At 39.1% G+C, this 60,948-nt stretch overlaps 3 protein-coding genes across 5 annotated transcripts; 1 reads left to right on the forward strand and 2 right to left on the reverse strand.

Moving 5' to 3' along the window:
- Positions 1-3,661: 3,661 nt before the first annotated feature.
- On the forward strand, positions 3,662-34,108 carry lmo7b (LIM domain 7b). 2 transcript variants are annotated; one of them, XM_088412787.1, is made up of 25 exons: positions 3,662-3,901; positions 6,227-6,297; positions 7,943-8,012; positions 9,361-9,467; positions 10,140-10,170; positions 12,331-12,444; positions 12,517-12,664; positions 13,553-13,691; positions 15,591-15,756; positions 16,481-16,632; positions 16,811-16,994; positions 17,603-18,139; positions 19,677-19,913; positions 21,068-21,182; positions 21,803-21,943; positions 26,818-26,843; positions 27,198-27,305; positions 27,379-27,450; positions 27,841-27,971; positions 29,333-29,377; positions 29,491-29,543; positions 29,614-29,785; positions 29,856-30,029; positions 32,834-32,936; positions 33,579-34,108. In XM_088412787.1, exons 1-25 carry the CDS (start codon positions 3,833-3,835, stop codon positions 33,630-33,632), a joined length of 3,219 nt encoding a protein of 1,072 aa, XP_088268913.1. In that variant the 5' UTR covers positions 3,662-3,832; the 3' UTR covers positions 33,633-34,108. The 2 variants fall into 2 exon arrangements, with proteins under 2 accessions (XP_088268913.1, XP_088268914.1); XM_088412788.1 differs by having other exon boundaries at positions 17,603-18,130.
- Positions 34,109-43,700: 9,592 nt separating this feature from the next.
- Positions 43,701-44,971, reverse strand: LOC148424273 (BTB/POZ domain-containing protein KCTD12-like). The gene has a single exon (XM_088413231.1). It carries the CDS (start codon positions 44,827-44,829, stop codon positions 44,038-44,040), a length of 792 nt encoding a protein of 263 aa, XP_088269357.1. The 5' UTR covers positions 44,830-44,971; the 3' UTR covers positions 43,701-44,037.
- Positions 44,972-53,086: 8,115 nt separating this feature from the next.
- LOC148424274 (high-affinity choline transporter 1-like) lies at positions 53,087-60,268 on the reverse strand. 2 transcript variants are annotated; one of them, XM_088413766.1, is made up of 10 exons: positions 60,200-60,268; positions 59,730-59,939; positions 58,935-59,048; positions 58,012-58,167; positions 57,785-57,933; positions 57,475-57,618; positions 56,850-57,003; positions 55,833-56,050; positions 55,336-55,717; positions 55,067-55,238 (listed from the first exon to the last, which is right to left on the reverse strand). In XM_088413766.1, exons 2-10 carry the CDS (start codon positions 59,911-59,913, stop codon positions 55,207-55,209), a joined length of 1,533 nt encoding a protein of 510 aa, XP_088269892.1. In that variant the 5' UTR covers positions 59,914-59,939; positions 60,200-60,268; the 3' UTR covers positions 55,067-55,206. The 2 variants fall into 2 exon arrangements, with proteins under 2 accessions (XP_088269891.1, XP_088269892.1); XM_088413765.1 differs by having other exon boundaries at positions 53,087-55,717.
- Positions 60,269-60,948: the final 680 nt, after the last annotated feature.

Genomic DNA, 60,948 nt, shown 5'->3' on the forward strand with positions numbered 1-60,948 from the left:
TCAATCATTAAAGACGTAATTTTACGTTTATTTTTTTGGTTGGTTAGTTACGCTATTGGATACTAAAATACTCAATTACTTTAGGCAATCAGTAATTGAACTAATCAATTACGTGATGCACTTAAGTGCTAATCAAATAGTTTAGGATATGAAAACCTCAAGTAATTCATTACTGTTAATATATTTGTACCAAAATTAACTCATTTACTGCCAGCCCAGTAAAAATGCATAAGACGTCTATAGCCGTCATTGGCAGTGAACGAGTTAAATGTTCATCTGCAAAATGTAAGTTGTTTGTTTCAAGTCCTTAGTTTTTTATTCTTTGATATTTGTAAAGTGACCAATAGAATAATTAACTCATTCACTGCCAGCACAGTAAAAATGGGTTTTTGACGACTATAGTCGTCATTGGCACTGAATGAGTTCATCAAATCCCAACCCTAGAGAAATGTATTTATTACTTTAGTATCTTAACTAATCAGTAATTTTAGGAATAGATTACCCTATGTACTAAAGTACAAACGTCATCAAGTACTTTAGGACTTAACACATTGAATCCAAACACGTTTAAGTTTTTTTAAGAGTACAGACATTCAATCTCCGTTTTCGGTTTTTATCTTGCTCCATTCTTTTTTTTTTTAAGTGTTTAGCTAAAGGATTTTGTAAAAAGTACGAAAGTACTAAAATAATCTTTACTTTAGTTACTGTCGAAGGTGATTAAGTACTAAAATAATTGATTACTTGATTTATTTAGTACTTGAATGCTTAAAGTAAATATACTTCAGTACTTCATTGACGAGATTAATGCATTACTACACACACACACACATACACGTGTTGTTGTGTTTATGTTGTTTTGCCTCCCTCTTCAGGAGTTTTCAGGTAATCATTTATATATATATATATATATATATATATATATATATATATATATATATATATATATATATATATATATATATTATATTACTTTGTCTATTAAGATGTTGGTCTCTCTTCCTCCTCGTCCTGGGAGAACGGCCTGAACACAAAGTGTCCCTCAAAAACCATTTTGAACCATCAGGGGGCGCTTGATTCTCAGTTTAGCGAGTCCATGTGTTTTAAATGAAGCACAAAGTCCGAAATTTACACAGTAACTTCAAGCAGCGATGAAATCTTATTCTAGTTCTCAAGGACAAGCTTTTCCTAATGTTTATAATCATGGCAAACGGTGGAGTGTAGGTCAACTCGGCCGCTAATGATCTCAAATGCGAGTCGCATGACCCTAATGACTTGCTAATGCAGTCCCTCCACAAAGTATAATATTACTTGACTCGCATTTTCTCATGGTGTAAAATATCGCATGCAATCTTGCATGCAGATATATCAGGTTATTAATGAAGTGGCGCGGATGAAAACGGATAATTGCATCGCGTATATAGCAGTGCAACAATATCTTTAATGTGTTTAACCCTTGTGCATTCATTTTAAAAATACTACTCTCGCGTTTTTTGTACCAATGTGGTACCGGCTTTTGAGGGCGGGATAATTAACATTTTAAATGATTTTTTTTTCTTTAAAACCACTCAATGTTCAGTGGGATGACCTCTGTGTTTACATATGTAGTTTTTTATGAAATACAAGGCAAAACGGACAACTTGAAAAAGTGAGTCATGCTCGCCGCTTTTCCCCCACTCATACAGAGCAACTAAATCAAGTTAGTGTTTTCGTGTAGGAGTTGACTCGAGGACAAAAAAAAAAACATTAAGTGTTCTTTGGCGCCACCTACTGTTTTAAAGTGTTACACACACGTCATTCGAGAAATTTCTATCTGTTCTATCTCAACCCCCGCGAAAGAGCTTGGTTCAAAAATCGCAGGAAATGCAATCGAACACATATATTTAACATCCGTAAAAAAAAAAACATGGATTATGAGTGTGGGTATGTCCAACCTGGTACCCATCATCACATACGTCGTAATTATTTAAGACGCCAAGCTGCAACAGTTTAGAATTTGCAGCATGGTTGTATATTGAATTTTAACATGATTATATAATTAGCGTCAGATTTCAACTTTTTTTCTATGCCTTCTCTTTTGATTTCACAAAGAAATCATCGAAAAGGTCCCAAATTGGTTCCGTGTATGCACGAGGGTTAAACCTGGTATTTTGTTTTATATTTCATAGAACGTGGTTTGACAAGACAGAAAATAGTACAAAGATTTGACACCACTTTTTTCAGATTTCTACACCTACATGGGTACTCTTGAGTAGTTATCAAGTTCTGTAATTTCCGCATTATAAGGCGCACCGATAAGCATGAAATTGTCTCAAAAGCTGACGGTGCACCTTATAATCCAGTGCGCCTTATACAGAGCATAAACCGAGAGTTTTAATTTTTGCCGGATGAAAAAATAAAATAACTTAATCGCTATGAAAATTCTTCAATTTTGACCTTGGATTTCAGTTATAAATGTATTTTCTTACAATAAAAATGAAAAAAACTTGATTTCCCCTTTAAGTAGTCCCCCTTCTCCATTGTGTACGTCTCACATTTTGGGATTGTGTTTATCCGTGAGAAATTGAGATCATTCTATTCCACTCCACAGCGTGAAAGTGCCCAAACAAAGTCGTTGTGAAGGAGAGTTGCTGTTGATGTTCCTGGTCTTGATAATGGTGATGACAGAAGATCTAATTGAAAAGCGTGGCAGGATTGCATCCCTCCTCTAATACAAGGCCCAAGAGAGCATGCAGATGGAAAATATGGGATGCAACTTCTTCAAATGTCTGTGCTTCACTTCCCAAAGCAGACTGTCATCATTGTCCATTTTCGACGCTCTGCCAGCTCCAATCACCTTCCCTTATTGCACAATATAGCAATGAAGCTCTCACCCCCCCCCCCGCCCCGCCCCTCCCCTAAATGATTTTCCATGCGGAGTTACAGCAGCATCTACTGGTAGTTGGATATAACGCAACAGATGCCTTAAAACAAAATGCATGTGGATGAAATCCAGTTCACGTTCACTTTTAGATTGCGTTTCTCTTTTTGACGCACAGACCTTCAAAATAAATGTCAAATAGTGCAAAATTCGTTATGAAATAACTTCTTTTTTGGTTCACAATATAACCCAACATTTTTCTTATATTGCATTAAAAGAACGGCAATATTCTATCATAAAAACGACATTTGTTATCGTTGCTAAAATACATGTTTAAAACTTGTAAGATGACCAAAAATAAATGAATAAATGATTAAAAAAACGATTAAATAAATGGATACAATATACAATTAAAAAATAGATGAATCAATACATAAATAATTATTATTATTAAATAAAAAAAACGAATGAATAAATAAATATATTAAACAAAGCAATTAGATTTTGAATAAATAAATGTTTTTGGTGTTTAAAAATAAATAATATTCCATGGAAGGAAAAGGTCATGATGTAATTTTGGCACTTTCGGCCCTCCATAGTTTGGTGGTGCCCTCAAGACGTGCAAATGTGTTGTTATACCCAAAGAAGCCACTAGGGGAACTTGTTCCTCTTCACTTTCCATTTACAAACTTTTCCCGTGGTATCCAAATGGGCGTTGACGAATTGGTTTGAGGTGACAGGCAGGAGCACTTCCTTCTTTTTTTTTTTTTTTTTTTTTTTTAAACTGGACGCCAATTAGCGGGGAACTCAGAGGTGAGCACTTGGCGGTGCCATATTCAAACGATCTCTCCACCTTTGGCGCATCTTCCATCTCATCGTTTTGTCCGACGAGGAAGCAACGTGTTGCCAATGTTTGTGTGGTGAACGTCTCTGCGTGTTATTGTTGTGCAATTTGCTCGTTGAGTGCCAAAGCAAATGGAGTGGCGCCAGCAAAGCACTTTCAGCTGCGCAGATGCCTTCAATGAAGCTCAGCGTTGGATTGAGGTGAGATTTCCAATCGGCGTTTTGTTTGCATAAAACATCAGCACTCACGCTGTCATTTCATTCATTCCGATACTTAATACATGTATTATGTTGAGAGGATGCGACAAATTGGACAAAGCTTTTTATATTGACATAATTAGTCTTGGAAATGATGTTTGCTGCACCGTTAATGGAGAGCAATTGACTCGTGCAGATTTGCTCACGTGACAAGTTTGAATGTTGTAGAAGTGGCTTCAATCAAGCGTTGCACATTTTGCAAATGTTATACTTTAACCTAGGGGTGTCAAACTAAAATTAGCTTAGGAGTCACACGGAGGAAATCTATTCTCGAGTGGGCCGGAATGTTAAAATCATGGATAGAACTTTAAAGCGATTGATTTCAATGATATAATTTTTTCCTGTGTTCACCAGCCTGGGCTTAATTACCTGTGTATTGTGGCGATCAACCGGAAATATATTGTTTGAATTAATAATAAAGATGAAGTTAATATCTTGCATTTTGGTTCCCTGTATAACCCAATATAACATTTTTCTTTGCATTGCTTAAAATGAATGGACATTTTTCTAAAAGAAAAGAAAAAAATCTTCATTAAATGCATATTTGTTATCAAACACACAAGATGAACTATGAACTATGAACTAATAAGCGAAATGGAACAAAAAGGAACATGCTCCAATCAAAATATGTGGTTGTACAACTTTTCAAGGAGTACAATGAAGTGCAAATAAAATGGAATTCCGCTGTAGTGCCTCATTTTAAACACTGGGTGGCACCAACATAATGACATACAGTAGATGACAGAGGTTGAGGAGTCACGAAATAGTCATGATGTCATCTCAAGTATGGAAGTGCGTTAACTGCTGGAATGTAGATATTCTTTTTTTTTTTTTTTTTTTAATGCTTCATAAATTCAGTTTGCGGGCCGGATTAAATCTCCTCGTGGGCCACGATTCGGCCCGCGGACCGTATGTTTGACATCCCTGCTCTTCTTCTTTTGAGCTGACTGCTGTTCAAGCATTGCGCATCTAAATTATACTATAACCAATCAATTCAATGTTGACTTATTCTAAATAGGTTGTCAGTTGTCCAAGTGTCTCATAATGGGAATGTGGACAGTGCTGCTTTGGCAGGAAGCCCGTGCCAATCGTGTGTGTGTGTGTGTGTGTGTGTCTCGCAGGCAGGCAGAAATCAGGGCGTATTGATTTTAATTAGTTGGTGAATGTTGTTCTATTCTAAATGGTCCCTGTGCCAAACCCCATCAAGAATTTGCTAATAATGCTTTGTGTTAAACCGTGGGAGGAGACCATTTGGACTCAAAACATGACATTGTTTTTCGCTCACTGCCCCAACTTGAACGCTGGCAGCGTAGTTTAATGTTGGCTGATCTGTATTGGATTTCCATAGCTTTTTGGTTTTGTTTTGTTTTTAATAAACGCTGTAAGTTTGCAGCCATCGAATAGACTGTTTATAATATAGCGTATCAGTCTAGACTAGTCTGATACGACATATTTATTCTGATTAGATTGCTTTGATATGACAAGAGTGGTTAGCATGTATGCCTGGTTCAATTCCCTGTGTGGTTTGCATGTTCTCCCTGTGCCTGCATGGGTCTTCTCTGGGGACATTCCAAAAACATGCATGCTAGGTTTATTGGACACTCAAAATTGCCATTAGGTGGGATTGTAAGTGTGAATGGTTGTTTGTCTGTGTGTGTCCTGTGATTGTTTGGCAACCAGTCCAGGGTGTCTAGCTGGGATAGGCACCAGCAAGCCTGTGATCTTAGTGAGGAGAACCGGCTATAAAAAATGATCCTATTCAACTTATACATAATTGTCATGTTCAGGCAACATTTAGTAAACAACACATAAGGAAGGAAGACAACAAATCCTTTTTGCTCGCGAGGAGAATAAACAAAGGTGCGTAGTTATAGCTTCTTACTTCTCTGACCACACATCCTGTTGAATGATCATGTTGTATACAACTGAATAAAGGTTTTAATTCAATACAAGTACATATAACTTGCGTACATTTATTGTAAATTTTTTACATATTTAATATCTGTAAAACCCTTTTGGAAAACGTCTTTGCAGTTCTATGTTATAGTTATTCCATTAATCGACACATTAAATAGATGCACACATTTGCTTCACCGGTGGATTGCCCCCTGGTGGCTAGTCAAAGAAAAACTGCAGATAATTTGCAGTGGACTATAAGTCACAGGGCTCAAATCATAAGAAAACGTTGTGGCTTATCGTCGGAAATTTACATTGCGTATCTCGATGTTTTGAATCACACAAATTGACTTTGCTGTTTTGTATTTTTAGGAGGTTACCGGAAAATCTTTTGGCTGCAGTGACTTCCGCGCCGCTCTTGAAAATGGAGTCCTGCTTTGCGAGTGAGTCATTGCGGTTTTCTTTGAATATGGCAACATAGCAACTACATGTCAAAGCTTTTAAGACATCTTTCTCCATTTTGGTCAGCTTTTGGGAAAAACACAAAATTGCGCCACTAATGGCACCGTGTAAAAGGATATTTTTTTTCAAAGTTACCATAACACGATTTAGCAATAAGTTATGTTCCAATTATTTGTATATTTGTATCCGAATTGCATGTTTTTAAGTTTTTTTTTGTTTGTTTGTTTGTTTTTGTTTTTTTTAGTCAGGCCATTCATTCTCAGGTATTTAAACGCACTACATATTTTTTTTTCAATTATTTTTTAGTTAGGCTAAAGAAACTGAAAAAGGGCCTCCATAAAATTATCTCATTGTCTAATTTTAGCATTTAGCAAACCTTTAGCATTTTCATGGGATTTATTAAATTGACGTTCCTGCGATTTTTGCAACATTCCATTGAGCTGTGTTCAAACTATGTTAGCAAACAGAACATTATTTGACCTTTTTCACCTCAAGACAGTAGGTGGCGCTAGAGACCAGTTAAAGGGTCATCGTCACAAAAGACAGACCATACCATTTTTCAATTTTTGGTGCCTGTTAATAAATTTAACTTAAATATGCATGGTTGAGCTGATGCCACTAAACAAATTGACTGGTTGAAGGAAAAAAAAAAAATATTCATCAATAACTTTAATTATTACGCCTTTAAAAGCATTTACAAAATTAGGGAAGAAAATGCGATGATTGCAAAGTGTGTGCACAAGGGTTGAATTCATGTTGCATTTGATTTGCTCTTAATTTGAAAATTAAGTCTACAGTGTCTCTCACGGCATCAAAAAGCATTCAATCAGATTTGCTGGTAACAGCTGAAACACAAATTTTCAAAAAATTTTTGTGGGTGTTAATGAATTTGACCTACTTATGTATGGGTAGAACCGACGCCACTGAACAATTTGAGTGGCCGAAGGGAAAAATAAATCATAAATAACTCATTATTATGACTTTAACTGCATTTCCAAAATTCGGAAAAAAATGCAATGTTTTCAACGTGTGCGCACGAGGGTTAAATTCATGTTACATTCCATTTGCTCTTAATTTGAAAATGAAACGGACAGTGTCTCTCACGCCATCAAAAAGCATTCGATTAGATTTGCTGGCAACAGCAAAAAAAAAAAAGCAATGTTTTCAACGTGTGTGCACGAGGGTTAAATTCATGTTGCATTCCATTTGCTCTTAATTTGAAAATGAAACGGACAGTGTCTCTCACGCCATCAAAAAGCATTCGATTAGATTTGCTGGCAACAGCAAAAAAAAAAAAAGCAATGTTTTCAACGTGTGTGCACGAGGGTTCAATTCATGTTACATTCCATTTGCTCTTAATTTGAAAATGAAACGGACAGTGTCTCTCACGCCATCAAAAAGCATTCGATTAGATTTGCTGGCAACAGCAGAAAAAAATGCAATGTTTTCAACGTGTGTGCACGAGGGTTAAATTCATGTTGAATTCCATTTGCTCTTAATTTGAAAATGAAACGGACAGTGTCTCTCACGCCATCAAAAAGCATCCAATTAGATCAGCTGAAACAGCGTAAAAAGTCAGTACCATTTGAGAAGCACTCATCTATTTCATGTTCTTCTTTCTCATAGTCTAATCAACAAGTTAAAGCCCGGGATCATTAAGAAACTCAACAGACCCGTGACTCCAATTGCTGGCCTGGTAAGTTTGAGATTTCCCGATTTTCCTCGTGGCCGGTATGCCGATTTCACATTATGGAAGTCACCTACTCGCCAGAGAATCCTGACATTTGTTGCGGTTCAGTCCAAAGCCCGAGGACAAATTATTCTGCAAATTGGATAAATCATCCCGATACGCCTTCTCGGGGTGATGACCCAACATCGGAATCTGTTATGTTGTTTTTAGCCGCGTTTCGCTTCTTATTTTGGCTTGGGGCTGTGTACGCGCTTTAATTCAAATTTCTAGAAGCACCCAAAGCACGCTGAAGGGGGTGTGTGGGGGGGGGGGGGGGGGGGGGGGGGGGGTGAGGAATCAATTTCTGCTGAAAGTTGCGGTTGAGATGTTCAGGGTGAGATAGGGTACAAATAATCGACCCATACATATTAAACGCACGCGTTCCCACAAGCAATTTGTAATGTGCACTAGCACGCCTGTGTACAATCCACTGATAACACTTAGCAAATAGCACCGTTACAAATTTATTTTTCAGCAAATGCTCACTTTTGACAGCGAGGTATTAATTTATACGGTGATACCGCCACTTAGGAAATTAATTCATCCCAGCAGGTGTTTAGTACTTTGAATATTCCATAAGTAGAGGCGCATTTTACATGTAAATAGGCTAATCGGTTCAAAGTCCCAAAAAATACTCCTAAACCCTTTTAAATGATAAAAATTCACCAAAAACTGTAAGATATTTATGATAAAAATGCATTGAAAACTATGACAAATGCATATAACAATAACAGTGCATAATAATTATGGAAGTACATCATCTAAAGAATAAAAAAAGAACCCTAGTAAACATTTAATTTAATTAATAATTGTAGCAGTTGACAATATGAATGCAGTTCATTTATCTGCCTTGAGATGGCGCAGGTGTGTTTGAATGCAGAGACCTTTTTAGTTTGTTTTATTTGTACGTTTCTATTTGACATTTTCAGTGACCTAGGCGTCATTTACAGGTCCACGGGAGCAATGGAATTTATTTTTGGATCATTTTTAGCATTTAAGTTAACTTTAATTTAGTTTGTGGTCATGCAAAGTGCTTCCTGTTTGATGTTTAGCCCACTTTTCTTTCATGGACAATATTTTTCAGAAGAGGCCTTTAATAACCTGAATTTTTAGTAACTATAGACGTTCGTAAGTAGAGGCACCACCGCACTACAGTAGCTTCTGTTCTACGTGCCTCATAATGCAGTGCTTCCTATATATGAAACCGGTTTTAAAAGTTGTCGAAGTTGTGCCTTATAGTGCGGAAAATATGGTAATTGTAAGTGACGATATGTTGCTTCACTTGCTTATGCGTTTTCTGGGTTTTGGTCCACAGGATAACATCAATGTGTTTCTAAAAGCTTGTGGGAAACTCGGACTGAACGAGTCTCAGCTGTTTCACCCAGGAGACCTGCAAGACTTATCAACTCGACCAATCGCAAGGTGCTCTTGGCGGCAGTAGCCATCGATCGAATATCGACATTTTGAAAAAAAAAAAAAGTTCGGATAAGCTCATGTTCCAAACGATTTGCTCTTAATTTGAAAAGAAATGAACTTTTCTTATAAAAGCTCTATAAATCATTCATTTACATTTGAAACCAATACAAACTCTAAGTCATAGCCTTATTTAACTTATGTATCAAACACATAATAATAATAATATTTTTTATTAGCAAAAATGTATTTATTCTTAAACTCAACTTTATGGAGAGTTTTAAACAATCTATATCACAAAAAAAAGTTTTATCCGATGACAAATATATTTCATGTACATTGAATACTTTTACAAACATATTTTGCCACGTCCTGTCGACTGGAAAAATCATTATGTGCTGACCAATCACAGCTCAGCTTCCGAATGCTACATGACCAACAGTTGAGCTGTGATTATTTGTTGATAAAATATTAACATTTTACTGCTGAAAATGTCTTAAGTTCATGTTCCTATTAATTTGCTCTCAATTTGAAAAGAGAGGTTCTCCACCCCTTTCAAAGCACCAAATTAGATTTGCTGCAGAAACCCTGTTAAAATCTCACATTAGCCCCAATTAATAATCCTATATGTAGACATGGACTGCGGACAATCTTTTTTTTTTTTTTTTTTCTTTTCTGTAGGCGAATTGAAAGCAGTCGAAGACTCAAAAATGTAAGTAAGATCTTTTGCTTTATTTTTCCATTTTAGTTTCGTCCCGCTCCAGTCTAATGTACACATGATATAGCTGCAGTGTTACTATTTTCATTATTACCGAATGATATGAATTGGCCCCTTTTTTTTTTTTTTTTCCTCGCGGCAGGAAGCAAGCGGTTGATTGCAAGGCACATATGAAAGGACGTTCCCACTGTTATTTTACATGTTTTTCAGCCGATGGAGCTGCCGTTGCGTCAGAAGCCTCATTTGAATTCACACACTGGTTGACCACATGCGCACATTAATGAGGCTCTTTGTTAGTGCCTGGTCTCTTTTGAAAAGGGCCGTACCCTTTTTTTTTTTTTTTTTTTGCCTTTCTATTAGGCAATTGGGGTCAATTTGTGTCCATTGAAATCCGCTTATACAGTATGAAGGTATTCTTTCATGCGCTTTGAATACACGCGGTATGTGCTGCATGCGACTGAATCTTTTGTTTCGTACTCGAGATGTTTCAACATGCTAGGCCGCTACTACCGAATTACGGATCTCAAACGGCTTTTTTGAATGGCTAGAATTTTTCTATTGGAAAATTAATGAGCAGGGAAAAAAAACAAGGACGAGAATCTGGGTTGTTTTTTGGTTTTTTTTGGAGGTGGGGGTCATGCACGTTTGCACTTGCACAATTATGCCTGCGGTTTGCATGTTTTTGGTTTCACTAGTTGTATTGCCGGACCAATAAAATCCCAGTATAAATGTCAATAACTTTTAAACAACTACGTCATTTTTTTTTTTTTTTTTTAATACTGTCCAAAATAGTACAATCGTTCTGATAGTGTGTTAATTAAGTCTGACTAGCTCCATCTATTGGAGGGATAATGCAACCCCGGCTGCTTCTGTAGCTTCTATTCTATGCGCCTTATAATGCGGTGCGCCCTATATATGAAAACTGTTTTAAAATATGCAATTCATTGAAGGTGCGCCTCATAGTATGGAAAATATGATCGTCCAAAAACAGATGGACACAAATGAATAAGATGCATAATACTGCTTCTGTAGCTTCTAATCTATGCGCCTTATAATGCGGTGCGCCCAATTAATGAAAACGGTTTTAAAATATGCAATTTATTGAAGTTACGAGTTAGAGTGTGAAAAATACGCTAGACCAGAAACAAATGGACACAAATGAATAGGCTGAGCACACTTTAAACATTCACAGTATCTTATTTTTATTTCTCCCCAAAAAAACATTACAATCATTTTAGTGTTGTGTATATCAAGATGTCTGCAGTATGGTGCGTTGGACTCCCTTGACAGAGGGTTGCAATAGTCGCACATTTTTGCACAATAACGTTTGATTTGAAAATGAAACAAGCAGAGCATTTGCCAAGGTCTTTGTCGACAAGCTTCCTTTTCACTTTGACTGGGAATAACTCGAGAAGGGAAATATTGTTTTGTCAAACCTAAGGCAACGTTCGAAGTTGTCATATTTTGCGGCAGCTTTTTTGTTTGTTAAAAGAGTAAAGAATGACTTGTGAGCTTTTCATAGACTTTCTTCGCTTTCTTCTTTTTGAGGGTTTTTTAAGTTTTTTTTTTTCCATCTGCCAAAAATGTGGATTTTACAAAAGCAGCAGACTTATTTTTTAACACACTCACAATCCTAGCAAACTGAAAATAGCATTTTTTTTTAGGCTGATGTTGATTTTTTTTTTTTTTTTTTTTTGGGGGGGGATACTGATTAATCCCCTGATTAAATTAAAGTATGTTTGTAATTAATTTAAATGTAATTAATCGAAAAAAATCAAGATATTACACCTTTGTTCCAATAATTGTATTTAATTTGAATGTTTTATCATTTTATCATACTGACTAAAATGACATTTGTTTCCTCAAAAAACCTTGTTTACATTTTTTAATTGTTTTTATATTGTTTAACAAAAACAATAATTGTTTTTAAAAAACAATTGTTTAAAAAAATGCATAGACTGGCGCAATGAAGGAAGTCCTAAGGACATTAATTTTTGTCATTCGTTTGTGTTCCAAGTTTCTTTGTTTACAACTTTGTTTTTTTAATTTAGGATTGAAAGTGTGGATTTAAAAGAAAAACACGTGAAAATACGTCTTTGGGGTTCATTGAGTTAATCGGTCAGGGCCTAGTAAATTTCGTCCCTTCTATTCCAGGTTCTTATCACAGTCTACTGGTTGGGACGTAAGGCCTACCTTGATGATTGCTACAATGGAGCTCATCTTAACTTCAAGGCCTTCGAAGGACTTTTGGGATTAGCTTTGTCCAGGGTGGGATCCGGTTCTTTGCTTTCCCTTTTGTGGAATGGAGCAAAAAATGCTCACGCTGCGGTCTTCCGTCAGGCCCTGGATGAGGGCAGTAATGCGTTTGGGAAAGACGGCGCCTTCCAAGAGGGCCGTCATCCAGCGGGGAGGACGAGCTATAAGAGGGAGAACTCCGTGGACAGCTTGGACTCCACGGATTCCAGACCCGCGCATGCAAACGGCGAAGGTACGTATTTGGAGATGTCATTCTTGTAAATCGCCTCTTACACCTACCAAAAATCAGCACGTTTAGTAGGAAATTATTAGAATAGGCAATTTCTCTTTATTCTTTTTCGGAAGCCACACATCATTGACATCTATGAGGACACAAACTTTTTTTTTTCCCCAAAAAGCAGCTTGTCCCCATTTTTTTTGTTTGTCGTCCAATTATTTTTAAAGGCGGCTCCTTGAGTCGATTCTGCAAGCGCTCGTGATACCGCATCGCTAGTCTTACGATTTTGTGTACGAAAACAATCGTCGTCCAAATTTTGCACCGTATAAAACCATTGTAGTTACAATTTTGGAGTTGCCTTTTAAAATGATTTATTGCATTGATTTCCCCAATTTTTTGCAACGTTCTGTTGTGCGGCGGCAGCAAAGAGAAAATTCTTTGACTTGTGTTTCACCTCGGGACAGTAGGTGGCGGTAGAGACCAGTTAAAGGCTATGTCTTAAAGTGTCCTCATCACGTCACAGACTACAGAGGAGACGATACCATTTTTCAATTTTAATATAATAAATAATAATAATAATAATAATAAATGAAACCTACATATCTATGGATAGAACTGATGCCACTGAAGGGAAAAAAAAATCATAAATAACTTAAATTATCACTCCTTTAAAAGCATTTACAAAATCTCGTTTGCAAAGTGTGTGCGCAAGGGTTAAAGTCAAGGTGTTACTTACAAACTAATCGAGCGAAAAGCTTCTCTTTCATAAATTGCAAAATAAAATGACTTTTAAGTCATTAAAATGTCAGTATCGGCTCACTTTGGATTGCAATGCCGGAAACTCTAACTGTCCTTGTCCCCGCTCGTTTCCAGTCAAATGCAAGCCCTCATTGTTTTCTCAAGGTTGCGGAAGCGATGCAGAAGCCGAGCAAGTATTTCGGACGGAGAACGCGCAGGAGCCGCCTAAAGGCTTCATCCCACCTCCACTCCCACAGAGGAAACTAGCGGAGGAAAATGAAAAAGGATGGACTTCATTTAGCAGGTAGCGCATGACTTGGGACAAATGGGGAGAAACATCTGCTGTTTAGTCACTTTTGGCGTTCTACGACTTGTAACAATTAAATCCCAATTCAGTAAGAGAAAATTCCACTCCCCCTCTCACTGCAGTGCCTAGAGAAAATGAATAACTATAAACAAATTGTATTCGTATACCTAAATTTGTATCCTTTCACATTTTGCAAAAGAAAACAAACAATATACATTTTTAAATAATATTAACATTTTTTATAGGGTTTATACAGGTTACAGGTTAGTATGAAACTGAAACCGTTTCTGGATTAATTTTATAAAATTGTGCTTTCTTTTCTATATATATATATATATATATATATATATATATATATATATATATATATATATTCAAATATTTTTAATATCAGATTTTTGCTTTGTACTGTTTTTTTTCCATGAAAAAATGCAAAATATGTATTTTTCCCCTCAAAAAGTGTAATAAATGAGAACTTTATAGGGACTTTTGTTTGGTCATTACTTCGTAAAATCTCCGATTTTAATCCAGTTGTATTTTTGAAGCGATTCATTTTTTTCTCATACTGCAATATTGTGACACGATCAATATTTTTATCAAATTAAGAGTAAATTGATTGGAACATAGAAACAATGTACAGTATTGCTTAATTTCGTTATTGCAACTCCTTTGCAAAATGCAGTATATTTTTGTTTTGAGTTTTATACTGATGCACATTGTAATTAGCGATGCAATTTTCACAGATGACCCAGAAATATAACAGATGACGAAATATGATCTACCTTAAATAGGTCGTGGTACCTTGAGGCCTATGTAGTTCCGACCAAACACCTTAACGATACTACCAAAATGTACAAATCTATTCGAATTCGCATGTGAATTTGTGTCCACATATTTCTAGTTATAAATAATGTAAACATCTTTTTTTTTCCACGAGTGAAAATGTACGGCTTGAATGGCATGGTTAGCAATTAAAATGCATTTTGCTTGGTGGAGTGGAATTGCTCCTTTTGTATGCTTCTCTGTGCCCATTGCAACATAATGTTGCGTTACATCCATATTCCCTTTTATCTGACGAAAGCTTATCAAAGAAGTTTCTGGTTTTGCATTTCCTTCATCATAACTTCCCGCATTTGGGTTCTACTCAGCGCGTTCGCTTTTTCTTCGTTAAATTAAAAAATTCATAGATAGTTGTCTTCCTGTAAGGCAGTCCTCAAATAGTGGGCCATCAATGACGACAGGGAAAGGCTTTGTTTTTAACCCGTGAAATGTAATTGCAATAAAATAAGGATCTGCATCATTTATTTTATATATTTTTTGGATACCCTGAAGCATTTTTTTTTTCAGTTTTAGATTAAGTTGTAACCTGTATAAGCGCTGTGAAAGTAGTAGTTTACAGTTGTTGAAAGTTGACCAAAAGTAAAAACCAAAGTAAATCATGTTAAAAGGTTTTATGTATACTAGTATATATTTATACTGTAGATATTTTCTGCACTATAATGTGTACTTAAAGGCCTTCAATATTTTTTCAAAAGCTGACAGTGCGCCTGATCATCTGGTGTGCATAAAACTCATACAGCGTGAGTTTTCAGTTTGGGGCGATTTGACAAATAACTTAATCGACATGTAAATTTTTCAATTTTTACCTCTGCACTTCGGTTAGAAATGTATATTTTCTAATTAAAATGTTTATAACACCCTGTTTAAAATTTTGATATGCAGCTCCATCTAGTGGATGCATAGTGCAACCCCGGCCACTACTGTAGCTTCTATTCTATGCGCCTTATAGTGCATCGTGTATGTATATATATATATATATATATATATATATATATATATATATATATACATGCATGTTGAAGAATGTTTGTTTGTTTGTTTTTTTCTGTGCAATAGGAGCAAATCATTGACTGACATCCCAACGGCGCACCCTTCACAAAAGGTTCCTGGAGGAAATGATATTGTGGGCAAGGGCCAGGACGCCGGTACAGGAAAATGGCATCAAGACAGGAAATGGAGGAGCCACAGTGCTGCCAGAGACAGTGAAGTTCGCTGGCAAGACGTATGTCAAATCATCGTTACGTTTACTTGCCTTTAAAGTGATTCGAGTGAAATTGGACTTTAATGCGTTTACAGCAGGGATGTCAAATTCTGTTAATCTCCGGGTTCACATAAAGTTAAAAAAAAAGTGTATAATTGGGGAATTACGGTAAGTGGTCGTACAACTTCTTTTCGAGGAGTACAGTGAAGTGCAAAGAACCATTTTGGACACTGGGTGGCACCCACGAAATGACAGAAGAAGTTGAAAACTCACAAAGAAGAAGTCATAATGTCATGTCAAGTACGTAAGCGATGTGTGCCACATAAAGTTAAAAAATTGTTTATTTGGGGAATTGCGGTAAGTGGGCGTACAACTTCTTTTCGAGGAGTACAGTGAAGTGCAAAGAACCATTTTGGACACTGGGTGGCACCCACGGAATGACATACATGACAGAAGAAGTCGAAAACTCACAAAGAAGAGGTCATAACGTCATGTCAAGTACGTAAGCGATGTGTGCTAACTGCTGAGCTGTAAATAAAGTAAGTTTAAAAAGAAATAAAAGACTTATCGTTTATAATACAATGCCGAATGTCTGGCAATGGCCCAGACAGCTTCTTCACCCAGCCCCAGCTCTTTTGTTGTTGGTTGTTTTTTTGCACTCGTTTTGTTGTTAGTTGCAAATTGCAGTGCGTTTTCCTATGTGGGTCACGGCGTAGAACTTTTGAATCATGTTTGCCCGTGCCAGGCCTTGACAAAATGGAAGAACCATCGCAAGAACTCAAAGTCCAATCTCCGCCGGAAATCTCTTGACCGAGAACACGTCATTAACGAGATGAGCAATGGAGCCGTGCCCGACCTTGAAAAGAAGGAAAACCACCACGGCGCGCAGCTAGAAAGGTAAGTCGGCGTCGGAAAAGTCCGAAGCCGGCCGCCATCTGTTTTCTAACTCGCGCGAAAGGCTGCTGACCTCACTTGTCTGTATACCGCAGTGAACTGGAGTAATGTGACACATCCTCCATCTTTTCTGCTGCCTTCATTACTCTGACTTCTCTTCCATTACATACCGATTCCCCAGTGAGCAGCTGTCAGCACAAAGGCGCAGCGCTGCCCCGCGCTCGCACTCCACTTCTCCTCCGTCAAAGTTCTCAAGCTCGGTTCTCCGGACGCGTAGTCGAGCTCCGCTGGTTCGAAGCTATGCCGCCGCGGTGGCCTTTAGCCCCGCCTCTTCTCAAAGCAGCCCTGACTTTTCCCCAGCACAAGTAAGTTTTCAATCATGGACAGTTTTAGTGGTTATTGATACCGCTATATATTTTTTTACCCGTTACACAGTATTTTGACCATTTTGGGTCATTTTTTTTTCTTTTTTAGCCAAGGGATGGCACTCTCCTGGTAGTGTGATAATGAAGCGGTCGCGCCATGTGGAACTTTGACATTTTCTCACCGTCTGGGTGAAATTTCAGCCCCCTATTCTCTTCTTTCAATGCTTTCCCGTTGGTGTGAAATTGACGTGTAAACTGTTTAACCGGTTATCAGTGTGGGATATGATGGTGCGCTTTATAGTCTAAAAACTACGGTAATCTAAATGAGCGTGTCCTGCACGGATGACGTGTAAATTATAGGAGTGGCACCTGGCGGGGTGCACTGGTCCCACTTGGACCCTACTCTGCCTCCACCAGTGCATTAAGTGAAGCTATCTGCTTTGCCTTGGCAAAAATTGGTGGGACTGTCTCCGTTTACGTCAAAATATGTGCGAGGGATTCCAAATGTTTGTTCGAAGAATGATGTAGTGTTAGCTAACACCTCAAACGGTTGCAATCCATCAGTCATTGTGGTAAAATGTTTATTTCCTGATTTTTGTCGTCATCAGGCTCAATCCACCGAAGCCAAGCCTGCCTCCGATGACGTAATGGGTGCGGGGACCCATTTTGCGTCTTTGGCAATAAACGTAACCACGGCAACGCAGGAAAAAGCATACGGCTTCCATACCCAGTTCAAAGTCCAAGACATTTCCGCTCCTCTTCATCCTGGAAGTGATGTTGCCAAGTCAGAAAAAGACACAGGCCAAATCTCTTCTTTGGCTTCGGTTTCTCAGAAGGACCCCGATTTGGCCTGCGCCGTGGATGTCTGTGATGCTCTAGGAGACCTTTCTGACCAGAAGGCCTCGTTTGAGACGGAGAGACATGAAAGCCCTTGTGAAATGTCAGGAGACAAAAGCAGATGTCAGTCAGGCAGCAGCAAAAAGTACTTGAGCAGAGCTTCTTCCTGGTCGTGCTCGGCCAGCCTTCCTCGCGGATTTCGACGCTTTGAGGACTCCTGTCGCCTCTCGTCTGTCATCGCCGCTCGGCCCTTCGGGACCAAGCAGGCCGGGATGTCAACGCTGCCGACGCCGTACAATGTGAGCGGAGTAAGTGTACCCCTCCCCCCCCACTGTAAACTCATTCAATCACAAAGACGTATTTTTATGGGTTTTTTTTTTTTTTTGGGTCAGAATTTCAAACCCTGATACCTATTTTTTTTTTTTTTTGGTCATTTTCTTCAATTATACTGCTAAAGAAGAGTCTCAAAAGCCTGGTGCAAAATTAACCACAAAAATGATTAAAAAATAGATTGCCTTCAGTAATTATGCACTAAAGTAATTGATCAATCTAGTCTTTTAGTAGACTGGTGTCAAACTTGAGGCCGGGGGCCACATCCGAAAGTTATGTAAATATATACCATGATTTTTTTTATTGGTCTGGCCCACTTGGGAATTGATTTTCCTCCGTGTCCCGCAAACTAAAATGTGTTTGACACGTTTAATTTAGTACTAGCCATTTGAAGTTCTCCTTTAACCAAACACTTGGAAAAAAAAATGTCTGGACCCCTTCAAAATGTAAAAATATGTCTTTGAGTAAATAGGGTACAGTATAATTTACAGTTTGTTTGCATACATTTTTACATCTGTAATATTTACTGAAAGCGTCACTTGATTGTTTATTCTTACCTTAGTGTGTGCATTTATTCCTTGTGATTGGGACGGCTCATATTTTACGATTTTCAATGTAGTCCTTACTACGATGCATGCAAATAAACAGTTAAGGGCAGGAATAAAACATTAGTCGTGTATTTGGGATTTTTTTTTTTTTTCACACCTGATTGGCTACTAAAAAAATGACTGGAGATGTCCAATAACATCTTTTTTCAGACTAATACTAGTATGGGTACTTAAAGGGACAGTGTGTAAGATTTAGACTGTTTTTCATTAAAAAGGAATAAATTAAATGATTATACATTTCAAAGACTTGCAAATAAATGTGTTCTTAACGACCAACAGTGTGTTTTAAATATAATCATAGGTGTAGTTATCATGAAATGATATTAATTAGGGGGTGGCACTTCTCCGGAGGCGGCCATGTTTGTTATAGCTACGCACAATGGTAAATGCAGCATCTCCCGCTGTCTGTAAAAAAAAAAAAAAAAAAACAGTCAATGTTACACACTTTCCCTTTAACCCACAGGTGTGGAACTCCAGTCCTCGAGGGCCGGTATCCTACATGTTTTCAAACTTTTTCCCTCAAAAACACCTGATTCAAATGATTGGGATCATTTCGAAGCTCCCGCAGAGCTTGCTAATGAGCTAATTATTTGAATCAGGTGTGTTGGGCAAAGAAAACCGGAAAACATGCAGGATGCCGGCCCTCGAGGACTGGAGTTCCACACCTATGCTTTAACCCATGCAGATACAACCGGTAATTTTTATACTTACTCGTTAATTTTGACAGGTAACGAGTACCATGCGCATGGATGACCCACTTTCGTCCGCGTGATGCGAGTTATCTACGAGTTTCCCCACTCAATTATATATACACTGGTGTCAGATGACGGAAAAAGTCTTTGTTCTCAATCTGCGTTTATAATGTTGGCTGTTTCTGATCCACCGCATGTAACATGGGTTGAATCAGGTCTGCGACAACCGCAGTCTGATGAGCTCCAGCGAAGGAGAAGACGCTTCGTCCCCACCCGCTAACGCCACGCTCAAAAGACAGACCGCCACGTCCTACCTAAGAGTACAACAGCACAATCCAGCGCAGGCGCTCGACCGCGTCAAGCAGACTTTCCACACCAGTTGCAATCAGCTTCAACCCCAACAGGGCGAAGGCGCAATTCCGCCAAGAAGGGCCAGCGTTGACTTCCCCGGGGTAGGTTGAATTATTGCTGCTTTGACATCAAGTCGAATCTTATTGAATCAAACAGCAGTCATGAGGACGGATCAAAAGTATAACAGTGAAAGCGCCCATTGATCATAGTAAATGAGCCAGACCTCAATGGAAAAAAAAAAAAAAATCAGAAGCAGTGGAGCAGATTTTGCATTTTAGTTCAACGGATTGGACGCCTTGAGATAAGAGTTTCATTTGTTGACCGCGCCCATTACTCCTTGCACATTAACTCTCATGTCTCCTCACCTCACCGTTGTTTTTAAAGAAATTAGGGACGTCAAAATGATATTTTTTGCATCTGCCGCTACAGTCCCCGTTTGTTACGGCTGCAGTGTTTTAACGCTTTAGATACGACATATATAACTCAAAACGTTCAGCGGTTACGGTGATTTGGACATGCGTCATTTCCTGCCTCAAGCCTCTCTGACGCAGGACCCCCCCCCCCCCCCCCCCCCCCCCCCCATACCATAATCTTTACCTCAGGAAAGGGAATTACCTCAGCAATGTTTCAACTCTTTAGGTACTATAATTATATCAGTGCAAACCGTTCAGTAGTTACGGTAATTTGGAAAAACGTGCGTCATTTCTTGTCTCATGCCTCTACGACTCAGCAACCCCCCCCCCACACACACACACACACACATGCACACAAGTAAAAATACAAAGCTCCATTAAGGCGAGTTTCACGTACAGTTGCAATTTCAAATTAAGAGCAAATGAACTGGAACATGACGCTAATAGTGTTAGTGGCCCCTTTGCGAAATGTTCTTGCAGACGCCCCGGAAATAAAACGTATGAGGTTGCTTGATCTTCTGCAGTTTCTGAGAAAAATAAGCTTTGAGGTAGCACTGCAAAAGCGGTTCCGAAGTTGAACGTATAAGACACGAATTGCACATCAGCGCTCTTCATCACGTCGATTCAAGACTATTTCTCAGTTGGTACATCATGGAAGAAGGTTGAGAAACCCTGCGGCTGCCCAACAGGATCCATAGTATCTGCTCACCTACTTTAAATTGACTATAGTGTACCTCTGCAGGTCCCCTTCGAGTATCTCATTTCCGTTCGGAAGCAGATGAAATTGGATCAGTGGGTATCAACTTGAAGTGTGTGTGTGCGTGTGTGTGTGTGTTTTGCAGGTAGACCACAGAGACATGAGGCTTAGTCTTGCTCCTAAAGCCACAAGTGGACCAGACTTTGTTTTCCAGCCAGCTTGGGAAGCTACTGCAGCGACAATAAAATGTATTCAAACAGGTAAAATATTTTTCTTTATGGTCAAATTTATTGAATCACCTCATGACTACAAAAGATGTATTTTATTGCATTTCCGGGATTGGTAAAATGATGCATTCGAGATTTGATTCTAGAGTCGTGTCTAGCGTTGTGATTCAGCAAATCTAATGTATTGCTTTTCGAGGCCAAGGCAGGAACAGTATGTTTTCATTTTCAAATTGAGAGCAAATTAATTAGAACATGAAGATGTTAGACTCCTTTAGAAAACTTGTTGTGCTCAATGACACACACACACACACACACACATATATAGTGTGGAAAACACGGTAGATTATGGACAGTGGATTTATTGGTTTCGTTTTTTTTTTTCTCTAATTTTCCTTTTTGCAGAATGACAGTTGGTGTTGTGAATACCTGGGGACAAAAACATCAACACAACAGTGGCAAAAAAATAACTTTTTTTCTTTTTTTTTTAAGAGTAGAAGAAATTTCCGGTTAGCGCGTTACCATTCTTGTTCCCGCCACTTATTCCGCCATTTGGTTCTCAGCAAGTCATTTCCAAAGCGCGTGCCTTGTTTGCGTTTCTCCGCCCGCGTCCTTATCCGTCTTCATTTTCTTCCCGGCCGTCCTTCTCGCGGCAGGCGGCCCTGCGGAGCTCCGCCAGCTGCGTGCAGATGACGATCTGGCAGCGCGCGCCAGCTCCGGCCCGTGGGAGGAAAACGTGGAATCGGCCCAGCAAATTGGCACTCTTACCATGGATCTTCAACGCTTTCAAAAAAGGGGTGAGATAAATAGCGGAAGCCTCCTCGCGTCCTTTACACTGCGATCGCGTCTAAATTGTTTTTGTTTGAAGACGGCGTCGTTCGGAAAAGACGCCAAATTGGCCTCGGTTGAAAAACGATGGCGAAACGAAGCCTCGCGAAGCGCTTGCGATATCATTTTACTCCTGTAGAAGGTGTTCTTTCTTTTGAAGATAAAAGGAAATGCGTTCGATTTCCAATGCATCTTCAAACAATGAGTGCCATCTAGAGGAGTAAAAAAATATCAAAAGTGCTTCATGAGGCTTCATTTTCCAATCAGGAGCAATTAATTTTTAGTGTGATTGTATCTTAGTACATTTGGTTCCCAAATAATGTTTTAAAGCACTCGTCCACTTTTTGGACATTTCCAGCTGTAGATAGTTTGTCTCTAATTTATCTGGTCGGGTAACAACCAATCACTGCTCAGCTGTTGGTCATGTGACGTTCACAAGCCGAACGGTGATTGGTTATGATTTTTACCCGAGTTGACAGTTGTTTAAAATATTAGTTGTACATAAAATACTGATAAAATTGTGTGATAGTTGTGGTGTTTACTCGTTTGTCATTTTATTATTTTTAAATTTCAATATTTAATACTTGTTAGAGTTAGTTAGAATTAATTTTTGACAATTACTTTTTACAGCTAAAAACGGGTAAATAAATTCTGCTGGTATCAGCAAATCCAGCCGAATGCCTTTTAAAGCTATGATAGGGAAAGTTCACTTATTTTCAAATCAAGAGCAAATTAATTGGAATATCAAGCAACATATTGCTAAAATGGGTGCTAGTCTTCTTTGTAAAATACATGGTTTTGTTCATGGTTTTATGAATAAACAAAGGCCATTGTCAAGTTTTTTTGGCAGTTTTTTGTCTTGGATTTTGTTTCTCTCAGATTTTAACGTGTGGCTGTATATTTTGAAAGCTTGATAATTAGTATCTTTTTTCGGATGAAGATAAACACAGTGTTTGTTTTATAATTACCCCGTATCTACACAGTAGTTAAGGTATTGCTATATAATGATTCCAAGAAATCCTCAGTTTTGTAACGATGCAATTCTTCTCTTTCATAAATAGAGAAAACGACTTCATATTAATGTGCAAAATGGCGACATTTATCTTGCCTAGCCGGGAGATCGGCACGCCTAACCGAATTTCTCTTATTCACTATTTGGTACGTTGCAGTTTGAAGAACGGGAAAGGTCTCAGTCAAAGGGATTAGTGACAAAAAAAAATATGTATTCCTCCCGCATTTGCCCTTCTGGCACGACCAGAAGGTTCTGGTTGACCGTTGGCGGTCAAAATCCGGTAATTGCCGCTTCTCAAGATGGAGGCGGGCAAGCTGAAAATGAAGTGAAAATGGGGCCGACGAGACGCTCGCCGACGGAACGCCGGCGCCGTCGTTTTTGCCGTATTGGTCCTTTTGAGATTGCGCGGCGAGTCATTCAAAGGACACAATTGACGCCCGTTTACTTTTCTCGCGCCGCGGTCTGCCGTCGGCGCCGTTCTCGTCCGTGTTTGTCTGCGTTTAAGGTTGGACGGCTGTCGATGCGGGTTGCTTGGCAACTGTAATCTGTAGCAGTTTATAGGGACGTATGTGTGAAAGTAAAAATGAAAACAAATATTATTGGCCGTAAAGTGAAAGAGGATATTTAAGATGTCCGGTTGAAATCCCAGTAGAAAGACACATTTCTAAATAGGAAAAATGCAAACTATTAAGTCTCTCCTGTCAATATTTTTCCTCATTAAAATATATAAATATAATAATCACCATTTATTTTGGTCAATATTGAAATTGCGATTATTCATCATGTTTGATCAAACATGTCTTAGTGCCCTTTTTTTTAAACAATCAGGTTCAAGGGTTGATACTCGCAAATAATAAGTAAATTATAATGGCAAAAAGTTGGCACACGGGGCAACACAGCTAAAGGCAAACCAATGAAAAAAATGAAACCTACCTCAAACCAAGCGTATGATTTACTTTTAAGCAAAATGTAATCATTTAGCAGTCAAAACGTCCTTTTCGTTCATTTCAAACCAAATTTATTCCAAATTTTTGCCGATTGGATTTTTCGAAATGGATCTCAATTGACACCTAGCGTGTTATATATTAGGAATCAGCTGAGAAAATCAACACCATTTCACACTGGTAAATATTATATTAGGGTAAGAAAAGCAGACGCTTCTTGCTTTTAGGTCTAATTATTCAATTTTTATAGATAATAACCTTCTGTATAGTCGGCGTGGCGAGGGACGTCAAAGGTTTTTCTCTTTCCTGGGGCGTGCTTTGAAAAATGTTTGAGTAGCACTGCTCTAATCACAGTTAAGAGTTTTGCAAATTTGGGCTAATTATTATTGTTTGCTTGCTCTAAGGCACAGGTGTGGAACTCCAGTCCTCGAGGGCCGGCATCCTGCATGTTTTCCGATTTTCTTTCCCCAACACACCTGATTCAAATGATTAGCTCATTAGCAAGCTCTGCAGGAGCTTCCAAACGATCCCGATCATTGGAATCAGGTGTTTTTGAGGGAAAAGGTTTGAAAACATGTAGGATACCGGCCCTCGAGGACTGGAGTTCCACACCTGTGCTCTTAGGAGTAGAAACAATCTCTTTCACTCACTATTATTGTTGACAGAGGACAATTTTACGAATATAAATATAATTAAAAAGAAACATTTTATACTTCATTTTTTTTCACTTGAACACACTTATTTTCAAACAAAATATCGAATCCGTATTTGGTAAATTAAGAAATGTATACCATTTTGTAATAGTAAAAGTAAATAAATACATTGACATTCTTTGAATTATTCTTGCTGGTAAGTCGTTTAGATTTGTATAGTTCTTTTCAAGGGACCCATTAGCGCTCACAAATGTATTAATGTAAAATTACCGAATGTTGTCTCGTTTCCTGTTTCCATGGATTCCCGTTGGCAAGGCTCTGCAGGGTTCAGCTCGTGGGTTTACTTATGCGGTAACTTTATGATGTGGTTTGCACTGTGTGAAAAGCTGTTAAGACTTCTTCTTAACGGATATTGAAACTTTTGTTTTGCTGTGAGACGCACGCAATAAAAGGAGCCTGATCAAATCCAATTTCAATTCATCCAGACTGGAGCAATAGTTTATTTGAAAAGCATTTCCCTGCAGTAGCATTAAATAGTAGCTATATTAGCGGATTAGCGCATTGATTTTTTTTTTTTTTTTTTTTCCCCCTCCAGATCCTGGATTAGTAGTCAATGGCTGGCTAGATCTTTTAACGTGTAGTGTCTACAGGGTTTAAGGCAGGGGTGTCCAAAGTTTATTCTCTTAAGGGCTGCATACAGAAAAACAGAAATCACTCTAGAGCTTAATCATGCAAGTAATTACATATTTGTCTTTATAATATACTGTGGATAAAAATGCTATGTACAGGCTTTCAAGGTGATGAGCCAAATTAAGATTTTAGATAGCATTGCAGCCCATGTCAAAGTGTCATTTTCTTATGTGCTGCGGGCCGCTAAAATGTGGATGGTGGGCCCTAAATGGCCCCCGGGCCATAGTTTGGACACCACTGGTTCAAGGCTTCTTTTATTGAGGTGCTGTTAGACACAAGTACTAACTGACTGGGTCGCTCTAACCTGTGCAAAGGCCTAAACTTAATCTCCCTTGGATGACTGCGATATCGATTGCTTTGGCCTGGATTCTTCCAGTGATGTTTTAGCGCTGAATTGATAGCTAACCTTGAATTTGAAGCTGAATATTAACTTTTGCATCTTTGATTTTGTGAAAACACATTATGATTTTCTCAAGCCGTCTTTTTTTTTTTTTTCCTCCCCCCGATACCGATCAGCTGAAAATGTGATCCGACACGTGATAGGATCTGAACTTTGCCGACATTTTATTGCTAAAAATGGTAACTTAAATGAAATATCCCTTTAAGCAATTTATACACAGATTCTTTTTACCAGTGTCTATTTTTTGCACAAGTACGATTACGTTTATATTTAACCCTTGTGACATTTACAAATTATGGAGAAAAAGTCATAAATGGGGAAAAAACCAATAAGGTGATGATTACAACATGTACAATTTCAAAATGCAACCGTTCTGACATTTTTTTGTGTTTGCAGCTAGACGTGCGAGATTTTGTGTACAGAAATGATCATTGTCCAATTTTTGGACCATATAAAACCATTACAATTTTTGAGATGCAATTTAATAGGATTTATGACATTGATTTCCCTGCAATTTTTGCAACTTTCCGTTAAGCGGCAGTCAAACCATGTCAGGAAACAGAAAATGATTATTTGACTTGTTTCACCTCAAGTCAGTAGGTGGCGGTAGAGACCAGTTAAAGTGTCATCGTCACTTCACAGGCTACAAAGACAGACGATAACATTTTTCAATTTTTTTTGTAGGCGTTAATAAATTTAATCTATGTACAGTATGTACGGATAGAACTGATGCCAGTGAACAAATATTCATAAATAACTGATTATTATGGCTTTAAAAACATATACAAAATTTGGAAGAAAAATGCAATGTGTATAGTTTGCAAAGTGTGCGCAGAAGGGTTAAACTGATTTTGAATCGGTTCATTATTTTTGTCAGAATATGTGCCTCGGAAAGTTTTTTTGTTTGTTTTCATAAATCGGACTTTTTTTTTTTTTTTTTTACCCCATTAAAATCCTAATTGCCAAAAATGACTGAATAAAACCGGGAGATAATTTTTCAAGGTTATTTTTCCGGCCCAGCCCGTCTTCCTCATCATTTTGTGTGGCATGGTGTGTAGTGATTAATGATCTGTTTACTAGCAAAGAGTGTCAAATGTTTGTTTTTTTTAATTGGCACTTTTTTTTTCTTTTTTTTTCCGCACAGGAGGCTCCGAATCAGCAATATCAGATGTAAGTTTCTACCATTTTTTTTTATAAAGATGGGAGTGTGTATGTGTGTGAGCGTATGTGTTGTTTTTACTACATGGTTGGGACTAAATCCCTGCTAAGTTTTTTTTTTTTTTTTTTTTTTGGTGGGGGGGGTCATTTTGGTGAACCCCCACAAGTTCCGATGTCTTTTTGAGGGTCAAGACTTACTTTTAGCATCTATCATTAGTGGCTTAGCGTGTTGCGCAATCTGTCGCGATGTTTAAGATTGGGTATAGGGGCCCGGAAATGAATGATATCAATGGCGTGCCCCCACAATGATAGAAAACCCCCACGTGCGTGAGTGAGTGAGTACTCCCGTCCGATCCGTCTGTGCAGCTCCAGGTGCCATCGCTCACCCCCTCCTCATCCAGCTGGTCATGGGACCACCAAGGCGAGCACAGACGTCAGCAGAAGTGGCAGGAAGAACAAGAGCGCCTCCTGCAGGTAGAAGCTGTCAGCAGCAGCCCGTGAAACCGGAATAGCGGCTGAGATGTCATGCGCTTGTTGGCTTGCTCAGGCGCAATATGAGCGGGATCAGCGGAGGCTTCGGGCCGAGTGGCACAAGGCAAAAAGCTCTGCGACTGAGGAGGTGCGTAGGAGGCCGTCTGTCTGTCTCGGCCTTTTTTCTTTTACTCTTCCGCAAAGGATGCGATTGCTCTTTGAAATGTGTATTCTCTTTCACCCTTTGCTTGTTTGTGCTGTCAAACATGTCATATGTCATGTCAGACTTTTAATTCTCCTCAAATGGACTCCTGTGATCCTCGCAAGAACGGTTTAATCAACCATTGTTTGATGAAATTCACTTATTTAATACCAAAGTTACTTTTTTTTTCCCTAATAGTCCATACATTCAATCCCTGATACTTGTATAGAATTTTTTTTCAAGTGTTTGGCTAAGGAGGGTGTGTGTTTATGATTTCAGCATACGATCATTACAGTATCTCATCATTTGTTTCTAAAGAAATGTCATTTATTTCAGAATAACGTGGGAATGTGCAATGCCGGAGGGATTCATCGTCATGGTTTGACAAAAATAAAAGAGCAGAGGCCCCAAGAAATCGTGTTCGAACCTCAAACTGGCACACACGTGAATTTGAATGACAGAGACTGGTAAAACCCTGTTTGTTTCTCACGTATATGATGCTGTATATTTTATGTAAGTGTGGAGCTGACCATTTGGAAGTTATTTACTCAATTTAATTTTGTACATACTTTTATTTTGATTTACAGTCGTACCTCAACTTACGTCTGACTGCACGTTAGCCAGAGGGCGAAACAACATAACACAGGAACTAATTCGCATGACCTTAAACTGAATTTACATGCTCAATAATATCCAAAACTAACTTTTTGCGATTACAGGCTTGTAAATGATGCCTAGATCAGTGGGAAAGTAAAATAAAAACATACAGATAAAACGACTTATACAGGAGTTGCATGCCCCACCAACACACCAGCTCCATCTCAAGACAAACAAATGAACTACATTCATATTGTCAACTGCTACAATTACCGTAATTCCCTCTAAAATAACACACACTTTTTTTTAAAGCCCTAAAGTATCAGTGCATCAAATAAACAGTAACTCAAAGATTAGTTTTTTGGGGTTTTTTCGACACCATTCAACAAAGATTGATCCTTCAGCCACATAAGCAGAGTTTTGAAACAGGAATGTGTGTTACCATAACGCAATGAGCTAAAGGGCGGAGGTCAGTTGGCTGTTAGCAGCTAACAGCAGCTGATGTTAGCTGAGGTTGTTAGGGCGTTATTTTCAACAAAAGAAGCAAGCTGACTGAACCAACGTCAGAGTTCATCCTTGTTAACATACAGGAAGATTGCTAAAACAAAGGATTACGTAAAAGTTGGTTCAATTGAGAGTGCACCGGTTAAAGAACATGGAAAGATATTTCATTTGACTCATTAATTGTAATCTTGACATATACACGCAATCATAATCTTGGTTGACTACGGATGATGAGCAACTTGGGGTATTCATGGTAAAATGAAACTGAGCCGAGTTGCGAGGAAAAGGAAAAACAACTGCTTGGAGAGCATTCAACGTTACACTGGCACGGCGTTCCCTGACCACTCAAAACGTGGGAAATCGGAATCACTGTTAACCCTCAACAGATTGATACAAATTTATATCGTTTATACATTGTCGCCAAACTTTTGGTGCATCCTATACACAGCAACATCATAAATACCAGATTTTGACCCTAAAATTAAGTGCGTCCTATACACAGATGCGTCCTATATTTGGGGGATTACGGTAATATGAGTCATTTAAAGGGTTTTGAAATATTTGGTGAGGCTTTAGAACAGATTAGGCTGTTTACATGTAAAAAGCGGCTGCACCTCCAAACAATTCACGTTATGAAATGACTTTGGAACAAATGAACTGCGTAAGTAGAGGTACCACTGTATTTATTTATTTCCATTGACAACTTCCTGCTAATCTGACACCACAGGGCAGAAGACACCTCTGGCTTTGCTCAGCTCTCTTCTGCCCACAGGTCAGAACAAATTCATTTCCTATCTTTTGCGTGCCTTATCGGCCTACGTATTACTCGTAACACAAATCTTCCAACCATTGTGTACAAATATCGAACCTCTGCCTCTCCCTTAGGGCAAAATCGCTATCTACTCCAGCATTAGCTGGTTCCTACAAACAGCCGAAAGGTTAGCCCATCTTCATCTGTAAACTGTCCGTATTCTTGCTCTTCTACATTCCATTTTTTTTTTTTTTCAGATGATTTGAGGAGAAGGCGAGAAGATTCGGTTTCCAAGGCCGAGCAAGAGCGGCAGCGAATCTTGGAAGAGATGAAAAAGCGAACTCAGCTTCTGACCGACAGTAGCTGGATACGTCAGCGTAGCGGCGCTTTTTACAAGGAGCCGATCTACATCGGAATGCCCCTGAAGAGGTCGCGGGCTTGGGTTAGCTATTATGGGATGTCATTATCAGCCGGGTGAATGGCGCCTCTCCGCTCGCAGGTACGAGTCTCTGGACGCCCTCGGAAGCTCTCGCTCGAGCCTTACGGCAGGTTATCCTCGACCGCGTTCGGCCGCCGCTGGTTATTGCGCTCTGGGTACGAGCGCTTCTTCCCGCTCCAACAATGGATGGAGGTCATCCCAGAGAAGTACGTCCGCAGACTCTCATCCTAGCAGGTATTGTAAACATTTGGGCCCTTTTGCCGCCGTCGTATTAGGCGTGGGCCGAAAGTAGATTCTGCCGATGTGATAACCATGAGCAAAAACACGACGGTATTAAAATTACAGCATTGAAAACAATCTATTAATTGTAGATGAAATATTGAGTATTTGGTACATTTAGATATGCCTGCCATGTTTGGTACAAATGGATAAATGCATACATACGATAAAATTTTTCATTCATTCTGAGCAAGTCACAGTAGTGTCACTATTTTTAAGACCTACTGTTCCTCTACGATCATTAAAAAAAACTGTGATTATCTAATTATTTCCAGAGGCGACTTGTTGAATCAACTCTGCAAGCACTAGTGATACCGTATCATTACTGCTGTTGTCAAACTGCACCGCATTTCCACAGATGTCCACTGTGAGGCGCACTAGACTGTAAACAAGCTTCTAAAAATGATATTGTCAAATTTACTCTGAATGTTGTCACTATTGTTTTCAGAGGCAGCTTGTTGAAATCAACTCTACAAGCACTCGTGATAGCGTATCACCAAACTGCGCCACACTTTCATGAATGTTCACTGTGAGGCACACCACAATTTGAAAAAAATCCTCCTAAAATAATGTGGTATTTTTTTCAGATAGCATTGAAGGTTATCACACAGAAAAAACTACTTTTTTTGACAAGCATCATGTGTTTTTGAGCAAAAATGAGGACTTAGCTTTGCCTTTTTCGAAGTAGCGTTTTGAGAGCCATCTTGTATGATCTAAAAAGGACATGGAGGACATGCTAAGCGTCATGACTGGATTTTGATATTGGTAAAGTTTCACCCAATCATCTCGATAAGGCGGGACATCATCAAAAATCTGCATATTTGTTTTGACACACAAACGTGCCATGTCCTTCCAGCATGAAGCTTAAGAGGTTAAGACGAAGGCCTCCTCCTTACCTCCATGCATGCCAAGAACGTATTAAAAAACAGTTATTGCCATCAGAGGTAGCTTTTTGAGTCAACTCTGCAAGCACTAGTGATACCGCCACTATCGTCCAACTGTACCACATTTCCACAAATGTCCACTGTGAGGCGCACTAGACAGAAAAAAAATCCCCCAAAAAATGGATATTTTGAGTTACTTTGATAATCCTTAAAATGATGACGTATAGCAAGCTCTTTTGACTAGCATGAGGTAGCTTTTTGAGTCAACTCTGCAAGCACTAGTGATACTGCCACTATCGTCCAACTGCACCACGTTTCCACAAATGTCCACTGTGAGGCGCACTAGACAGAAAAAAAATCCCCCCAAAAATGGATATTTTCAAAGTTACTTTGATAATCCTTAAAATGATGACGTATAGCAAGCTCCTTTGACTAGCATGAGTCACATTTTGAGAGCCATCTCGGAAGATCTAAAAAAGTGACTGGAGCCGTGCAAGGCATCAGGACTGGGTTTGGTGACTATTTAACACGACATTAAACCCGCTTATGGACCCGTGCTCGCCGCCATTTTGATCCGCTGCACGGTGTACTGTCCCAGGATGGTCACTGGAAGGAGAAGTTGCTGCGTGTGTGACGGTCCGCTGAGTAGTGGGGCGGCCATGGTTATCGAAGCCCTTAGTCTCTGCTTCCATTTCGCTTGTTTTCAGGTGAGAGGTTCATCAAGTTGGTGGCGGCGTGCTCACATGGGTGCCGCCCGGCGGAAATATTCACTTGGGTTCTCATGGCACTGTTTGCGCTCTCGTCTTTATTATGAGAGAATGTTCCTACTGTTGGAGAAGCTCACTAATATTTTCCTCCCACAATGCGGTGCACACTTATGATATCCTCCTGAGAGACACGCTGCGAATTGGTGTCCACTCTTGTGGACATTTTGTTTTTGATCTAAATCTTTTGATTCATTGGAAAACCATACAGAGCGTGCGCATGACTTGCTTAAATCCCACAAATAAAATTAATTTGGCCTTTCAGCAGTAAAAAAGTTATTTTTGATAACATTACTTTTTTTTCCATTTGACTTTTCAGTCATCTTTTGGGCGCCATTTTGTAAAATCTAAAAAAAGACAGGGAGGCTGTTCTAAGTGTCATGACTTTATTTTGAATGGTAAAATTTCATCCAATCATCTCCCACAGCTCACTTCCAGCAAGCGCCTAAACGTGTTTTTTAAAGTATTCATTGTATATGTAACGTACTGCTAAATACTAAAGTATTCTTTTAAGCGGTAACGATTTTTATGTCTCGACGTTTTTGTCAACCACCTCTCCAGTATTCTGTCACTTGTGCAAAACCTTATTTTAGCAATATAGTTGATTTTTCATTGTTTTGATTAATTATCCAGCCTTAGCATGATGCATTGCATTTAAATGTTTTTTTTTCATTACAAAATAAATTATTTTGTAGTGCTGCATATGGCAAAATTGGCTTCTATCATAATAGTGTATATATATATATATATATATATATATATATATATATATATATATATATATATATATATATATATATATATATATATATATATAATATGGCAGGTGGCATTATGGTAATGCAGTATTCCCTTTAGATCAGCAGGAAGGAAGAAATCTGCAGTTAGCGGCCCAGAATTAATGAGTAAATTACATGTAAGCTTGACACATTTGAAACAGTCAGCTTTGTAGGACCTTAATATAATGAGTATCCCTTAGCAACCATACGAGACCTATGGTTAAAATCGTATTCTCTTAGTGTCATTAATAATTGAAAAAAATATATATATAACAATGGCCCCTATTTTTGTCAGCCGGGCTGCAATTTTCTCACTTTTCCCTCCTCCTCAGTGTGTGGGCTGCCAGCAATATCTTGGAAAAAAAGTCACTGCAGTACAGGTTCGGGTCCGAAATAAGAAACTATACTGCGAGGCCTGTTATTTCCAACTTAAATGTGAGTATTTTGCTTGTTTTTTTACTCTATGATCAGCTCAAATTTTCTGACATTAATTCAACTTCAAGACCGCAAGGTGCATTCAGGAATGTGACACGTTTATTGTCAAACGGTGACCTCTACAGACCATAGGCGTAACTGCAACCTTGAGAACACTATCACGTGTGCAGCTGATGTATTTTATTGATATACATTTCTGGCAAAATGCAGATTTTGAACGTTTAAGCTTCCTTAGTGCACCTTGAACTCAGCATAGAGGCTTTGTACGAGATCAAATTTAAATCAGGGGTGTTCAAACCTTTTCCACACACAGAAAAATCTAAAGAGATGAGGGCAACTTTGTTTTTACTTTAAAAAATTAATCACTGGAAATTAATAAAATAATTGTCTGTATGATGTAGTTTATTTGATTCCAGGATTCAAGGCGATTAGGAAAATTAAGATATATTTTTCTACACTTTTTTTAAGAGAGCATTACAATGTAATTTCCTTGTACGACACGGGCCGCTAAAAGGTCAAAGGGTTAGCAAATGGCCCCCGGGCTGTACTTTGGACACCTCTGATTTTGCTCTTTCACTTTCGAGTAACATCAGTTTTTACAGTCTTAATTGTTTATAAGCAAGTACATTTTAAACATTTTAGCAACCGGTTCCACTTCCTTGTGACGAGAAGAACGCAGACTACGCGGAGAAATAAACGTCGGAGACGATCGTACAGCTTGGGACAACGTCATATTTTGAATCCTGCCATTAATGCTTAAAATGTCTGGAAGTAACATTACTAGAATATTTTATCCATTTGAATATTATCTAATAAAATGTTTTGTTTATTTTCGTGTTTATGTAATTTTTTTGTGAAACCTTAAACCTAGCTATATTGGAAACACGTTTAAATTTGTATAAAAGCACTTTTTTTTTTTTTTTTTTTTGCCCCTTGTAATATTTTCTCACCATTGCCACTTTGGTGTAGATCAATGTAATTTTTTTTTTTAGGGCGGATGAACTGAGTTTTTTTTTTAAGAGGTTCTGCCACCAGGGGGCGCATGTCATTGAAACAAACCTAGAGACACTTTTGCTGATTTGGATCAGGGAAAGTTCTGCACTGCATTTGATTTCAAGTGAACGCATGATGTATGTGTGTGTATCGAATAAATTTGGAAGTAACACCCTTTACCGGAATTCTGTCCTTATTTTTGCCTTCTGGCTTTTCTCGTGCAGTTACTGATGTAAAATCCTAATTTACAAAAGACTTGGTTTTATTTTCTTCCGTGTTCGTCGATGTCATGCGATCTACTAATTACACCTTCGTGATCCATGCATTGCGTGTCACAGTACTCGTGCCTTTTGTACACGGGCGTTGGAAAAAAATCTTCACGTATATAACATTTTTGTAGAAAAAGAACAAACTTTTTATTAGGCTAATAAACGTTTTAAATTTCTGTACATTTAATCAACTCGTTCCTTATGCGCATCAGTTCCTTTTTGTTGCGTCTATAACTGAATGCGACTCTGCTCTATTCTTGGAGCAAGTTTGATGTTTCGAAGAAGTCTGGAACTATCTCAAGGGGAAATGAAGCAAACCGGAAGACGGAAGAGTTTTGGGGCTTGTGGTGTTGAAATTAGGGAAGTGTTTCTCTGCGGCAGTTTGTCTCTGCAAAATCTATTTGAAAGTTCCCTTCTATGACACGGCAATAATTATCAGTTGTGCCCAAACACTTGCTATTATTTGCATAATCCAATGTCAAACATACGGTTTGCGGGCCGGTTCTGGCCCGCAAATGGGTTTAATCCGGTCCACAAGATAGATTTGTTATGTAAAGTGTAAAAATGAGTTAATGTTTTATAGTTGATTGTGATGTGTTTTTGTCCATGTACTACTTGGGGTAGTATTAAAAATATAATAAATGTGAAGTTGCTGTTTTTAAGTTATATAAATATATACCATGTTTTTTTTTTTTTTTTTGGTCTGGTCCACTTGAGAATTAGATTTTCCTCGATGCGGCCCGCAAAATAAAATAAGTTTGACACCCCTGACCAACATTGTACAGAAACATTAAATGCATCACGTTCAGTATTTGTTTTTTCCCCAGTCGTTTAATTTTTTTACATCAAAGGCATTTCACAGTATTTAGAGATGAGTTCTAAACATGGTAGCTGTATATGGACCAAGAATGACGGATGACTTTTTTTTTTGTTTTGTTTTTATAGTCCACTCTAATCACTTAAGAGAATAGGGAGTCTGGTTTCCCCAAAGGAAACTGTAGACTTCCCCTTCAGATCAACAAGATCTGTAAGAAAAAAATTCTCTGTCAACAATACTAGCGTTAAAATGATTTCTATTCATTTTTGAATAGGTTCAAAAATGACTAAGGTTCAAAACATGTCTTGGTTTGATAAGCAAACTGCCTAAGTCTAATGGAAGGTATTGTGGTGTTTTGCTTTTTGAATTAAGAGCAAATTAAGTGGAACATGAACAGACGAAATGGAGTAGTCACCAAAAGTAAGATGCCAGCCTGTTTTTTGGATTTTTATGTTTTTATGTGTTTCGGGGCGTACGTAAAGGCGCTTTCGGTAGTGCAGGAAATGGTGATTTTAGAATGTGTATATAAGGCAAATAAAGGAAAAGTAGTTCCAATGTGCGGTCCTTGTAACAGCCATCCAGTAGAGACAATGCCTTCCTGTACCAATTAATTTGCTTTTATTTTGAAAAGAAAAATGTGCATTTCGCAGCATCAAAATAAAAACAAAAAAAACTTCAATTATATTTGCTGGTACTATGTATGATTCTAACAGGGTTTCTGCGGGTACCAGCAAATATAATTGAAGTTTTTTTTGTTTTTATTTTGATGCTGCGAAATGCACATTTTTCTTTTCAAAATAAAAGCAAATTAATTGGTACAGGAGGCCATGTCTTACTGGATGGTGTTACAAGGACGCACATTGGAATATTTTCCTTTATTTGCTTTATACACATTCTAAAATAATTCTGGCATAAGAACGGTTTAAAATACACCTCGAAATACCACAAAAAATGCAGTTCCAAAGTTCAAGAAATGAGACAAAGATGATAAGTTTTTAGTTGTTTTTTATTTTTCATCTAAAAATGTTTTGCACTGATTTGGAGGTACTTGGATAAAATAAAAAAAATCTGACAGCGGGTACAACATTTGAAAAGAGGATGAAAATCTTTGACAATACTAAAACAGCCATGTTTTATTTGGTGTAAATCAGGTTGTGAAATTTTATGGCCAGAGATCTGCCAGCCATTTTGTTCCCATCCTCAGCATTTTGAAAATAGTTTCCAGTATTTCTGCGGTTTGATTTGTGGCCTTGTTTTGGAGTTCCAACCTTTGTTTTGGCAGAATATCCCAAGCGGGATTATTTTCCCTCTCGTTTGGCTCCCTTGGGTCATTACTTTTGATCTAATTTTCATGAGAGAGACCCTAAAGTTGCAGTATATTCGCAGTTGAAAGAAAAATGTTTGTTCTCCCTGGAAAGCCATTAGCTCACTAGTCTGTTGACTTCCCTTAAAAGCTTTATCATCTGTGAGCTTGCCTCCCTTTTTAAGTTCTTATCTTTTGCAAATGTTTTCATTTTTTCCTACTTTTTATCTAGTTCTGTGAGACTACCTGCACTAAATCACGGGTATCCAAACTATACACACAAAATTCAAAGAATGCAATGGACTTAGTTTGAACTTTATACATATATATATATATATATATATATATATATATATATATATATATATATATATATATATATATATATATTAGTGTAGTTTTAAAAAAGCTTATTTGCATATTTTAATGCAGTTATGGGGGGTAATTGAAGGAACTTCCGGGGTTACTGAAGATTTTAAATAAAACAAACATGCAAAAAGCCTTTAAAAATAATGATTGAAGTAATTGTTGCAGGTAAATATAAGTTGGTAAAACAAATTTTATGTTCAGTAGGTTATTCAATGTTTTATTATTGTAAAAAGACAGATTTCCCCCCCATACCAGAATGTTTGGACCCAACTTGTCACGTGCCACCGCTCGTTACCTGTCAAGTTAATGATTGATTTTTGTGAACACTTTTCTACTATGATCCCAAAAGAGGACACTGTTATTTTTCTCTGTTTTTTGTTTGTTTTTTTTTTAGTTGGGTTTTCTTCTTCTTGTTTTTGTTTTACTTTGGTTTGAATTTTTGGTGGTTTTCTGTGTTGTTGTTGGTTTTTTAATATATTTAATTACCGGTATTTCTTTTTGATAAATACATTGAGAAGGTTACTTAGGAATCATTTTTGTGATGTTTTCATAATTTGGACATTAACTCAGCAGACAGTAGAAGACACGATTTTTGATGGTAGAATTTTACATTCTTTATTCGCCAGTGTTACGTCGAAAAATGTTCCAGTTAATTATCAAAAGCTTATTTGCGACTTTGCACATTTAGACGAAGTTTTACAGCATATCCAACAAATTTATGAATAGTAACCGAGGGCCCCCAATGGCCCCGGGGCCGTAGTTTGGAAATCTTCCATTTAAATGTTTTTGTCGTCAACCGTTTCCATCAGTTGGCTACGAGTTGAACGAAACGCAGACTCGCACCGGAAAACGGGGGAAAAAAAGTCGCTTTTGTTCAAACGGCCTTCCAAAGTCTGCTATGGTTTGGTGTCAGTCAGTTTGAAACTCATCTTCTAAAGTGTGGGCGAGACAGGAAGCCATGTGGAGCCGGGACATCTCTGGGATATCTCAGCCAAACGTTTCCCACAAACATTTTGTCAGGGCTGACATTCAGATGGGGTGGGGGAGGGGGGGGGCACACTTCTTTCCTATAGCCGCTAATTGATGCCTATGCACATGATCAACTATAACAAAAAAAATCTTATTTTTATCAGTCATAAAGTAGCAATGAAATGAGGATTCCAACTTTTAAAGTCAGACTTGAAAGTCAGTTTTTTTCTCCGCGGAAGTGAGAATTCTGACTGAAAAGTGAGAATTCCCATTAGTTGAAATCTTAAACCTCCGGTAATCAAGTCAGTGGATTCTTTGAAAATGTCGGAATTCTCACTTTAAAGTCAGGATTCCGACTTTGCTCGGAAATGAGAATTTTGACTTTAAAGTGAGGATTCTGAGAATAAAGTCAGAATTCAGATAAGTCAAAATTCTAAATTTCCGACTTTGAGGTCAGCGAATTCTGAGAATAGTCAAAATTCTTAATTTCTGACTTTAGTCAGTGAATTTTAAGAATGAAGCCAGAATTCTCCATTTAAATTCAGGATCCTGAATTTATCTAAGAAATGACAATTCTGACTTTAAAAGGAGGATTCTAAGAATGAACACAGAATCCGGAGAAGTCAAAATTTGGATTTTCCGACTTTAAAGTCAATGAATTCTGAGAATAGTCAAAGTTTTGAATTTCTGGATTTAAAGTCAACGAATTCAAAGAATAAAGCCAGAATTCTCACTCAAAAGTCTGAATTTCCTACTTTAAATTCGGAACTTTGAGAATAGTCGAAATTTAAAATTCCTGACTTTCAATGAATTTGAAGAATAAAGCCAGAATTCTCACTCTAAAGTCAAGATTCTACCTTTTTTTTCGGATATAAGAATTTTGACTTTAAAGTGAGGACTCTGAGAATAAAGTCAGAATTCAAAGTCGCCAAAATTGTGAATTTCCTACTTTGAAGTCAGTGAATTTTGAGAAATTTCCAAAATTCCAAATTTCCGAACTTTGTGTTCAGATTTCCGCCTCCGCTGCTGCTTCTCATCCATGACGCTGAAACACTTAATGAACATTTCTATAAATGCACCTGTATTGATCTATGGTCCCGGAGCCGCGTCTTGCTCCAAAACACTTCAACATGGCCGCAATCTCTCGTTTGGGCGACCGCCGCTCCGCCACCGAGACGCGCCGCCCGAATCGGGTTCGGTCCTTTTCATTTCAATCATTTTGGGGGCCCAACTAAACCTCCTGGCGGGCCGGATCGGGCCCGGGGGCCCTATGTTTGACACCCCTGGTTTAGAGCAAATGTATGATGAGGCTTTTTTTTTTTTTTTTTGGCCAGCTTGGAGAAACGCGATATTGAGATGAGAGACTCATCTTCGCCCTTTCCGAAAGCTCTCGCTGGCAGTATTGGGGAAGTTGAGGGGCTGTGAAGAGGAAGCCGGAGCAGCAGCAGCAGGGGAGGAGGATGTTCCCTTTCCTGCTCTCTGTCGCCTGCTGCTGCAAACGCCGGCAGCCTTTTTAGCAGTGGGGCTCAGCTCCGCGCCAATCTCCGCTTTGCTCACGGCGCCTCAACATTTACACTTCTCCGATAAGAATAAACAGATGGTTTTGAACCGATGCGCGTGTGTGATCTTGAACATGTCAATCTTTAGGAAAACTGTCATTAGGAATGAAAAAAAATGGTCATGGAAAGAACTCTTTGAGAATACCGTCTGTGAAGATAGAACATCAGGCAGATTATCACTGCGGCGTTCAGGCGTTTTTCTAACCATGTGACGCTTATGGATTATTCATGTAAGGCGATCTTGCTTATAAGATCAAAAAGCTTGAGGAAGACGTGTTTATGTCTGATTACAAAATGGCCATTGTAGGCAGCGGAACTTTCTTGTAAAAAAGAAAAAAAAAATCACACGGAAAGCTTTCGGTGGAAAGAAGGTTTTCGCTCTTCTCACAGACGTGACACACTAGTTGCTTGTCTGCTACAGCACTTTAATGAGATTATCTGTGGGAACATCCATCAAGTCTTCCCTACAAGGCATTCGGGAAGCAAACTTGTGAAACAAACCGACTAGTGTGCGCATGTAACATTTTGTACCCCGTGTGCAAATGTATGAAATCCAAAAGAGATTTTAAAGGGGTTTCTGCAGGTATCAGAAAATCGAATTTGTTGCTTTTTTTAATGCCGTTACGGGAACAGTACGGTTTTCAAATGAAGAGCAAATTAATTGGAACATGAAGCAACTTATTTTTAAACTGTGTTATTGTGCTTTGCGTTTGTACCGCTTGTTGCGACTACGTGCTACGCTAATAAAGAGCCAACGCGACGTCGTAGTCCGCAGTAGTGTTATATTAAGTCGCAATGAAGAGTGAGAGCTATAACACTTATAGTAAATTTATCGTAAAAATGTTGATGCCTTTATTTTCTTAGGTTTTATACAGATGCAATTTTCCTGCCATTCCAAAAAAAAAAAAAAAAAAAAAGTATGTTTCAGCACCTTGGGGGTTATGGAACATTTTAACAGGATTTCTGCAGCTATTAGCGTATCTAATTTCATGCTTTTTTTTTTTTTTAATGCCGTGAAAGGAACTGCACAGTTTTCAAATTAAGAGCAAATTAATTGTATGGAACATTTTAACAGGATTTCTGCAGCTATTAACATATCTAATTTCATGCTTTTTTTTAATGCCGTGAAAGGAACTGCACAGTTTAAATGGAACATGAAGCAACTTCTTTTTGAGCTGTTATAGAGACTTTTTTTTGTAAGACGTTTGATGCTTTTATTTTGTTAAGTTTTAGACAGATGCACACTGTCATTATTGATGTTTTTTTTTTTCCCTGCCGTTCCCAAAAGCGGGTAAGTGTTGGCACTTCAGGTATGTGAAATTTTAATGGGGCTTCTTATCAGCAAATCTAATTTAATGCTTTCTAATGCTGTGACAGAGACAGTACACTTTCCTTTTCAAGCTGAGAGCAAATCAATTGGAACATGAAGCAACTTCTTTCTCAGCTGTGTTATAAGGACGTTTTTCACAGTATGTTTTATGCCTTTATTTTTTTAAGTTTTATACGGATACGCATTGCCATTAGCGACGCGATCCAGAGTTACATTGTCACCTTGATGCTAATGCAAAAAAACGGCCATTTTTTTCATCTCCCCTGTTATTGCGTAGGAGTCAAAGAACAAACACACCGAGGCTATTGTGAACACAAAAACACATCTTATGTGTTATAATATCAGCGGCTCTGCAGAAGGTATGAAAATTAAACAGAATTAGACGCGCGCGGGTCACACTTGGCTAGCGGCAGAGGCCGTGAGAGAAGTGTGAACCAATGATGGAAGCCGATTCCAAGAATGCCAACAAATGTGCAAATGTTCTTGGCTCGCTTGTTGTTCCTCCTCCGTCACTCAGCGCTTGTTTGTTTGAAGCGCTCCATTCCCAGCGTCTTCTGGACAAGTCCAACCGCGACTTAAGATTCAAGAGTTTTATTGTCTAATGCAAAGTAATGCTACACAATAAAATGAGTATTCTGGCAAAAAAAAGAGTAATAGAGTATTAATAGTGGTATGTATACATATGAGGATGATAGTGCAAAATATCATGCATTTAGCAGCTTTCCTTCACTGTGCAGGATTTGTAAGGCGCATGTGTGCGTGCGGTAATGTGACTGGTGAATAAAGTAAATGAATATATATATATATATATATATATATATATATATATATATATATATATATATATATATATATATATATATATATATATATATATATATATATATATATATATATATATATATATATATATATTTATATATACGTATAAACACATTTTTTCCCCAAAATGAGGGCCAAATTTATGGGTGAGTCCGATAAACGGTAACTTAAAGATAGAGGCGTTCGCTGACCGCTCACAATGTGGGAAATCTGAAACACGCTCGACGCGAAACAAATACATAACTAATGATGGGAGCAGATTTTAGTTTAATCACAGGTGTCAAACTCAAGGCCCGAGGACCAGATTGCGCTAAAAGCTAAATGACAAACCGAGAACACAAACAGGAAACGCCGCACGACCTTCCAAATTAAAAGCATATATTTCAAAATAAGATAACACGGGTGTGTAAGAAAAATACACACTGGAGCGCTTGTGGAATTCTCATTTTAAATCCCCGTTTGTGAACACGGATGGATTCAAACATTGGTTCGGTCTGCTTGCTTCTTTTCATGAAAATACTGTGCTGTTGTATGCGACTCCTCTGTCTGCTAACACCCAACTCCTCTCTCCATCTCGCCCCATGACCATAAATATTGTAAGAATACATTTTTATATGTTTATAAAAATGTTAACGTCTTCATTTCGGATGTAATAAAGTGTTTGCGGCTCCCGCTGTCGTCTTATCCATGGAAACGGGTCAAAACGGCTCCTTGAATCTTAAGGGTTGCCGAAACCTGCCGACATATTTCAAATACTCAAAAACTGCACCCCGAAAATGTATTGAACTTGTCTGGACTGGAAAAAAAAAAAAGAAGAATTCTGATGCGGCGTTTGTGTTGGCAGTTGCGGCTGTCTCGTCATCCTTCCGATTTCCGGCCCAGATGGTGGGGTCAGATGACAGAAGATTTGAGCTGCCTGCCTTTTTGTGTAGGAGGGAGCTTTGCCTGTCGAGCCGCCATTATGGATTTCAATTTATGCCTGTTGATGTTGTGACGTGGATTGTCGCAAAATTTTGAAAACGAGACCTTTTGATTCATTGTAGGGAAATCCCCTTCGCCGATCTTGCCATCAAAACAGTAGAAATCGTTGACTGTTTTCTGTACAAGCGTTGTTTTAAGTGTGCAGAATTCGTATGCAAAATTGTGTTTTGTTTTGTTTTTTCTCTTCTTGAGGAAGACAAAAGCTTGTGATCACATGGTACGATTGGCTCCACCCCATTCGGGCACATGGCGAGAATTCCATTTCGAAAGGTTTAACAGAGCGGCAAAAGTTCGGTTTGTGCTTTTCTCAAAACAGCTCGAAAATTTGTAAATAAAAAACTAAACGAGGTTTCGACCTCGCCGCGTTATTTCTTTGTGTTAAAAAAAAGCAACAAAAAAAGGAAAATTTCACCAATTTGTGAACATACCAAGGGAGCTATAAAAAATAAAAAATAAAATGACCACCAACCAATCCATTGTTTTGAATTGGAAACAAGAGCTCATTTATTCATATCATAACTTCTTTAAATCTTAACACTCACAACGTTTAAACACAATTTTCTTCCTCTTTCACCAAGCTCTGTGTAGTGACATTGCACTTGCTCTTAAAAGCAAATATTATACATTTTGGTCACGTGCAGTAAAATAGAAAGACAAAAGCCATTTTTTAACTGGTTAAACATGGTTAAAATTTAACATGCAAGCAATTACACATTGTTTATATAAAGTAGTTATTTAAAAACCTTAGTCAATTCCGTTAAAGTTTTTACATTCCACATTTCTAATGCTGTATATATATATATATATATATATATATATATATATATATATATATATATATATATATATATATGTATAAACACATCATAAACATTCCACATTTCTAATGCTGTATATATATATATATATATATATATATATATATATATATATATATATATATATATATATATATATATATATATATATATATATATATGTATAAACACATCATAAATAAATTGTGAAAAAGTATTAAAAAGCACTCCTAACCACCTAATAGCTTGAACAGCAACACAATTACACAACACATATATTATACATCAAATTTGTTATCGTTGTTATTGAGGCTGTTATTTTTATATTAATGTATTATTTATTATTGTGTTCATAGTATATACCACGAGCCACTTACATTTATTAAACATGGTAAAAATCAATGAAGTAAGCAAATATATTTTCTTTATATGGTTGTAAATAAGATGCCTCATCAATTTTTTGGGATATATATATATATATATATATATATATATATATATATATATATATATATATATATATATATATATATATACATATATATATATATATATATATACTGTGATTTTGGTGGACTGAGGCTGTAATTATTCTCATTTAAGTTTATTAAAGATGGTCTGAAAAAAATAAGCAAGTAGATACACATTGTCTTTACGTTGATAGAAAAATGCTCCATCAATTCTTTTGGATAAAGTCGACGAGGCATTTCATTTTCATATTTCTGCCGTCAGTCAAATGGTTTTCGCTTTTTTGTTTTTTAGAAGCATCGTGAACGGAGGCGGGCCAGGAAATGCAGGCGTCGGGCCGCAAACGGCCCCCGGGCCTTACTTTTGACACCTGTTACTTGTACCCAGAAGGACGAACGTTTCAAAAAAAAAGAAGCGCCGTCCTTCACGTGTAGCGACTGAAAACGTACTCGGTGTAGCTGGTCCACAATTTGTCCTCCGCCGGGTCGCCGCCGCCGGCCGAGCAGGTCCCGGTGGAGTTGCAAGCCACCATGTGGAAGCCGGCCTCGGCCAGCCGATCGAACGCCTGCTCCAGCGAGTTGTACTTGAGATAGTACCTGGACGTGTACTTGTCCGGGGTCCGGTCCGGATCCCGGCTCTCGTTCAGCGTGTCCCCGAACACCTCCTTGGCCAGGCCGATCTTGCTGCACACGGTGATCCGCGCCACCCTGCGGAATTTGCCGTCCGCCTGGACGTCCCTCCCGATGGTGTAGCTGCCCCGGTAGCCCACCGTGATGTAGCCCGAGGCGGAGCCCGGCGAGCGCGGGCTCCTCTCCGACGAGGAGGACGCGCCGGCGGGGCTGGAGAGCTCGGCTTCCTCCGGATCTTCGTCCTCGCCGGGGGAGCCGCCGTCCTTGGCCGCCAGGCGCCCGGCCAGCTCGGGCAGCCGGAAGAAGTCCGCCTCCCTCCGCAGGCGCCTCCTCTCCTTGAAGAACTCGGGCAGGAAGAGCTCCGAGTCCCGCAAGTAGTCCAGGATGTAGCGGAAGAGAAATCCGTCCCGGTCGAAGAAGAAGCGGCCCTTGGCGTCTTTGGGGAGCCGATCGGGAGAACTTTGGCGGAACTTGCTCCACAGCAGGGAGTCGGGAACCGCCGTCAGCGTGTCCAGGCGGGTCACGTACACCTGGCCGCCCACGTTGAGCTCCACGATGTCGGGGAAAGTCGAGCTGGGGCTCTCCATGGCCGGACGCTTCGGGTGGTGATCGCCGAGAAGCTCGCGAGTGCTTTCGGAGGAGCTCGTTGCTTTTTCGCTTTGGGCAGAGTGGGAGTGGGAGGAGAAGCGAAGCGATGGGCAGCGTGCCTGCCTTTTAACTGGTCGCTGGGAGTTTGGCCATGCGTCTCGGAACTCGCGAAAAAAAAAAAAAAAAAATCACACTTGAAACGGCAGCCAGCGCTACTCTCGTTTTCTGTGTTCATCGAAGAATTCTCTCCAAAGTCAAACAGTTTGGATTTACATCGGAATTCTGAATTTCTGCTCAGAATTCTCACTTTTGAAGTCAATAACGGAAATTTGACTTTTTTCGGAATTCAGACTTTATTTTCAGACACTCTTTTCTGTGTTCGTTTTGTTTGACCAGCAAAAAGTGGGAATTCTGACTGAATTATGACTTTATGGGATTTATGGGATCAGAATTCTTTTTTTTTTCTGTGCTCTTATCCTAAAGTCTGAATTCTAACCAGGGAATTGTGACTTTAGAGAATTAACTGACTTGAAAGTCTGTGAAATTCTGAAATTGAAATTCTGACTTTGTTTTTGGGATTTCTCTGAAATTATTTTTTTAATAAACGAAATTTAAAAAACGTATTACTACTATACAGGGTCAGGGGAGCGATGCCTTAGTATAACATGGCATTTTTTTGTTTTGTTTGTTTGTTTCTTTTAAGTTCTATTAAGATAAATCAAACACTTTATGGGATTTTTTTTAAATAAATGGCCATTTTTTCCGGGTGTGAGACGCTTTATTATACATGATCATTTGTTTGTCTTTTTTTAAAACTAAACTTGGCCTTTCAACGTAAAGTTTTGAACAACGATTCGGGTTTTCAAGTGGCGATTTCGATGGCGGTCCTGTCAACGCCGTTGCATTGAAAGCTAGCGACCTCTTGTGGACATTTTGCGGAGGTGCAACAAAAGTCAAAAGAATGACATTTATTCCCCAATGCTTGCACACGCGCACACAAGCCATCGCGTGCATGGCGATTCCGTTAAAGGTCACATTTTTTTCGCGAGCAGATAATAATTGGATGAAGGAGGTAGGGTGCCACAATCGCAATGTGAAGGTTAAGAGAAATAGAGATATGTCTTGTCTCTGAAATAATCACCTTCCCGATTTAGTCTAATTAGCTGAGTTTTATTTTTTTCTTTCTAAATGTCTGGTGTATTGGAGGTCTTCTTTGGCGTTTTATGGACATTGCCACTGCATTCAAACAAACGATTCGTGCAGGTTTTAGAAGTGAGCAGTATCTCATAATTTGTGTGTTTTGTGTGTATAAAGGGTTATATTTTAGTTAAGGGTTAAAGTTGGCTTTAGGGATTAGGTTTAGGGTTGGGTTAGCGTTTGGATTTAGGGCTTAACCATAAGGGGTGGGTTAGACAAAAGTTAGGGTTAGGGTTTTGATTTAGGGTTTAGGGTTAGGTTGGGGTTAGGGTTTGGAAATAGGGTTTGACCGTAAGGGGTGGGTTAGACAAAAGTTAGGGTTAAGGTTTTGATTTAGGGTTTAGGGTTAGGTTAGGGTTTTGATTTAGGGTTTAGGGTTAGGTTGGGGTTAGGATTAGGGTTTGGATTTAGGGTTTAACCGTAAGGGGTGGATTAGACAAAAGTTAGGTTTAGGGTTTTGATTTAGGGTTTAGGGTTAGGTTAGGGTTTTGATTTAGGATTTAGGGTTAAGTTGGGGCTAGGGTTAGGGTTTGGATTTAGGGTTTTACCATAAGGGATGGGTTAGACAAAAGTCAGGATTAGGGTTTTGATTTAGGGTTAGGGTTTGGAATTAGGGTTTAAACATATTTTGTGGGTTAGAAAAAAGTTAGGGTTTGGATTTAGGGTTTGACCGTAAGGGGTGGGTTATATATATATATATATATATATATATATATATATATATATATATATATATATATATATATATATATATATATATATATATATATATATATATATATATATATATATATATATATAGAGAGAGAGAGAGAGAGAGAGAGAGAGAGATAGATAGATAGATAGATAGCTAGAGATATGGTGTTTATCGGTATTATATTGTATTTTATAATATTATTCATTGTCAATCATTGCAAACGTCATTGACATGTCCACACTCCGAAAGATTAAAAAAAAAAAAAGCCTTATGTGCGAGTGTGTGTGTGATTTCGGCATCGGCACGACCCTCAGCGGTCTCCGATGTGACTCGCAGTCACACAACTGTCAGTCTGGAGTTTAGTGGAGTGTGAGCCGGCCAACGAGCCGTGCGCTCTTTACATCCCGGCTCATTCAATCATCCAGAGCTCACACAGCGCATCTTCAACCTTATGTACAATCACACACTTCTTGCATATCAATAAATTAGAAAAGCAATGAAAATTGAGGACAGAAATTCAACAGAAAATGAAAGTTCGACATTATGTAGACGTCAATGCCTATCATGAATAGAAAGGGAAGCGTTTTTTATGAAGAAAATGTAAAAGACAGCGTTGGACGCAGAGACACAAACAATTTTTTAATTTGCATTTTTAGAAAAGAAAACACAACTTACTATACATAGTCATTCATTTTCTTCACAAGAAATGTTTGAGAAAAAAAAACAAAAAATGCCTGATTTTATACAAAACATCTGTGATCTTTTATTAAAAAAAAAAAAAAAAAAAAAAAAAACGCCTTACAAATGCCTGGCCATGTACAGTTTGGTAATCTTTTTTGTTTTAATTTCTTAGAAAAAAAATCTTACTGTACATGGTTATTAAAAATGCCGTACTATAGTCTTTTTTTTTTTTGGCGTTTAAGGAAAAACAACGTCCGGATTAATGCAGTAAGGCTGTTGTTTTTGTTCTTTTCATTAAAAAAAAACATCTTACAAATGCCAAACTGCATACAATATGGTTGTTTATTATTTTTTTTTAGAAATAAAACCTTAGTATACATAGTTATCAAAAGAATGCCTTACTATACATGGTCTTTTTTAAGGTGTTTAGGACAAGCTAACAAAATAAAAACACCTAGTTTACACAATGTGGCTATTTCTTTTTTGTAATTTAAAATAAATTCCCCCACTATACATGGTCTTTTTTAATATGTTTAAAAAAGACAAACACCACCTAATTTTATAGTGTGGCTGTAGATTTTTCTTTTAATTAAAAACACCAAAAAAATGCCTGAATATTTACAGTATGGTTGTCTTTTTTACAAGAAAAAAACCACACCTTATTATACACGGTTATTTTTAAAGATGCCTTACTATACAGTGTGTTTTTGTAAGCTATACTTACAAAATTATTTTTTTAAATTACATTTTTATATAATATTTTATATTATATTCATTATAAATTATATATTTTCTTTGTAAATTGTGATTAAGAAAATACATGGTTATTTTATTTTGAAATACCATGGACTTAAAAAAGGCAAAACGTTAAAAAACTACGAAAAAAAACCCATGACTGACTGTAACAGCACCCCAAAAAAATGAGTACATTTTTTACATGCCTTGCCACTATAACAGAATCTGTGGATTTTCTTCCTACCTTGTTGGTCCTAAAATATCATGCGCACAAATTGCGGACGTCATCATCCTCTTCATCCCCGGCATCGTTATCATCCTCACCATCACCAATTTCGAGTGTGACTCCACTTGAAAATGTGTCATCTTCAAAAATTGTGTGATTGGGCGCGTGTGTATGTTTGTACTTGTTTTTCTGCATGTGGTGACCAAATCCAGGGTTATACTGTCTTTGTGGGGATCTCTTGTGTTTGTGTGGAACTTCACAGGTCTAGACCTTTTTATGAGTCCAGTTTTGCTTTTAGGGTCGAGGTTTGAATTGGGGTTAGGCAATCTGTTGTTATGGTTAGGGGCAAGAAATTGCCTTTTGTCAATGGGTTGTCCTTACTACGATAGAAAAACCCCTGTGCGTGTGTATGTGTGTGTCCATGCTTTTTGGGGACCAAATCCCAGGTTTACGTTCTTTGTGGGGACATCTTACCTTTGTAGGGACCATTTTGGTGCCCCCCAAAAGCCCAGAAGTGCATCATGTCAATGAGATGTCCCCACTATAATAGAAAAACTCCATGTGTGTGTGTGTGTGTGTGTGTGTGCGCACAGTATGCGTGTTGTCATCGTCACCTTCTCTCAGGGTAATACGTGTACCCTTGTGCTCCTCAATCAGCCCTAATGGATCTTCTGGCTCAGATTCAGCTGGGCCACTGATTATGATACTAAAGACACACACACACACACACACACACACACACACACACAGATAAAAGAGGGTGTGGTCATGCGTCATGATGAGTTAAGAGGTGTGATGACCATCCGGCCATTGATTCCATTCTTTCTCCTATTTTCTGCACTGTGTAAAGTGCTTTTCATTGATAATGATAGGAAATGATATTTCATCATTTCGTTATGTTTTGTTCCTTGCAAACAAAAACATGTGGCGATAAAAAACACGCTGCCTACTTGGGCCACCGAATCCCGTGTGCGCGCAAATGTGAAGGGTTCACATGGGTCCCATCCATCATGCTCCTCTCAGCCGCCATTTGAGAGCCAACCGCTCCCCAGGGGCTAATATGCACTATTGTGTGTGTGTGTGTGTGTGTGTGTGTGTGTGCTCCTAGATTATTCTCCCCACTGAATTTCTATGGGCAAGGGGAGAAAAAAATAGAACGCCCATCCTTTCCGTCTTTATAAAAACGCAGCGCTGTGAGGAAGATCTTCTTCCACTGGTGGGAAAACGCAAAATCACAAGGTCGCCACTTAATAGTCAGTTGCATAATATGATGGAAAAAATAGCTGCAAAATACATAGTAAATAAAAATGAACCAATGTTACCATTATGGTCAGTTGTCTGGAATCGTGTCCCCCTACTTCCGATCATCTCAGCGGATTCCGACTGACTCGTTCCGCAGCTGACGTGCTCAGCTCCAGTTGGTCCACCTGCGGCCCGTCCGAGGGGCTGCGGGGCCGGCTGGATAATTAGGTTCCCCCCCTGGCTGATTTAATTCTAGAAGCAGCGACGTTCATTTAGCTGACGATTCTCCTCAGCTGCTTGGAGAAGCTAATGGAGGAGATGGAGAGATATATGGGAACCAATAAGACATGGCGCTATCTGATGAATGCACACAAACACACACAAATATATATATATATATATATATATATATATATATATATATATATATTTAATGTAATACTATGTTTTTTCGTCCCTTCTTTACGGTATTTTCAAGTCAAAGTCAATTTTATTGTCAATTTCTTCATACAAAGGAATCGAAATTGCGTTTCTCACTATCCTCTGCGTTTTACATGTACAATAACAAAGTGCAGGTGCGCAAGACGAGACAATCCTAAAAACTAGATTCTTATCTATAGTAGTAATGTAAAGTGCAGTATATTTGATCTACTTTGCCGAGTGTTGCTAAACTAATAACTAAAACTAAATACGAAAAACCAGGTATGGCAAGATTACCCCAAAACAAGACATAAGTAGCAACATATCACCGCTTTACGGCATCAACAACTCGCGTGACCTGTAGGGTTGGCGGCGTTTACGTTGTTTTGCCTCCCTCTTCAGGCGTTATTATGTATTTACTCTTATTTTCTGTTTGCGTCAAACTGCCTGCGCTGCAACGCATCACTAAGATGCTGCTCTGCTATAGGTCGGCGTCACGGTGTCATTAAGATCTCGATATGCTAAAGACGATCTCGTTGAGTGCTTACGATATCGTATTTATTGTTAATTTTAGCGCTTAATTCAAACTTAAGTCGGTTCACCAAAATTGCTAGTGATCTTAATAAAAGCCTTCTTTTACCGAACACCTCTGTGTGTATTTTGATTTCTCAGCAACACTACTATCGTCCATCTGCATGCAGTTTTTTTTTTTTTTTTTATCCTCATTCACTTAGCTACTTCCAGCATCAGCTTCGCAATTGAATTAGCGAGGACGTTACGATACTTAGAAAGGACATAAATATGGGGCAGTCATCATGATAACGAAGCACCAGATGAGATAGGGAAGGGAATCGCTTTGATCCAGAAATCAATTGCTCACGTCCAAGCTGGAATTCACAGAGATAAGGAATAGTTGCACTTTTAAAATAGAAGTTGAACTGCGAAAGAAAATGTGCTAAAGTGAAAATATACATGTGGTTATTTCCATCTTTTTGCAATGGTTGTTGCTAGGGTGACATCTAAATTTAATTCAGAGGTTTTAAAATAATAAATTAATTGCTCAGGTAATGGCTAATCACACCTGACAATTTTTTTTTTTAGTTTGGTCAAGTAACGGTCGCATGTCTATGAAAAAATGGAAAAAACAAAAGGAATTCATAATCAACAAATTCAATATGAATGAGAATGTTGTGTTAAAATTGTGAGGGTTTGTGCTAGGTTTGCTTTTGTTGTTGTGTTTTGGTGTTGTGGTGGGTTTTACGGTGTTTTGTGGGTTTTGTTGTGGTGTTTTGTGGATTGTTTCGTTACGGTGTTGTGTTGTTTCATCATGCTGTTGTGTTGGTTTAGTGTTGTTGTTTGGTGCTGTGATTTTGTGGTGTAGTGTGTTGTGGTGTTCTGCTGGGTTTTGCGGTGTTGTGTTGTTGGAGTGGGTTTTGTTGTGGTGTTTTGTGGATTGTTTCGTTACGGTGTTGTGTTGTTTCATCATGCTGTTGTGTTGGTTTATTGTTGTTGTTTGGTGCTGTGATTTTGTGGTGTAGTGTGTTGTGGAGTTCTGCGGGGTTTTGTTGGTGTTGTGGCATTGTTTTGTGGTACGTTGGTGTTGTGGTTGTGTGGTAGTCTTATGTTGTGGTTTTGTATTGTGGTGGTGTGTTGTTTTTATGGTGTGTTGTGTTGCGCTGTTGTGCTGTGGTATTTTTGTGGTGCGTTCTGTTGCCGTGTCTTGTTTTGTTGTGTTGTGTATGGTGTGTTATTGTGTTGACATTATTGTGGTGGTTGTATGGCATTGTGTTGTTTTGGTTGTGTGGTGTAGCTTTGTGTTGAGTTGTGCTGCTGTGATCGTGTGGTATTGTGTTTTTATGTTCTGATGTTGTCTTTTGGTGTTGCGTTGTTTTGTTAGTGTTGTTGTGGTGGTGCGATGTTCAAAATTGGCCTTTTTGCGTATATAAGTTTGCCGTCTGCAGGTGTCGCTTGAAAAGGGAGAAGAAAAAAAGGTTCAAATTCATCTGAGGGGTCCAACGTGTTCCAGAAGACATTTTCCAACCCATCTATCCATTGCTGAACAGCAAAAATGTAGGACAAAAATCTGCTTGGAACACACAATCGACTTAAAAAAAAAAAAAAAAAAAACGATGCTGGAGGACATTCTAAATATATCCAGTCCTCATGAATGAATGACTCTTTTGGTTCCGATCCAAACGTTCCTTCCGTCAGAGTCCTACGTAAAAGCATCACCCGAGCGTCTCCCCGGTCGCCCGCAAAGCAAAAAATAAATGGATTGACTGGGACACGTCAGAGTTTTCCTTCATAATTGTTAATTATGGAGAGTGCTCGGCGAGTTACCGTCGACGAATTGAGATGGGCCCTTATCCCCAACCCCGCCGCCCATCCTGTCCATTTTATGGGATTGGGCTTCGTTCTCAAGGACACAAAATGGGACACTTGCGATGAAGGAGGCGGCGCAGGGGATGGGCGGGGCGTACTCCGGCGCCATCGACTGACCGTCGCCCCCAGCCCACCCCGCGCCCAAGCTCCGGTCCAAGACGAGGAGAGTACAGCACTTAAGGTAATGTAAATAAGCGAGGACCGAGAGCTATTTTGAGACATCGCCTTTCATTACGGCCGCGCGTGGCGGACAAAGACGCAACTCGGGCCATTGTGATTTCACTCACGTTTTTCAGACATGTTCTCCGTCTACCAGCAAACTGGCCCAAGGGCCTGGAAAAAAAGCAAGCCCTGACATAAGATGCTGTGAAAAAAAAAAAAAAACACAAAAACCTCAGACATGAAAAGATACTAAAAAAAAAAAAAAAAAAGCATTTGCTTACACATGGAAAAACTGTTAATGCTACATTCAAATTTAGAAAATTTGTTTTGTACTATACAGTATATTGAAGGAAAATATTAAGTGAGCAAAACTTTTTTTTGTCCCTTTCATTCTTCTGTAAAAATTTGAAAATTGACAGTAATACTTCTGTTGAGTGATAGTTTAAAAAAGAATTGTAAATTAAAAGTATTACTAAAAAAAACAGTTTATTATATCAAAGTAGATTTAATATAGTTTTTACAGTTGCATTTTTATTGTTCCATCCGCTATGACATCAAAAATAAATAAACATTTCGATAACATCCTTCATACATGGTTCGTATGTCATTTTTTCTTTCCCCCCCATATTTTTACAAACACACGTCACAGAGAAGATAATCTGTACACGGCCTTGAATAACACACACATTACAGTTTCAAAATTCAAAAATGGCTGACACGCAAAAAAAAAACAAAAATCACAAACAGCAAATGACATTTTCCATATAACGAAACGATTCAAGATTACATTCATATTCAAGTGTTGTTTTGATTTTTTTTTTCGAAAAAAAATTGCTCACATGATTTACATTAAGGCAGCAGAATAAAAGTGTCATTGAAGAGTGGTGCTTCATGGGAAATGCAATGCAAATTTCAACTAGTTTCACTATTGCTTTTCGAACTTCCTATGAGGCTTACCTACTGATTCACAGTCAGTGTCGGAAATTTCTCCGTCAAACTCATCTTTATAAAGACACTCACGGAACAATATGGTATATAATGCTATCGTACGATATATAGTTTACCTATCGGGTAAGGGCCAATCGGAGAGGACCACTAGGTGAAAATTAAATAGGGGAGAGCAAGATGCCATGTGGAAGAAAACTGAATACTACGCTGCGAAGGTTTTGCGTTTTTCTCAAAAAGAAGGTCATGGAGTTAAACATTTCCTAGAAAATGAAATGAAAATGAATCAAACGTATTAAACGGAAGTTTTTAAAGTTAATACTGTAAAAATAATAGTTCTAATACAAATACATAGAAGGTGAATTTTCAATCCCAATTTTGGCGCCCTCTAGTGTCCGATGTGCCTTGCATCGCCGATCTCGCCTATTGGATGGGCCAACCGTGGTAAACTTGATGATAAAGTGGGTCATTCGCCAAACTTCTGCGGTGATCCACAAGGGGGAGACATTCACCCGACTCTACTGATGATGAAAAACCAATTTGCGATGCCCAAGACAGTTTCAGTTCAATTGTCACGTTATTTTCTATGAAATTCACTTTTTTTTAAGCCTGAAATACAGAATAAAACTGACTACTACCCTGCGAAAGGAGTTTGACTTGTGGTGATATACGTCTATGTGGTTCGTGCAAGTATTTTTTCCAGGCTTATACTATGGCCCTTGCTGGGGACATGGCCAAAGTCTTGTATTATCTCGCGTACTGGGCGAGCCAAATTTGGTCAACGACGAATACAAGAAAAAGAACGAAAACGCTTTCGCCTACAACTTGATGGACTCGAAGTGAATATCGTCTTCCGGTTGACGCCATCTACCAAAACAGCCAGAAACCAAGTACTGGGTACAATAAAGACGCAGTTCTTTGGTGTAGCGCCGCGTTGAGTGGCGTATATAACGTCGGTGGAAATATGGCTTTTATGGTTGACCGACCACATGGTTTGAGTCTCAGCTAGGCACGGGCCGATAACGAGGTTGACGGTTTACCGTGGTGGGAAAATGTCAAGGTTTCAATAACCGCCGATACCGTCTTTAACCGGTAATGAGATTAAACGTAGCAGAATATGAATGGCCGCTTATAGAGTTGACTGGCAAGACACAAGAGCTGTAATTTTAATACCCTGATATTTTTGCTCAAGGTAATCAAACCGTCAGAGATCGGGCCATGCCTAGTCACAAACATCTAGGAGTACGGACTAAAGTCAGGATGGATGGACGGATGGATATTAATACATTTCTCACGTACGGTCTACGTCAGCCACACTGCTACTGAGGAAGTACTCGTACGGTACGCAGAGCTAGTTTGTTAACTTTTGTACAATTTTTGAGCTAATTTGGCGAGAACGTGGAATAAAAGCCTAGCGTCCCGGTCGGCGCCGTACCTCATCGTCCCTCAATCGGCGTCTCGTTTTTGATGGCCGGCCGGACCGGCTCTGGTTGCGGTCTTCCACGAACGAGCGACCCCGATCTTGTCATTCTTCATCGTGGTGGGAGGAGTCGGGGCTGGACTCCTCCTCTTCCTCCTCCACCGCGTCGGCGGGCAGCGTGTCGCGGCGCGTGAAGGCGGCCGCCAAGGTCACGCTCAGCCGCGGTTTGACGGGCGCCATCTCAGACAGCCCGATGTTGTTTCCGCGGCTCACCAGCGTGGCCTTGTCCATAATCTCCCCGCTGTGCTTGGACACCACCGCGTCCAAAAAGTCGTATTTGTGAGACAGCTTGCCGCTCTCAAACAGGTACTTGGCCAGGTAGGAGAAAACCACGTTACCCAGAAAGGAAGCCAGCATGGAAGCCGTCTTGAAGGGGAACTTTTGAATGACGACGTCCTCCATTTCTCCGGTGATGTGGTGCTTGCGTTGCTCCGTGGTCCAGCCGGGGTAATAAATAAAAGGGGGCAGTTGCAGGTAGGGCTCGCCCCCGCCTATACGCAGCACCATGCCGAAGGCGTAGGCGGCCACCGAGCCGTACGTGTTGGTGCCTTTGACGAAGAGCACGCTGAGGAGCTGCGGGAAGATGATGACGTAAACCAGGTCGGAGCTCAGGTACCAAAGTCCGTAAACCGTCCCCGTCACCAGCGCCATCAAGGTGGCCAGACCGCCAAACACGAAGATGGTGATGCGCATCACCCACACGATCTCGCGGTCCGACGCCTGCCGGGACACGGTCAAAATTTAAGAAGCTTTCTGAAGCTAAAACTGGCCAAAACGTTTATTTGACAAAACGTCGTCACGCAGTTCGATTATGAGAATGTAAAAAGGAACCGACCGACTGTCTGAAGGCCAGCTGGTAGATGTTCCTGGCAAACATGGAGCTGGCCGACAGGATGGACGAGTCGGCCGACGACATGACGGCGGCGGACACGGCGCCCAGGCCGAAAAAAGACACAAACGGCGGACAGAGGTGCTGCAGAACGATGGGGAGGATCATATCGGCCTCTTCCTTATCTTTTGGAGGAACGGCGCCGTATGTCGTTTGGTTCCAGTCTGAATGAGGGACACCCATGTTCTTGTTACACAAGCGTGTAAAACCACCAAGCAGCAATCATTTTTTTAAATAGTTTGGCAATAATTTATTCATTATTTGGATATTCCTTCTTTTTTTTAATGGACAGAAACGTCTACCCACAGGCCATACGGATTCTGAACAAATCCCTCACGCACTAATCTGCCTCATCACCAGTCACTTTACTGAAAGGACACATGCACCTTACAAATCCTGCACAGTGCAGGAAAGCTCAGTCTCTTCCACTCTATCTACTCCATAATATGCTCGAAATCTCAGTCTATTCTTTAATTAGTATTTCAATATTACTGCCCTTATTACTCTATTACTGTTTTTTTTTTATTGCCTACTTATTATTTGCATTTTTTTAGTCTGCTCGGGGGAGTGAAAAAAAATAAGAATTTCATCGTGTAGTACGCATATGACAATAAAACTCTTGAATCTTGAATGAAGGTACTGAATTGATCAAATAATTCAGTACTTAATGACCCAAAGTACTCATTTACTCAGTTATTTAAGGACTCAAGTAATCCATTACTTTTTTGGTTACTCTTTACCACTCGAGTTTCAGTTTCATTTCTGGTTCAGTGAGGAAATCTGGAGAGCAATCTACTAATTTGCTCCCTTGCCTTAACATTTAAAACGGATGGCAGCTACATTATGAATGAGGAGAAGCAGCTGCTATTTATCCAGCCTTCTCTGATCTAAAGGCGACACGGGCCCCCCCTGAGTGCTGTGGAACATCACAAACACAAAACACATTTCAAACATATGCTTCACCTGTGGAGGCCCCGATAGCTCCGATAAGAACGGAGGGAACGGCCATGACGAGGCATCCGAAGGCAGCGATGAAGGACAGGACTTGTGCGTAGGTGGCAGACGAAGCGGATAGGACTCGTTGGAAATACACCTGCCAAGGAATGCCTCCGAGCATCTGCGGTTCAATTGCACAGCCGTCAAATACATCCGGGAATCGAACCGTCACTCATTCGCCGGAAGAACCCCCACGCAGGCACAGGGAGAACATGCAAACTCACACAGGAAGGCCAGAGCTGGAATCGAACCTTCAACCACACCTATGGGCAATTATGAGTGTCTAATAAAACTAGTTACCATGCATTTTTTGGAGGATGTGGGAGGAAACCAGAGTACCCGGCGAAAACCCGCTTGGGAAAGGGGTTAACATGCAAACTACACATGGGAAGGTTGCAGCCGGAATCGAACCCGCGACCCCTTATAAGGGGATTTTGGAGCTTCCGGTTACCATGCATGTTTTGGGGAATGTGGGAGGAACCCGGAGTACCCGGAGAAAACCAGCTTCTACCATGTTGCAACATTATTTAACAAGCTAACTTTAGCAGAAGATAAAAAAACAAAAAAAAACAACAAGCATAGGGCACAATACCAGGAGGCAAAAATTGTCGATCCAGACCCAGGTGTCGCTTTTGTTGACACTGCCTCTCCATGGCGACTGGTACACGTGCTTGACGGCAGTCACCGTGATGTCTGACACGGCTGTGTTGCTCAGAGCAAATGGGACGCTGATCCACTGCAGGTAAAAAAAACAAAAAAAACAAAACGCTTTAAAACATGTGAAGTGTAGTTGCAATAAAATACAAATAGAAAAAAATAAAATTCTTCCTTGCTTCCTTTCGCCTTAAAAAAAAAAAACGTCTAATTACGTCTTTGGCACTGAATGAATGATTTGTACATACCAGGCCAACAAAGATGCAGAAGAGCTGCACCACGTCCGTGTAGGCCACCGAGTAAAGTCCTCCCACCAGCGTGTAAAAGATGGCGATGAGGGCCGAGATGACCACGGACATTTTGATGTTGATGTCAACGATGACGCTGAGCGTGGCGCCTGAGCTTACAAAGGCAGGTGATTGGAGGTGACGAGCGCGGCCATTTTCCGGCGCGGCGGGGGCGCCGCCCAACTCACCGAGGGCCGACAAGATGGCGGCCGACCAGAAGATCTCCCCCATTAACGCGGGTATGAAGAGAAGGCCGCCCATGCGTTTTCCGTAGAGCTGCTGGAACGGGTCCAGCATGGTGACGTAACCTCTCGAGCGCATGGGCTTGGCGAAAAAAAGGCCTCCTACAACACAAAAGATACATCTTTTCACATAGAGATGGAAGGAACTACTAACTAAATAAAAAAAATGCTAGCATTTAATCAACTCATTCAATACCAAAGACGTATTTTTACGTGTTTTTGAAGTCCTGATATTCAAACCCAGCTACCTGTATTTCAATTTCTTTCAAATGTACTTTGGTATTTAAAGTAAGTGCCTGAAGCGAAGGTGTCCAAAGCACGGCCAGCGGGCCATTTACGGCCCCTCATGCACATTTTTGCGGCCCGTGCCATATGCTAAAAATACCAGTGACGTATTTTCACGTCTTCCATGTTTTTTAGGGATGGGCGAGTACTGATACCAAGTATCAGTATTGGGACGATACCAAAGTGCTTCATGAAGCTTCATTTTTCTATCACTACCAAGACGCACATAAAGCTTTTTGACACAAAGATACCACGATGTGAGATAATGAATAAAATGAGGATATACCTCCATTTAAGAAAAATACAAAAAAACAGCGAATAGGTGAATTTATGACTGCTGACTGAAAAATAGGTGGTGTTTCATAATACTCAACGCAAACTGATATGTATTGATAAACGTGACGTAAAATACAAAATTACTGAACAGAGAGAAAAATGAAACACACAAGCAATGTAACCAAGTTATTAAGGAGTTGAACAAAATCGATCAAATTCACATCATGCACGGAGCAATCGCTTCGTGCTGTCAAATGATGAAAAAACGAGGGACAAAAGATGAAACACCGTGCAGTAGCCGCACTCACCGACAACAAGACTGAGGGCGTATCCAAATGGGGCTTGCGCCCAAGCCAAGCCATAATCCGGCAGATAAACGTACTCGGCCGTACCGTTAATGTACCCTCCTCCGACCCAAGTTGCTGAAAAAAAAAAAGAAAAAAAAATTGAGCAAAATACAACTTTTATCCACAACGCAGTCAAGTTTGCATTATTTTCCTTTTGCAGCGCTGCATTTGGCCATATGATTAGGTACACCTAAAAATCTAGATTTTTTTATACACACATACACATATATAGATAAATAAATATATATATATATATATATATATATATATATATATATATATATATATATATATATATATATCTCTATATATATATATATATATATCTATCCATCTATCTATCTATCTATCTATATATATATATATATATATATATATATATATATATATATATATATATATATAGACATTGACAGTATGCACACCTTTGTGTATACTTATACATATCTATACTTACATATACAAATAGTATACCTATATATATATATATATATATATATATATTTTTATATATTTTTTTTTTTTTTTTTTAAATGTTGCAATTTTGCAAAATGGCGCTCAACCTCGTAATCAAATATAATAAATGTTGTTGTAAACAAATTTACATTTCCGAAAACCTATTGGATCCAATAACAATGAGGGCGTACCTAATGAAGCGTCCCGCGAAAAGAAAAAGAACCGTTGCTCAGCAAGGCACGCAACTTCTTTTCATTCCTTTATTTTTGTAAATAAAAGAATCCGACTCGGGCGACGTACCCGTCATGGTGAAGCCTCCCACGAACAATCCAATATCTCTTCCCCCGACCATGATAGTTTCGCTGCGATCCGTCCCTTCGGCCTCCCCGGAGTTTTTGTTCTTCCATGCCGCCCAGATGCCCACGAAGAGGATGAGGATGTAAAAGAGCGCGATGGCCGCAAGCCCCTCGACGTGGATGGTCATGGTCGCGCCGCTCTTGCGCTGGAGACCTGAGGCGAGGCGAGCGTCAAAAAATGCAAAGTTCAAAAACACTCAAGTATTTTCGGGGGATAACGCCAAAACGATGTAAAAACATCACAAAAGTTCCAACGGACGCACGCGCATTCTCCAGTTAAACAAAATTTAAAAAAAAACACACATCAAAAGAAAATAAATCGTCGAATATATAACCGAAACATTTGATAAGAATGCGCGTAATTACGCAAGAAATTTTACTTACGCATCTGCTTAAAAAAATAAAAAAACGTACCTGAGAAGTTTCTAGATGCATGTGCAGGGCTCCTCTAACGGTTCCGTCAAAAGCTTGCGAGGAGCGCTCCAAGGAGACAATGGTGGAGGACTTTTAAAAGGGGGGGGGGGGGGGGGGGGGGGGTCGGGCAGGTGCCGTCAGAGGACCAGTAACGTCAGAGAAAAGCGAACGTCTTTTTTTCCACTTGACTCAATGAGCAAGTGGTGCATGCAGGGAACATTTCGTGCGTGCTTCAATCTTGGGAGACTCCCCAATTATTACAGTTCGCACATTTTTTTTTTCCAGGGGTATAAACGGATTACGAAAGTCTCCATTTGGGGCTGCTCGTCTTACGAGCTCATTTATTGATTGCATTTTGTCACATTCTGCTCACAAGCCCAATTAGCTGACTCACTGCAACCTTATTATTTTTAAAGGCGACTGAGTTGAACTCATTCAATCCCAAAGACATCTTTTTACGTTTTAAGATCCAATTTTCAAGTATGTGGCTCAGGGATCAACTAATCAATTACTTGAGTACCGCAAAGTATCGAATGACATCAAGGATGACTTAAGTACCAAAAGTAATTGTTGCAATAGGAATAAGTACCTGAAGTGTTCAATTACTTTAGTACCTGATTACCAAAGTAATTAATTACTTTATTACTTGTTAAGTAATTAATTCTTTTGGTGCTCATGGCCTAAATCTATTAATTACTTTAGGATTTAAAGTACTGAAAGTAATCAATTACCTTAGAAGGGTTAGGTTT

The sequence above is a fragment of the Hippichthys cyanospilos genome, chromosome 4 (genome assembly GCF_059441005.1).
Source record: "Hippichthys cyanospilos isolate Australia breed blue-spotted pipefish chromosome 4, RoL_Hcya_1.0, whole genome shotgun sequence".
NCBI classification, from domain to species: Eukaryota; Metazoa; Chordata; class Actinopteri; order Syngnathiformes; family Syngnathidae; genus Hippichthys; species Hippichthys cyanospilos.

Excerpts from the sequence above, each read along its gene's own strand:
- LOC148424273 (XM_088413231.1), bottom strand. The coding sequence starts at position 44,829 with ATGGAGAGCCCCAGCTCGACTTTCCCCGACATCGTGGAGCTCAACGTG.
- lmo7b (XM_088412787.1), top strand. The coding sequence starts at position 3,833 with ATGGAGTGGCGCCAGCAAAGCACTTTCAGCTGCGCAGATGCCTTCAAT. Across the intron at positions 19,914-21,067 it reads CCAGCGTTGACTTCCCCGGG|GTAGACCACAGAGACATGAG; the intron begins GTAGGTTGAATT and ends TGTGTTTTGCAG. Across the intron at positions 29,544-29,613 it reads TTCCTACAAACAGCCGAAAG|ATGATTTGAGGAGAAGGCGA; the intron begins GTTAGCCCATCT and ends TTTTTTTTTCAG.
- LOC148424274 (XM_088413765.1), bottom strand. The coding sequence starts at position 59,913 with ATGACCATCCACGTCGAGGGGCTTGCGGCCATCGCGCTCTTTTACATC. Across the intron at positions 57,619-57,784 it reads TCTGCATCTTTGTTGGCCTG|TGGATCAGCGTCCCATTTGC; the intron begins GTATGTACAAAT and ends TTTTACCTGCAG. Across the intron at positions 57,004-57,474 it reads TCGACAATTTTTGCCTCCTG|ATGCTCGGAGGCATTCCTTG; the intron begins GTATTGTGCCCT and ends ATTGAACCGCAG.